General features: G+C 43.0%; 4 protein-coding genes across 4 annotated transcripts; all 4 read right to left on the bottom strand.

Moving 5' to 3' along the window:
- Positions 1-14,284: 14,284 nt before the first annotated feature.
- On the bottom strand, positions 14,285-15,602 carry LOC121808931 (probable E3 ubiquitin-protein ligase RNF217; the record flags this gene model as incomplete). The annotated part of the gene is made up of 2 exons (XM_042209487.1): positions 14,285-14,357; positions 15,331-15,602. Coding segments are annotated over 2 exons (345 nt in total), but the record flags the coding sequence as incomplete, so codon positions are not given.
- Positions 15,603-23,228: 7,626 nt separating this feature from the next.
- Positions 23,229-30,845, bottom strand: LOC121808930 (skin secretory protein xP2-like). The gene is made up of 3 exons (XM_042209485.1): positions 30,576-30,845; positions 29,812-30,176; positions 23,229-23,589 (listed from the first exon to the last, which is right to left on the bottom strand). Exons 1-3 carry the CDS (start codon positions 30,843-30,845, stop codon positions 23,229-23,231), a joined length of 996 nt encoding a protein of 331 aa, XP_042065419.1.
- Positions 30,846-39,251: 8,406 nt separating this feature from the next.
- LOC121808929 lies at positions 39,252-40,027 on the bottom strand. Its single transcript, XM_042209484.1, has 3 exons — positions 39,876-40,027; positions 39,698-39,821; positions 39,252-39,614 (listed from the first exon to the last, which is right to left on the bottom strand). Exons 1-3 carry the CDS (start codon positions 40,025-40,027, stop codon positions 39,252-39,254), a joined length of 639 nt encoding a protein of 212 aa, XP_042065418.1.
- A 20,593-nt stretch (positions 40,028-60,620) lies between these two features.
- LOC121808927 (histone chaperone ASF1-like) lies at positions 60,621-61,406 on the bottom strand. Its single transcript, XM_042209483.1, has 2 exons — positions 61,153-61,406; positions 60,621-60,798 (listed from the first exon to the last, which is right to left on the bottom strand). The coding sequence occupies exons 1-2, from the start codon at positions 61,404-61,406 to the stop codon at positions 60,621-60,623; spliced, it is 432 nt and encodes a 143-aa protein (XP_042065417.1).
- Between the last annotated feature and the right edge of the window lie 10,377 nt (positions 61,407-71,783).

The raw sequence follows: 71,783 nt of genomic DNA, 5'->3' as shown, positions 1-71,783 counted from the left end.
GTTGTAATTTTCATTCCTCTTTTGTTGCAAGTTTCCTTTCGATTGTAATAATTAGAGTACCGCCTGTACACGGCTTGGGAATTTCTTCCCACTATTTCTAACAGAGAGAGCAATGGCGATCGGAGAACCAACGGCGGTCGGCGCAGCAGCCGCGTCTGAACAACAACAGAGAACAACGGTGGTTTTTTTTTAGAAAGAGCAGCAACCGAGAACCGGAAAAATAAGTTCTTCTTAGTTAATGACTTAGGGTCTTTCACAATTTTTATTTAATTTAATAGATGATTGATTAAAATGAATATAGTGAAAAATTAAAATTCAATCAACTATTACGGTTCTTCGGTTATAGCCTTTCAGTTCTCGGTTAGAACCGAGAACCGCCTAAATCCAAAACTCAATAACTGAAACCGAACCTTAACCTTATTTTATCGGTTCTCGGTTAACCGAGAACCGGAAAAATAAGGTTCGGTGCTCGGTTAACCGAGAACCGGAAAAATAAGGTTTGATGCTCGGTTAACCGAGAACAGGGAACCGTTTCCCCACCTCTACTTTTACCTCAAAACTTGCTATTTCTAATTTAATTTATGGATGATGATATTCTTTTTAAAAGCCCTTTAAGTGAATGTGTTTTTTTAACTACCATTTTAATACGACATCCATTTCAACTATGTTCATTTCAACTAAGTTGAGAAGTACGGAGTATTTTTTTAAGAACATTAAAGCATAGTTGATTCATTTTATATCTTTACAAAATATAAAATACTCCGACCACTTCCCTACATCCTTTGGGTGTTGCGGTAGGTGGTGGTAAATTTGGAGATATCCGCTTTGACTGTTTACAGTGCTTATGGTGGTCCGGACAACGCTCCTTTGCCCTTGTCAGTTTCAAGGATCGGTACCTCTTCAAGATCTGCGACAAGAATAAGTTCAGCTTCTGGTTTGTTCGCGAATATCGGGTCCTCGAATATGTTGAATCAGCACCTAGCCAGAACCATTGTCTCATCGGAGGAAGTCTTTGTTGCTTTTCCCTTCCCCTTTGTGCGCGCCTTGGGAGCCTGCTCCCGAAGGGAGTGTGACGGCTCCATGTCTCAGAGCTCATACTCGTCGGTGTTGAAATTTGGGTCAATGATGGAGCCATGCATTTTAACATAAATGGTAAGTAGACCCAAAATTCCACCAACCAATTTTACTCACATTTTATTATAAAACTAATATATATAAGTGAGACTTATAGTCCACAAACTTATTCAACCCACTTTTTTACATTTTTTAAAATCCGTGCCCACACTAAATATGAGTTTGAATAAACCTTATCTATATTGGGGGTGTTCGGTTGACAAGATTAAATCTCTAATTAAATATGTATCATGATTGGTTCATAAGATTGAACACTCCAACTTAATTCTAGATGGATAGTCTCATGATAATTAGTCATAGCCTCCCCCTTCAACTAAAATAATCCCACAACTTAATCCTAAATAGATAGTCTCGTGATATTATTCATGGCAACCGAATATCACCATTATAGATGGCATATGGGCTGAATAAACCTCATCGAAAAAGTGAAAAATAAACTACCTCTGAGGCTTAGACTCCATATTGTCGCCGAGTTTTGTTATTTTATTTTTTAATTTAATTGTTGAAAATTTTATAGCATTTTCGGTGTCTCTCTGAATTCCAATTACTATTGGCGGTTGATGTGTGGGCCACGTGATTATAATATTAAAAATAAAAAAACACTGTATCTGTTCACCTTGTCACATATTATAAATACAAAAATTACTGTCTGAAACGAAACATTTAATTTTCGTCAGGAGATTTACGTTTACTTTTCGTCACGAGATTTTATATAGTATTATTTTGTAAGTAATATTGATCTATCTAATTATAACCTTTTATTGTTATTAACACTCGTGTATGGTATTTACTTTTCTCCAGTAGATTTACATTTGCTTTTCGTTACGAGATTTTATATAGTACTCTCTCCGTCTCGGGCTACTCGCTCATTTTCTTTTCGGCTCGGAGATTAAGGAATGAGTGTATAGGAAAGTAAAAAATGACGGCTGTAGGTGAAATTTTTTACTAAAAATGGAAAGAGTGCAAGTAACTTGGGACGCCCAAAAAGGAAATAAGTGCGAGTAGTGCGGGACGGAGGGAGTATTATTTTGTAAGTAATATTGATCTATCTAAATATAACCTTTTATTGTTATTAACACTCGTGTATGGTATTTTTGTTAAATGACTACTTTTCACTATAATTTTTTCCGAAACAAATAGTTAAGAAATTTTGAAATAATAATAATAATAATAATAACAATAATAACATAATATTATTATTATTATTGTTTAATAAACCAACTTCGGAATGGAAGAAAGTCCTAGCTAATCACGTCATCTACGAATAGCAGTTCAATGATTATATGTAGACTAATTTCTTTAATCTTGAGGTATATATATGCAGGTTGAGATCGTTTATTATCTATATTAGCAAAATTAAATTTCCACCAGAAAGAAACTGAGAAATTGCAAAATAAAAATCTGTAGATAGAATTTTATTTGAAACGAGGAGAATATTATAAGGGTTTAAAATTCTGCTTTCGTTATTCTGTCGTCAGAATCAACTAGAATCAAACTATATCCACAATAAAAAGTAGTCCATATTTTCTTTATTTATTCGTATTGGCAAAATGCACTTTCATCCCACCTAACATACTCTTAAATCTTAATCCTTCACGTTCTTCATTGGATTAGGATAATTAATCCAGAGCTGCCCACATCACCACTCACTAGCTAGTGCCATGCTTTTAAATATACACACTCATATAGTATATTTTTTAATATACTAGCATGGGAGCATTAGAGCACATCTTTAATTAGAGTCACAACGTAATTTCAATCTCGTGTTGTCACGTGACACTAAAATGCAATATACATTTGAGAAGCTGTTGAGGAATTTCCGCAGATTGTATTTTTATATTGTTGAGTTTTGTATTATAAACATAAATTGTCTACAGTGCAAAATAAACTAGGAGTATATATAAATGCAATTCTTTTATATATATTGCAAAACTCAACAAACTAAAATGCAATCTACTTATAACTAAAAGGCAATCTGCAGCTTCTACAAATATATATTGCATTTTAATGTTTACAATATTGCATGTTCCGTGCCATGTGGCAGTACGAGATTGGAAGTACATTGTAACTTTAAAATTAATTACTCTCTCCGTCATCAAAGAATATGCATTTTGGGTTCGGCTCAGATTTTAATGCAAAATTGGTAAAGTAAGAGGGAGATAAAGAGAAAAAGTAAATAAAGTATTGTTTGTGGAGAATGAAGCTCACTCATTAGAGAGAAAATAGTTTTCAAAATTAAAAAGTGCATATTTTTATGGAACGGATTAAGAAGTAAATAATGCATATTCTTATGGGACGGGGGAGTATTTTATAAGACATCCCTATATTAGTATTATATATAACGGGGAAATTTAATAATCTAAATCCTGACTATGCATATATGTCATTTTAATTTCCTGCAAAAAGACTATTTTGTTACATATAAAAATCATGAAGTATTGACATTACAGAAAAAGACACGAGTAATCTAAACACTAAAATAAATATTGATCTGAAATCAACCAAATATACTCGATCGAATTTGCATGTGACTTTGATCTACAAAACAAAATGCTACCTATATCCCTCAATTTGGCGAATCCATAACCTTTCCTTTTTTTCATCTTCTTCACTTCTAGGAGTAGCAATGGCCAATTTGAGTGAGAGAATTCAAGATTAATCATGATACATACAAATCATATAAATTCAAAAAAAGTGATTTAAATTAATATTATTAGACAAGTCTTAGTCCACGAGTGGTGGTGTGTCATTCTTGATGAGCACGATGGGTTGTAATTCAATAATGTATGAGTGATTCGAAGACTATTAATTGGACCCATGCCTTAGACTTAAGTTTTATTACCCTATATATATTTAATTAATGGTTGAAAATCTCTAACATTTTCAAAGGTTCCCCACTAAATTTTGTCTTCACAGTGTACTTACTAGTAATGATGGTTGGAAATAAAATGAATGACATTACACCCATAACTTTCTTGATCCTAAATTCTCGAAATGTTCTTGAATTTCTTGGAAAATCAGTTACCCGACAACAGTAGTAGGTTTTAGGCCTTGTTAATTGCAGTTATCATTGATCAAGAAAATGATTAACTGGTGGCTAATAAAAAACATTTTCAATTAAAGACACTAGGAACTGAAAAGTGATTTATATTTATCATGAAGACAAATATGATTGTACCCAATAAAAAAATGAAAATATATAATTATCGTCATGTATATATAAATATTATTAGAAAAATTGCAAAATATATTGTACAAAAAAGTAAATATCCTATAGACTCTAAATTGTGTTAATTCATTATATACTATCCCCTCCATGAAAAATACTCCTTTTGTCCACCATTTAAAGAACACTTTTGACTCGGCACATGATGTTTTAAGAAATTGTTTGATTTTGTGAATAAAAGTAAAGGGAGAAAGTGAGTGAAATGTGAGACTCATTTTTAGTACTCCCTTAGTCGGTGAAAAATAATCTCATTTTACCATTTTATGATGTTCACAAAAAATAGTCCATTCAAAAAATATGAACTTTCTTTTAACTTTACTCACTATTTCTCATTCTCTTTCTTCTTTTCTCTCCTCTCTCTTACTTTTTCACTTCCACTCTCATACTTTTTCTACTTTTTCTTTTCATCTCTCTTACTTTATCAATATCTCATTAAAACCCACGCCGTCCACAAATAAGATTATTTTTGTGGACGGAAGGAGTATTAGTTTTATATTGGATTGTGAGCGTAAAAGTTAGTCGAATATGAAGTCCGCATACTAAAAGTGGAATAAAGCTAAATGGTTCTATAAAATCGAGGACAACCAAAAATAACAAAATAACTCTTTAAATGGTGGACATAGAGAGTATTCATTATCTATTTTGGGTCGTTAATCAAAACTAGTGTCTATTAAGTTTTTTTCTCTAATAAGGTGAGTCTTATTTTCGTGTTCAACATTTTTTTCGTTCTCTCTCTAATTTACATATTTTGTATTGGAATCTGTGTCATCCACTACAATGACTATTATTGGATGATGGTAGTACATAGGTAGCGTTAGTTATTCGGTTGGTTCGGAAGTACCCGAATTGATTAGACTGTTGACCAACTAAAGTATCGTTTCATACTGGGAATATGAACCGATAAATTGTTCATATAGATGTCAGTTCAACCCAAACTCGATGTGTTGACATGATTAGCCCACTAAATTGAAGGGTTATGGCTGAAAAATTACAATCCGATCATAAATTAGCTAGCCCATTCGTCTGATGGGTTAAGCGGGTTAGCCCAGTGGCTGGCACAAGCTTACCTATTGGGCTACAAAAAATAAGGTTTTTTACTTTTCATTTTTCAAGCATCGTACTCTTTTATTTGAACCATTCCTCCAGCTTTTCTTCTTCTTTTCACACTAGAAAAGTATATGTCCTTATAAAAAAATGGACGATAATTTAAAATTGTCCCTAACTAAAAAGAAAAAAAGGAAAATAAAAATTATGTATATAAACAAATGCTTATGAATTCCTTGTTTTCTTATGAACCTGTTACTTTTTCTCATAGTCAACTTATATTTTAATTCATTGTAAAAGCATTAACAATGGTGCTATTGATGGAAGGCTGTTGCAGTCACCCCGTCCCTACGTCCCTTGGTGGAGAACTCGACGGTTTGATAAAGAGAAAGAAAAAGAGCGATGGTATTGTTAATTCGGGTAGTCCGATCCTTGATTGGAATTTGGGCATGTTTTTATTTTATTTTATTTTATTTTGATTTTAATGTAAATTAAATGTGTTTGGGCCAAATGTTCTTATTTTGGTTTGGGCCAATTGGTTTAATTATTTGGGCCAAGTAAATAGAATAAGATTAGACTGACCATTGTATAAAATGTTTTGGGCCCAAAATAAATTCCAATACTCGGGGACCGAGTGTTCTTATCTTCATTTGATAGAGTTGAATTGTATTGTTTCAATTTCAAATTAATTTAATTAAATTTGAATTTATTTTGTTTGATGCACGAACGCTCTCCGAGGAAGATGATGGCGACACAAGTTTCGAAGACGCTAGCGGTCGGCCGCTGATAATCGAAATTAACAAAATCCAACAATGAATGTCAATTATTTATATATAATGATTTAATTAAAATACAAGTTCTAAAATTCTGAATAAAGAACTAGAACATAATCCAACTTTAGAATGCATGTCGAACTTTAGAATGCGTGCACTGTAGAAATTAGAAAAATCAAATGTAATTAGTTAGGGATTTTATTAGTTAGTTAGCCTTTTACTCAGCCTATATATAAGGCTCTTAGTTCAAATTGGCTGTAACACTTTTGGCAAAATGTAGTCAATAAAGAAACTACCATTTTTTTCCTTTACTCTCGTCTCTCACTGTTTTCAGATTTAGGAGCAGTTCTTCCTTCCTCCTTCAATTTTTAACATGGAAATCTTCATTTTTAACATGGTATCAGAGCACAAATCCGCTACGCGCCTCTGATTATCTCTATCTCTTCTCCTTTTTTGTTTGATTTCCAGCTAGGGTTTGTGATTTTTGTTTTGTGAGAATATTTCTGCTTTCTGGAGTGTTCATCAAGCGGTTTTGTTGTTCTCCGCCGCAGTTTTACCGATGAAAATTGCCCTGTTCTATCCTCTTTCGGATCTCGTTATTTTCGATCTGAAAATCATCAGGTTCTATTCTCTCTCCGATATGTTTTTCTTCAATTCCGATTTTCAATCGGTTCTGTTGTTTGAAATCTCTGGTTTTATCGATTGGATTCACTTTTTTTATCTCTCTTCGGCGTTAATTTCCGCCGATGAAATCTCAAATCTCTTTTCTCTCTCGTTTTTCCTTTGTTCATTGGATTTGTATGATCCAAGTTTGTATCGTTTGTTCATTGGATTTGTATGATCCAAGTTTGTATCTCTCCGATTAAAATCGGTTGAGTGTTTCGTTTTGAGAATATGGTTTCTCAAATTTGTTGTTGAATCTGAATATATTTTCAGATTTATCTCTAGTTTTCCGATTGTATGTCGGATGTTTGTTTTGTTGTTCACCGATTGTTCGGTTGGATTAGTTTCTAGCCTGGTTCGTGGATGTTTGAATGTGTTTTTGATTTTCATCTTGAAGTCAGTTTGACAGATTTGTTGTTGTTTGGGTGTTTGTTTGGGTGAGGGAAAAGTGGCAGTGATGGTGGATGACATGATTGATACTGCTGGAACTATTGCAAAAGGAGCTGCTCTTTTACATCAAGAGGAAATGAAGTCCTTGCCTTGCCGCTGGTGCTGATGTGAAATTTAGTTATGGTTCCCACAAAGCTATGAATGAGTACAAAGAGGCCAAAGCTTTCGGTGTTGATACCGTCCCTGTTCTTGTTGGACCAGTATCATACCTTTGGGTGAATTAGTTTGTAGTTTGATGCATCTTTTTGATGTTTCTTATGTAGTTTGATGTTTGTTGTCAAGATGACAACAATTATTTTGCTTCCATCTTGAGGGGGAGTGTTGAAATTAGAAAAATCAAATGTAATTAGTGATAGGATGTTGTATCCTATCGATCATCAATAGAACGATTATGAAGAACAAGATAAACCCTAGTTGAGGTGCTAGGTGGCGATTTCCGCCAGAACCGGGAATGAGAATAAGTTTTAACTTTATTTCTCAATGAATCAAAATACTAGAGAATTCTATAATTTATAGAATTCTAGACCCTAAACCTATCTTGCTAATCAAACAAGATAATTAAAATAAAAGATTACAAAAGATATGGAAAATAACTAACTAAAATAAAAGATACTAAATCAAATAAAATAAAAGATACTAGAGATGATTTTCAGCGAGATTCACTAAATCGAGGACTCTATCAACTCTCCCACCCTCGAAAATCACCTTGCCCTCAAGGCGGAAAGTAAGGAAATGTTGTTGGAGGGCCTTTGGCGGTTCCCAAGGCGGCTGTGATGATGGGTTTGAAAACCAATACGCCAGCTGAAAAAGATGTAGCTCGGAGTTTAGGTCCGAAAGGATTCTGCACCAGCATGATAACCAAATATGGATAACACCCTTATATTCTTTTCATCTAGAAGCCACTTCTACAAACGTACTCCTTAAATCAATTGAGGTAGAATGAGGCACACATAATAAAGTCTAAACTAGAACAACTTGACTCCCATCAGCCAAAACATCCCAATACCACTCCAATAATTGTGGTAACACTGGGCTCTCTACACTTGAAAGATGCTTCACAGATGAATGCAACAACACATAAAAATAGAAATCGCCAACTGATAGTTTTAATCCCTCGTGCAGTGTAACGGGATTTGTAACAAATTTATCAATGAAGTAAAGAGCCTTAAGCTTCTCACCAACAGTTGGATTCTTGAAGAAATGAGCAAAATCCATCAATCTCACAATCTTGATTTTCTTGTGAAACAATTCCTTACCTGTTGACGAGCCCAACAACTTCTCCAAGGGAACCTCATCTGCACCTTCAGTGATCATCGGGGAGTTGACGATAGTGGATGTCAATGGAATAGGGTGATCGAGGCGGTTGTTTTGATCTTCGCTGTAACTGGCCCTCGGAAAGAGATTAAGTTGTTCGTTCATACACAAATTTACATAGGGCTGACAAGGAGTCTGATCCTCTGAGCTGGGGACTTTCACTTCTCCAAAATAGGCCTCATCATCCACATCGAAGCTCCAAACAGTGTGCTACAACTGCTCGATACTGGGAACCACATGTTGGTTATTGATACTCTCGGGCATGGCTTTGTCCCCAACCAAACAAACATCCAATTCGCCTACGAAGTCTTTATTTCCAATATCATCTAAATCATGATCAAGGACTCTGCGAAGCAAAACTTGAAGTAAAATTGCCGATTTTCTTCTCAAAATATCGGAGATGTCAAGCCAATTGCCTAAAAGTAGCATCCTCATCACTCTTTGAGACTGACTCTTCTTGTGACCGAACATAATTCTCATGGCTTTGTAATATCTGCTTCGTATCATACACAAATGCACCTCCTCCTTCTTCCCGATGGAATGACGGTTCACATTACCCGATAGAGCCCTTGAGGAGGTGAATTCTTCACCATGCTCCCTGCAAGAATTTGTTGTTATTGAACGAACAACATATATGGGATCAAAATTCTTCCAAAATTTTGTCACTGTTCCGAATCTGAAGTTAGCTTCAATCTTGGAGATCCCATAATGCAAGAGGAGATGAAGTCCTTGCCTTGCTGCTGGTGCTGATGTAAAATTTAGTTATGGTTCCCACAAAGCTATGAATGAGTACAAAGAGGCCAAAGCTCTCGGTGTTGATACCGTCCCTGTTCTTGTTGGACCAGTATCATACCTTTGGGTGAATTAGTTTTGTAGTTTGATGCATCTTTTTGATGTTTCTTATGTAGTTTGATGTTTGTTGTCAAGACGACAACAATTGTTTTGCTTCCATCTTGAGGGGGAGTGTTGAAATTAGAAAAATCAAATGTAATTAGTGATAGGATGTTGTATCCTATCGATCATCAATAGAACGATTATGAAGAACAAGATAAACCCTAGTTGAGGTGCTAGGTGGCGATTTCCGCCAGAACCGGGAATGAGAATAAGTTTTAACTTTATTTCTCAATGAATCAAAATACTAAAGAATTCTATAATTTATAGAATTCTAAACCCTAAACCTATCTTGCTAATCAAACAAGATAATTAAAATAAAAGATTACAAAAGATATGGAAAATAACTAACTAAAATAAAAGATACTAAATCAAATAAAATAAAAGATACTAGAGATGATTTTCAGCGAGATTCACTAAATCGAGGACTCTATCAACTCTCCCACCCTCGAAAATCACCTTGCCCTCAAGGCGGAAAGTAAGGAAATGTTGTTGGAGGGCCTTTGGCGGTTCCCAAGGCGGCTGTAATGATGGGTTTGAAAACCAATACGCGAGCTGAAAAAGATGCAGCAGTTTAGGTACGAAAGGATTCTGCACCAGCATGATAACCAAATATGGATAACACCCTTATATTCTTTCCATCTAGAAGCCACTTCTACAAACGTACTCCTTAAATCAATTGAGGTAGAATGAGGCATACATAATAAAGTCTAAACTAGAACAACTTGACTCCCATCAGCCAAAACATCCCAATACCACTCCAATAATTGTGGCAACACTGGGCTCTCTACACTTGAAAGATGCTTCACAGATGAATGCAACAACACATAAAAATAGAAATCGCCAACTGATAGTTTTAATCCTCGTGCAGTGTAACGGGATTTGTAACAAATTTATCAATGAAGTAAAGAGCCTTAAGCTTCTCACCAACAGTTGGATTCTTGAAGAAATGAGCAAAATCCATCAATCTCACAATCTTGATTTTCTTGTGAAACAATTCCTCACCTGTTGACGAGCCCAACAACTTCTCCAAGGGAACCTCATCTGCACCTTCAGTGATCATCGGGGAGTTGACGATAGTGGATGTCAATGGAATAGGGTGATCGAGGCGGTTGTTTTGCTCTTCGCTGTAACTGGCCCTCGGAAAGAGATTAAGTTGTTCGTTCATACACAAATTTACATAGGGCTGACAAGGAGTCTGATCCTCTGAGCTGGGGACTTTCACTTCTCCAAAATAGGCCTCATCATCCACATCGAAGCTCCAAACGGTGTGCTACAACTGCTCGATACTGGGAACCACATGTTAGTTATTGATACTCTCGGGCATGGCTTTGTCCCCAACCAAACAAACATCCAATTCGCCTATGAAGTCTTTATTTCCAATATCATCTAAATCATGATCAAGGACTCTGCGAAGCTAAACTTGAAGTAAAATTGCTGATTTTCTTCTCAAAATATCGGAGATGTCAAGCCAATTGCCTAAAAGTAGCATCCTCATCACTCTTTGAGACTGACTCTTCTTGTGACCGAACATAATTCTCATGGCTTTGTAACATCTGCTTCGTATCGTACACAAATGCACCTCCTCCTTCTTCCCGATGGAATGGCGGTTCACGTTACCCGATAAAGCCCCTGAGGAGGTGAATTCTTCGCCATGCTCCCTGCAAGAATTTGTTGTTATTGAACGAACAACATATCTGGGATCAGAATTCTTCCAAAATTTTGTCACTGTTCCGAATCCGAAGTTAGCTTCAATCTCGGAGATCCCATAATGCACGACTCGGCTAGGAGATGCCTCACGTGGAGGTATAGTGCGAGCATCACCCGTATAGATCTATGAGAGCCGCATCATAGCTGATAACCCCTTGAATATGCCGCACCTCAACCCGCAAATTTCTGTCATCCATCTCGCAACTTGGGAGTTGCAAATCGACATCCACACTCCAATCGGTATACGACTTTGGAGTACCAACATCATTTAGTGCATCCACATCAAAATCAATTCCATTAGCCAATATATTGTTCGATTCCTGATTCATGGTCAAACTCTCATTGCTAATAATAGACTTGTAACCACTCTCATTAGCAAATATATCGGTAGACGCCAAATTCACCCGTTGAGTACCAAGTTGACTGTCAACAATTACATGTGAGAATTCCTCGTCTGATTCTGGAGCAAATTGACGGCCTCATAATTGTTTTTCCTCGTCTACTTCCTCAGTTAATTCCGAATCACTTGTATCATCAAAATTAGTGACTTTCTCATTCGTAAGCTGACGAGGATGACTACTGAATGTAGCTTCAATAGCTTCTTGATCGGGTGGATCCCTTGTGGTCTCTGCCGGAAGTGAAACAACCTGAGATGAAGGGTCTGTCTCACATAATGAGAGAACGCCTGGGTTGGTATAGTGTTTCGCGCAGGTAGATTCAATATGAGGATTGGGGGTGGGCATGGAACTCCACGGTAAGTGGTATAGTGTGTCGCGCAGGTCCAGAACAGTTACTGTCTCCTTGATAGGCAGGGTTGGATCGACCGGAGCAGGTAGAGTTGGACCGACCGAGGGAGGAGGAGGTAGAACGACATCGACGGAGGAGCAGGTGGAGTTGGACCGACCGAGGCAGGCGGAGCTGATCGGCACGCCAGCTACGGCGCCTTCCTTGGGAGTAAGGGGCCGTTAGCGTGTGACTCGGCACGGGACGCAGTGATCTTCGGGCCTAGCTTCAAGGCATCCTCCGAAAATCGGTCTACATCATCCTCATAGAAATCTGGATCAAAGTGACGACGAAGGGCCAACAGAAACTCTTGCCAAGATGCTTCCGGGTTGTTCTTTTGAAAGAAACAGAGCCATTCAGACGCTGGAGAATCTATTAACAGAGGTACCAGTTCGAGGCGATCCGATTCTGTAGTTAAGGATAAATCATAATACCTCTCGATACCAAAGATCCACTCAGTGGGATCTCCGCTAGAAAAACGAGGTGCCACAACACCAGACAATAAGCGTTGGCGATCGATGGCCTCGCTCAACTGTCTCCTCAAGAAGTCGAGTTCTTGCAGAATAAACTCATGTACCTCGTTGGGCGAATCCTTCCCTTGTGTGTTGATAGTCATGTTGAACAATAGAGAAGTTGAAAGCTTTAATTCTTCAAGAGGAAGAATAGAGATAGGACGTGGGATTTTGTATCGAAAAAGTAGAAAATATTGGCTTGAGGTTTTGAGAATTTTGAGAGAACGATTGGGACGGAGGAAGAGTAAACAATGGAAGCACCAGTTGATAGGATGTTGTATCCTATCGATTAGCAATAGAACGATTATGAAGAACAAGATAAACCCTAGTTGAGGTGCTAGGGGGCGATTTCAGCCAGAACCGGGAATGAGAATAAGTTTTAACTTTATTTTCTCAATGAATCAAAATACTAGAGAATTCTATAATTTATAGAATTCTAAACCCTAAACCTATCTTGCTAATCAAACAATATAATTAAAATAAAAGATTACAAAAGATATGGAAAATAACTAACTAAAATAAAAGATACTAAATAAAATAAAATAAAAGATACTGGAGATGATTTTCAGCGAGATTTACTAAATCGAGGACCCTATCAATTAGTTAGGGATTTTATTAGTTGGTTAGCCTTTTACTCGGCCTATATATAAGGCTCTTAGTTGAAATTGACTGTAACACTTTTGGCAAAATGTAGTCAATAAAGAAACTACCATTTTTTTCCTTTCCTCTCGTCTCTCACTGTTTTGAGATTTTGGAGCAGTTCTTCCTTCCTCATTCAATTTTTAACATGGAAATCTTCATTTTTAACATGCACTCTAAGTAGTTTTGTTTCTCGAGATTGAAGTATACTTTATTTGTATTTTAATAAAGTAATGTAAGAGAGTTAGGGAAAATTATAAATAAAGTAGGAAAGGGAAGGGGAAAAAAGAGAGGAGAGGAGAAAAAGTGAATAAAGTACGAGAAAAAGTTTTTATTTTTGATATTGGATTATTTTTCATGGACATCCAAAAATTTGGAAAATGAGACTATTTTCGCGTCCTACATTGTACTACCTTAGTCCCTAATAATTTGTCACCATTTGACCCTGTACGAGTTTTAAGAAAAGTAATAGAAAGTAAGTTGAGAAAGTTAGTGGAATGTGAGTCTTACTTTTATATATTAGTTTTATAATAAAATGTGAGTGAGAATGAGTTAGTAAAATGTGGGATCCACTACCAAAAATAGATAAAAATAGAAATAAGTGATAATTTTTCATGGCAGAGGTAGTGGTAGTTAATTTTTTTTAAAAAAAATTGAATATAAATAATTATATCTCTATTTTTTGTCTTTAAAAAAATGGAGTAAGTTTTTGGATAATGACCACAAAAATATATATTGATTTCCTCCAACTTAATTAGGAACCAATTAGGGTTTAATTTTTAATTGAAATTTAAATAGGATGGATAAACTCTAGATTGTTTTTAATTGCATAAATTGTTATAAGCGTCGAAATTATCGGTCAAAATTGGCAATTTTTCCAAACTATTTTACATACTAGTATTATTTTACCAAGCTAACTACTACATGTACACATTTGTCTTCTATTCATTTTCTTTTCTTTTCGTTTTTTTTATTTTCTTTTGTTTTTCAATTTTTTTGTATTTTGTTTTCTTTTTAGTTTTCTTTTTTCTTTGGATCTTATAACCATAGATCTCTAGCTACTTAGGCTACCCATCTAACGTTGAAATCAATCCTATTTGCTCTCTTCCTCTATTCTATCAAACCATATAAAGAAATATTTGACACTATTCCTGGCAAGTGTTCCAGTGTGCATCGTTCCAGTTCCCTCCACATATATAGCAGAACTCAAATTTACACCTGCAACAACATTTCCCCAATTTTAATAAAAATTCAAATAATAATTGTGCCTCCTGCCATGATTAAATGTCCAATATGTAACTGACACCGGGTTAAAAGAAAAATTATTTGACATTATAAAGTAAAGTAGTTAGAAAAAATTAATGAAATGTGGGACCTACTTTTATGTATTGGTTTTATAGTAAGAGCATCCATAGTGGGACGGATGTCCCGACGGACATCCCCACGGACTTCCCAAAAACACCTCCGTCGGGAACCCGCAATGGCGGACGTCACGACGGACGTCTTTGGAAATCCGCGGAACTCCGGTGTCCGCAAGCGACGTTCGCTTCCGCCTCGCGCTAGCCTAATGGCGGACGTCCGCGCGCCGGTCCGACATCCGCCGCTGCGGATTCTCTAAAATATGAGTGAAATGAGTTAATGGAAGCGTCCACTTAATATACGGTATAAGTGAAATAAGACATTTATTGGTGGATGAAAGAAAAAAAAAATTAGACACTTAATGATGGATAGATGGATAATATTTTCTTTCTTTTGTTACTACTTACTCCCTCTTTCCCATTAATTACTCCCTCCGTCCCCAAAGAATATGAACTTTGGATTCGACACATATTTTAATGTAAAATCGGTAAAGTAAGAGAAAAGTAAAGAGAAAAAGTAATTAAAGTATTGTTAGTGGAGAATGAGTCCCACTTCATTAGAGAGAAAAGACTTTCCAAAATTAGAAAGTGCATATTTTTGTGGGATGAACTAAAAAAGAAATAGTGCATATTCTTGTGGGATGGATGAAATATAAAACATGTTCCTTTTTGGGTTGTCCTATTAAAAATAAAACATTTTCTAAAACAGAAATACCATCATCTCTACATTTTTCCTCTCTTTCTTACTTTATTCCGTCTTCATTAACTCACAAAACAACACTACACAAAATCCCTTACTGAAAAACAAACATTTCATATTTAATATGATTCACCTGCAGGTAATATGAATACATCCTTCCGTCTTGTCCACAAACACCTTACAACTCGGGCACTTCCTCCACTTATTCTCCCTCGACAGCCTCCTCAGCTTCTCCTTCTCTCTCTTCTGCTCTTTCCTTCTCCTAAACTCCCCACACTCCAAACCATGATGCCACGTCACACCACACCTCGCGCAGAACAGCTGATGGCACCACGAGCACTCGCACTCCGCCACCTCATCGCCACCCACGTTCACCATGACCTCCTCGCACCCAGGGTGAGGGCAACGTTGTTAGGAGAGATGATCAGACGCCTAGGATGGATCAAGCTACTGCTAATCAACTTGATCAAGCAGCTGCATGCCGATGCTCACATTGCATGCAGCAGCTTGATCAAGCCGCTGCTAACCAAATTGATCAGGCCGCCACCTGCCGAGTTGATCAACAAGCCGCGATCCATGATCTCAAGTCACTGGAACGTCAAGCTGATCAAGCTGCAGTGCGTTGTGCCCAAGCCAAAACAACTACGAATTCCACGAGAGCTGAAGCTGAGAATGAGACAAAGAAGAGTAAGGAGTGTGCAACACAAATGGATCCAATGATCAACCTCGCACGTGTTGAAACCACTGACAAGCTAGCTAAGATGGAGGACCACATATGTACTTGGCGCGACGTGGTGTTGCGTGGTTTAAAGAGGAAACATGCCTTGCAGAGTTTGTCAAAGTAGATTAGTACAATGTTCAGAGTTTGTTAAAGTAGATTAGTACAATGTTTTAGGTCATGAATGTCGTATATATGTATTGCATCTGGTTACATTTGACGTAATGAAAAATGCCGATTTGAGAGCTCTCTCCAAATATATTTCTAGTGTGTGTGTGTTCATGGCTTCCGCAACTTTCTTTCATGGTATCAGAGCAGGATCTCACTGATCCTGGCTCTTGATCTTGTTTTTGTTCTTTTTCCTTTACTACTCAAAAATGGCAGAAGCCAATGAAACTATTCCGGTGGCAATACTGCCACCAATCTTCTCTCAGTTGCCCCTATCTCGGTTAAACTAACTAATGGAAATTTTCTCATGTGGCAGCAACAAGTAGATGTTGCTGTGTATGGCTATGGCCTAGAGGGGTTTATTACAGGTGAAACAGAACCACCTCCACAGATGATTGTTGATCAAGATGGAGAGTCCATGGTGGCGAATCCTGCCTTCACAACTTGGCAAAGGCAAGATAGAAGAGTGGCTGGATGGCTGCTATCTTCTTTATCAGAGAATGCTTTAACCTTAGTGGTTGGACTCAGATCTTCCAGAGACATATGGAGCGCTCTGGAGACTAATTTTGCAAGCCGCTCAACATCAAAGGTCATGCAATATCGCCAGCAGATGCAGAATTTAAGGAAAGAAACCATGTCCATGTCTTATTATTTGGGAAAGATGAGAACCTACTTTGATTTGCTGGGATCAGTTGGCTGCAGAATCTCGGAGGGAGAACAAGTTCTTCACATTCTAGGAGGGCTTGGACAAGACTATGATCCGGCTGTTTGCGCAGTTACCTCCAGATCAGATCCATGGAGCATTGGAGATGTTAGAGCTTTTCTACTGAGCTTTGAATCAAGTGGTGTCTACTAGAACGCATTCTGTAAGCTCAGATGGATCTCATCCTTCACTCAATCTTGTCCAGCATCAACCTGGACAGAAAAGAGAGCATCAAAGTTTCAGTAATAGCAGATTCGAGTCTGGAGGTGGAAGAAGTTTTGGAGGAAGACACAACAGAGGAGGCAGAGGTGGAAGAAGCTATGGCAGAGGTAACAACAAAATCATCTGCCAATTGTGTGAGAAACCAGACCACACTGCTGCAAAGTGTTGGCACAGGTTTGAGCATAACTTCACACCTCCACAAGTCCAGTTTAGAGGAAATGCTTCACAGCAGCAGAATCAAGGATTTTTCAATCCATCAGCCAATCTGGTCCAGTCAATGCCTAGATCTCCGTCAGCTTCCTTCTCAGTTGGAACACCATCAGAGTTCAACTATGCTCCTAATCCTTCTTCAAGCTGGTATCCTGACTCGGGGGCAACACATCATGTCTCCAATGACTTGAGCAATCTCAACATAAGCACTGAGTACACATGAGGTAAAAATCTCTTACTTGGAAATGGTAATGCTGTTAATATTCATAACATTGGAGAAAGTGCTTTTAAATCTCACTCAACTAACTTTCCAGACAACTTCACCTCAAAAATCTCTTGCATGTCCCTAACATAACCAAGAATCTTCTTAGTGTGTCTAAGTTTGCTCAAGATAACTCTGTGTTATTTTAGTTTCACCCGAGTTTCTGTTTTGTCAAGGACCTGAGCACCAAGGAAATTGTGCTCAAAGGAACTCTTGAGAGAGGCCTATACCACTTCCTAGTAGATCATACCCCAATCAAGCGTGGCTCAGTCCCCTTCTCTTCTTCCATACCGGAGAATCCAGCTGCTCATTCCCTGACCATGGGTACTTCACAGTCCAATGATGTTTCTAATTCTTTTTCCTGCCCAGATTTGTCTGTTTGGCACAGTAGACTAGGGCATCCCACTTTAGATGTAGTGAAAAGTGCTCTTAACAGCTGTAATATCTCCTTTCAAGTCTCCTTCACTTTGCTATCCTTGTTGTGTATCTAAATCTCATAAATTGCCTTTTCCTCAGTCTGTTGCACAACATAATTCACCCCTTGAACTTGTCCATAGTGATCTTTGTGGGCCATCACCAGTAAAATCTAGGAATGGCTATTCATATTATGTGTCCTTCATAGATCATTACTCTAGATTCACCTGGCTTTATCTTCTGAAACACAAATGACTTGTTCACTGTCTTTAAACAATTCAAAGCCATGAGTGAAAACCTGTTGGGATCAAGAATTAAAATACTTCAATCTGACTGGGGAGGTGAGTTTCAAGGTCTAGTACCTTTTCTTAAAGAAAATGGTTTAGCAAAAAGGAAACACAGACACATTGTTGAAACTGGCCTAGCTTTGTTATCTCAGTCTTTTCTTCCTCAACGATTTTGGGATGATGCCTTTTGTCACTGCTATTTACTTGATTAATCTCATACCATCTAAGGTCATCAACAATTTCTCTCCACATGAAAAACTCTTTCTTAACAAACCTGACTATTCAGCCTTGAGAATTTTTGGTTGTCTGTGTTTTCCCTATACCAGGCCATATAACAAACACAAGCTTCAGTTTAGATCAGTTAGGGGAACCTTTTTAGGGTACAACTTGTCTCATAAGGGCTATAAAGCGCTCCTGCCTGATGGAAAAATAATTGTCTCTAGGGATGTTATTTTTGAAGAATCTACTTTTCCCTTCCAGACTTCTGCTTCTGTCCCATCTTCTCCATCAGTCACACCATGCCGTCACTCTCTTTCTTTTCCCATACTTGCTTCTCTTATTCCAGATAGTCCATCACCGCCTACTTCACCTGCATCTTCTTCCTCAATACCTTCCATTGATTCTGCTGCCAGCTCTCCTACTCAAGTTCGACATCATCCACATGCTCATTCTCATGATTCCCCTGGATCTTCTCAAACTGATCCTGTACCTGACCTTGCTCCACCCACCGCTCAAGTCACTCATCCCATGACCACCAGATCCAGGTCTGGTATCTTCAAGCCTAAGATATACACTCTTTCTGTTTCAACTCCTCCCTTGCCCAAATCTGCTTTAGAAGCCCTTTGGTCGGACGCGATTTAAGAAGCGCGGATGGATCAAGCTATATGGAAGATAACGAAACCGAGTGGATCAGTTAGCAAATGTCGTTGCCACTTGATCAAGGCGTTCTCTCTCGTTTCCACTACAAATATATGTTTATAACTCCCAAATTTGCACTACTTTAACAGTAAAGCGGCAAGTTCGGGGTCGATTCCACAGAGAAACAGGTGTGTTGAGTGTGTGAGTAGTGAACAGGGGTCGGCTGCTGCCACGCTTTAAGTTGGGAGTTTTTAAGCTACTGGATTACGCTAGGCAGAAAATAAACTATCTACTTAATCATGGCATTCATCACGCTTTAAGTGAACGACAGGTTGGAATAAAGTCTAACTACCTAATCACGCTACGAAACTACGAAAACACCTTGACATTCAACATAATGAAATACTGGATTAGAGACTTAAAAGTGAAACTAAAACTGGAACAGTGAACAAGACGATGAAAATGAAACAACTCCGATTTTATACTCAGAACTCCAAAACAGTACTGTGAACATGCGGAATACAAAAAGATCGATTCTTTAACTACGGAACAACACAGAATTAAACTAAGCTAACAACTTCAGAAAATAAGAAAGAGAGTAAAGCCGAGAAGTTCTCGGCCGGAAATTTGAGTCAGCGCCGAACAAATATTGAGTATTTTGTTGCGCTCCCTCTTGACTAGAACGGAAGTTCTCTAACTGACCATTTCTATAACTAAGCTTTCTTCGGAACTGGAAACTAAACTAGAACGGAAAAGAAGATAAAAAGGAAGATCCAAAAAGAAGAAGCTATCGAACTCTCGAACTCTATAATTATGGTGGCACATCCTCTATTTATAAGCTCCCGCAACGACCTCCAGCTAGATAACGATTTAACCAGAGAATATTCGCTCACGCTAGGATCGCGCATCTCATCAATTGACACGTTCCCCTTCTTCTAGAATGCGGTGGTCCCTCAGCAATCGAATGAAGATTTTCCTTCGTTCTTGATAACTGATTGATGATCCTATCCAACGCATCAGCTACACGTGCTTCTCTTCTAGAATGTCATGGTCCCCGCCTAATTGCTTGATCACCCCCTTGATCATTCCACCCGATTTTTGGCCTTTTTCGCCATCTGCACCAGCTTGATCAGCTTGGCCTTGTTGCCCTTGGTCAAGCGGCATTCCTGCACAATTAACACTTGCTTTGCGCGATAAACTGGTCAAGTAGCATACATTTCGCCCCTAAACCGATGCATGAAATAGGCCTTATCAAACTTCTCACACTTAAAACAAACATGTCCCCAAGTATAAAGAAAAAAAAAAGAAAAAGATAAAGCACATTTCAGGCATGGTTTACTCATTCCAAGAAAGTAAAAGAAGACGAAAAGAAAAACAAGAATCAAAACAAAGACACATATTCACATAGATGCATAAAACCGAATAAACTTCCAACAATCATACCCGAGGTCGATGTCAATCCATTTGCCAGCACCTTATGTTTCTTCCTTTTTGCGTTCACTTGATCAAGGTGTCAGTTTGTCAAGATTGCTCAATTTAAACCAACTGTTTGATTCACTCAGTCACTCATTTCTCACCAGAGATGTTAGAACTGTTCACTCGGTAATTGCCTCAAGTTTAATACCTCGAATCGGACAGCACAAGATAGTTTCTTAAGGTCTTTGTTTTGGTTGTAATGGGTCTTAAGGGGAGTAATGTGTTAGGGTAGGGTCCCAGGGATTCTAAGTTAAAAATATAAACTGTAAAAAGAAAAACACATGAGTCAAGAGACCAAAGATCTGAACAAACTTACTGGATCATGCTGAGTAATTACTTTGCCACTGGATATCTCACTTGGTCAAGTTACGACCTTTAGCCTTTAATTTTTGGCTTATTCCCTAACTTTCGACTTACTGGGTCAGTTTACAACTTTTTCGTGCCATCTTTTCTCAAACTTCTTTCAACAATAATTTTTTTACTTAATTTCTGACTTGATCAACCTGATTGACTAACTTGCTCAACCCGGCTACCGTTTTACTTCCGCTATTCTATTGCCATCCCTTTTTCTTTTGAAATAATTCACTTCTTTGACCCCTTTTCCTCACGTGTTGGTAAAAATGTATAAAGATGTGGGTTTTGGTTTCAAAAGACGGGTAAACGTGTATATGGGCTCAACGTGGTTAACTAGGGGGTGCCTTGTTTGATGAGGCGGGTTCATGAAACGAAGGAAGAAAAGGCTAAAATGGTTAAGTCCTAATGCCTTTAGTCCTTACTACTTGTGCAATTTTCATCTAAGTATTAAAAAGTAGCCTCTCGTATTTTTTTCTTTGTAAAAATAGTAGAAAGTGTTCTACTTTGGCATATAACTCACATATAGAGAGGCTTCACATAAGGTTTTAAAATTGAGCATTTCCATCATACTTGTGTCGTACAAACTGATCAAGTTTAGCAATCAAGTTTCTACATGTAAACATACTGGGTCCTTTTTCTTACTCTCCCACTGCATATGAACTCGCCCTCGAGTGGCTTGATGCAGTGGAAAAAGGGTTGGGCAACGACAAAGATTAAACAATTCAAGGAAAACTTCTCACACTTAGACCAGACACTAGGCTAAGTGAGAGATAGTGCCAAAAATCCAAGCATGTCGAAAAATAGAAAAACATGAACAAAAACACGTAGGCAGTAAAAAACGAGCAGAGAAATGCATAAAACTTCTCACACTTAGACCCGACAAAGGTCTAAGTGCGAGATGAATCAAAGGATTAATACAAACCAAAGATTCAAATTAAAAATGGAAATTGTTTTGAAAGGAACGAGTTAGGTCGGGGGGATACTATTTCTTCTGAGAGGGTTGACCGGGGGAAGCAGAGGGATGCCTGGAAGAGGTGCGCCGGACTGGAGGAGAGCGTGGAGAGGGAGGTGGTGGTTGCCTGGCAGTGGCTTGATTGCAGACTGCCTCCAGCAACCAGGTCAGCATGACCAGTTGAGCATGGGAATTCTCCACCAGCTGCTGCATCATTTGCTCCATGGGGAGCTTCCATCCATCTTCAGCTTGAGCAGCCTTCTCTTGCTCACTTCACATTCCAGTTTCTCTTCAGATAGGCTCCAAGGAGGTGGCGGATGTTTAAATGGCGGGCTGGGCGGGTAGCAATATGATTAATGGAGTAGGCCAGCCAGAAGCCAAGATGGACCTTCATCTGCTCTCTCATGCTCCACATGAAGTAGAGCTAGGCCAGGGTTATGATCGCCATTGTGTTGGCTTGACCAAGGAGGTTGCAACCGAGGTAGACCTGGGCCAGGCGGAGGACAGGATCAGCAATGTGATTTCCTCTGGATTCAGAGGCTTTGAAAGCTGGGGCGCGTCCATTGCATAAGGCCTTCCAGACGGCCTGCTGATCGAAATCGGGCTTCCTCTGTGGGAGGCCGATATCACGCCCGAACCACTCCCCGTTGGCTACCTAGGCTTCTGTATAGAGTCCCATCCTAATGGAGAACTCGTTTAAGCTCATCTTTTAGCCGCGGCCGAACACCCAGAAGGAGATGCTCCTGGCCTCTAAGTCTGTACTGCCGATAAACCGGAAAGTCGTGAAGAACTCCTTGGCCAAAACCTCTGGCACGGGAGTCTCATCAACCTCCAACAACCACTCACATCCAATGCCGGTAATGTACTCGGCAAACTTCTCCTCAACTTGGATCGTCTCCAGGGATGGTTGGTGGAGTTTCTTCCCGGCCTTCAGCCGCTTCTGCGCAGTCACCCGCTGGTGGACCTCCTCCTGTCAATTAGGGTTGTCAAATTCTAGCATATGTTAGAGGAGGTCCGGGGTCAAGACCACCGTCGGTTTGGAGTAGTCGGCGGCAGGGGGTGTTGCAGGCCTTCCTTGTTGCCTCCTGGACGTCCGAGTCCAGCGCAACGCTCGCCCCTCTATGTCACTGCCCTCGTCTCCTTCTTTTGGGGAGACAGGTTGGTAGGCGTTAGTGATCACAATCCCCACATTGACATGGCGTATCTTCTTAGGAGGAGGGTGAGCTATCTCCTTCCCCTTCCTCTTTCTTTCTCTCTCAACTCTCACACGACTGTCCTCAACAGCCTCACTCTCATCAACGGCCTCACCGGCCTCTTGTTTCATTGGCTCCTCCTCATCCACCAGTCGCCGCACTACGCGGGGTCTCTGCTCCATCGTCTCCTCCCCCATTCTCAACTGGTTGGCTCTCAAGGCCTCTGCCTCCCCAGAAAGTGGTCCATTGTCATCCTGCGCGTCCTGCGGCGCAGCGGATGCTCCTCCCTCTCCGGTTCCTCCTCCACAGTTTGGAGAATATTCCAGTCAGCCTCCCTCTGCTGCAGTAGAATGTCGCTGGGAGGCGGCGGGAAATCTTCCGTATCATCATCGTCAATGTCCACAACCTCTATCGGCTGTGGCCCGTGGGCAGAAGTAGAACCCCCGCCACTCGCTGGTGACGGGATGTTTTGGGCAGGTGTGCCCTCTGCTGGTAGTGGCGGTACGGACTCCGCTCCCTCGACCGGAGCGGCGACAGGCTGCGCTCCTCCCTCTTCTTCGTCGGTGTCGTCTCCGCTGTATTGTACCAGCGGGAAAATGGGAGTAGGTTTAGGAGCGGGAGGGGGAGATTGTGTTTTGGGGGAGAAGATGGAGGATTTTTGGCTACGGGAGTCGGCGCGGGGTCTTTAGACCAGAAAATTCCGAGCTGGGCTTTAAGGGTGGCGTAAGCCGCCGCGAGATCTGATTCGGTGGGTATGCTACGGAGGATATTCTCTAGGCGCCTCATGGCGGCCGGGTCCACTGTAGGAAGTGGAGCGGCGGCGCTAGGTTGTGACGGAGGGACTACGGTGGTTGGTGTGGAAGGGCCGGGGGTTTCGGTACTGTTTTGGCTGGGGACGAGGGTCTTCGGTCACCACTGCTGGTGCCGGCCTTTGAGGATGAGGAGAAAGTGTTGAGTTGAGTGATTTTCATTTTCTTTGGTGATGGCTGTGGGTGGTTTGTGTGGAGAGGTTGATAACTTGGGAAAGGGCTCTGAAGTTTTAAGAGGTATGGATGAGAGCAAATTCAGTGTACTGTAGGCGGTTGGGCAAAGTGAAATACGGTTCAGAAAGCTGCCTTTTATACCGAGATCCCGACTGTTGAGATCCCTATGACGCTTCAAGTACATGCGCGCTTTTTCAGAGCGACAGCTGGCTTAGCTTCCCCTATACACGTCCTTTCTCCAGTACGACTTTTCAATGCAACAGTTACCTCTCTTCGATACCTTTTCAATGAGTGCACGCGTCGTGTCATCACCCTGCCCTGATCAATTCAACCACTGTAACCCACCAATTAAATTCAAATTTCAACTCATCAAGTGTACAATTAATTTCAGATGAACACTCAAATATTAACCACTTGATCAGTATCTTCCTTTTTCCCAACTTTTAATTTCCTAAGAGTTAAAAACTAATAACACGAAAAATATTTACACTAACTACTAAGGACTTGATTGAGTGCCCTTAGGACGCTACTTGATCAGTTTTGTAGGTTACTTGATCAGTTTTGTAGGTTTAGAAATTTGTTGCTTGATCAAGCTGACTACCCAAAAGTACCCAGTCACTCCTTTTACCTGTTTTACTGGCGAGAGTTAGGCATGAGTAGTGGAATGTCGTCCACCACACACGCCTCCATTCCATCTCTATATGGCTTCACCCTATGCCCATTCACCAAAGAGGAAGGCGAATGAAACAGTTAGGTGGCTCAGGGCGCTTAGGTGTCGTTCAAGTAAGGATACATCCTACTGGTCAGGATAGAGATCCTAATTAAACCTAGGCCCTGGTTTCAAAAATTCCTCAACCCACTCCTACTGATCAGTATAGTGGTGGTAAGGGTCGAATCCCACAGAGATGGTGCGTTAAAACTATTGTGGTGATATTCTGGATGGTTTGGTTAGCTACCACGCTCGGGTTGAGTCTCTACCTAGGCAAGAACTTAAAGGTAATTTCCTACTGACTAGAATGGGGAAAGTAGTGTAGAGGTGCAGCTGTGTACGTGGAAATGGGGAGACATTTTTGTAACAGAAAATATTTGGAAGGTACGAAATTCTATTTTGGGCTAGACAGAATATTCAGAGGGTAGTGGTAGTCATGGTGACTAGGCCGACAGATCTACAGGTTATAACTAAAAGTAAAGGACAAAAAGCAAAAAGCATCTAAAAAGCAAAGTGGTCCCCAACATTAGACTTGGACATCATCTTCTTCAACAACACAAACTAAAATCAGAAAATAATTCCAGATTCAACAGAGAAACACAGTTTATCAATTCGCGAACACAGATCCACAAATAAGAACACCAAATCTGAAATCAAAACACAGAAACTGCAACTCCGCGTACTGGTCAACAGGAAACAAAACGCACTCAAACTAAACTTCACATGCAGCGATTCACTCACGATCGAACAGTTCCACGTTTAACTAAGGAAATTGCGACGGAAACAAGGAAAGAAAAGATTTAGCACTTAAAACACCAAGGAACCTTAGATCTAAGCTAACTAGGCGGAATAGGAAGGAAAAGAAATCAACACCATAACTGAACGGAAATCAACTTCTTAGCATTAACACGTTCGGATCTTCAACAAGTTCTTCAAAAGCAGAAAATATCCAAAAGCAAGCAAAGATCCAACGTAAGGAAAGCAAGTAAATTAAACTACGAAAGCGAATAAAAGTGTTTTGCCACTCCGGGCGATGAAATCTCTAAGCTACGGTCTTGCTGGCTGGAACGGACGATGTGGAACTCCGGGAACATCTGGATCTTCAAGTGACCATGGAAGTGGCGAGGAACGAGATTCTGGACTGGGCTAAAAGACTAAACTCCGAGAGAACTCTCCTAAAAGTGATGATGATGAACGACTCTTCCTTTCTCTTCTCTCCAAGTGGCTTCCTTTTATAGGGAGGCTTACCCTTGATTTTTAGGGTAAGACCTTGCGGTGAAATGACTTATTTTCCCTTAATTGTGATTGAGCACTCCCAGCTATCCTCCTTCTCCATCTCGAGCCATTTTTGCATGTATACTGGTCAGTACGTAATCGTCCTGACGCCCTTTTCACTTGAAGTGTCTGAATCTCTGCCTACTGGCTAGAACGCTTACCCTGCACGCTTAAGCAACTAGTTTTGCAGATATAATTCAATTATGCACATCATACTGACCCGTAACCTAGGCCTAGAATACGACTTATCAAACTGCTCACACTTACCACATGCTTGTCCTCAAGCGTGAAGAACAAATAAAAAGGAATAAGTCGAATTCTAGCCTGGTTACTCCCCTGACCGACTCTACCTAAACTAGACTCTATACTACAACGACGCAAAGAAAAACACTTGGTCAAACACAGAAAAAACACACAAACACAAATAAAAATTAAAACACAAAGATTGGGCTATATTTTCAACCATCCCTTACCTCGGGATCTGGTGCAATCCGGCCTTAGACAGCCCTGAACTTCTGCCACCCCCCATTCCTTCCTGGTCAGTATATCCACTTGTCAAGATCGCCCAAACTCTCGGCCAAACACTAGATTCACTCGGTCTCTCATACTTCACCAGGAATGTTGGGACCGCATTCTCTCAATATGCTCAACCACACTTGCTTCGGACTTGGATCTCACGTGCAGCTACTGAAGGGCTTAAAGGCTTGTAATGGGGCTATTGGGTTGTAGTGTTTTGGGATAGATGTTCCTAAGGCTCTAAGTTTCAACATTTCTATTTTATTGATGTGGGGGGGTACTGTGTGCATTAGGCTTCTGATCAGTTGCTTCTTAGCTGGCGCTTCTGGCTTGGGTCTCCAACTGGTCAGTATCATCTTGTGGCTTTGCCACCCTTATTCCTTATCTTTTTTTTTTGTGGTCAAGTTTCTGACTATTTTTCTCCACATTCTTCTCTCTCTCTTTTTTTTTCCTTTGTGGCTTCGCCACCCTTATACCTTCTTCTCCCCCCCCTTTTTTTTTCTTTTTGTGGACCCGGGATAACTCCCTGGTCGATTTTCTTCCGAACTTTCTTGCCCAGCTGGAGTCTGCTCTCTTTCACATCTTTCTGGCCAGTAAGCTTCATTCGCCTCATGCCTTGCACACACACAGCCCCAGTGGCTAGGGGTATTTATCTGGGTAAAAGAGTTGGGAAAAGAGGTTCTAAGGGTGTTTTTTTTTTTTTTTTTTTTTTTTGAACGGAGAGGGGTTTCCTACTGCCTTCAGTGTTTGCTACCCGTGGTCACTTCATCCTAGGCAATTTGTGGCAGCCTCTCTTTCTTTTCAATATATGTGGAAAGTGGTTCCACTTTAAGCCTCTCTTTCGCGTTTGGCTCTAAGTATGGGCTTTTCTCTCATACTCACATCATCTATCCTGACTAGGAGGTACTAGGGAGGGTGGTTTCGGTTTTCCAGCATGTCTTATCTCCCTCAGTTCCCTTCACCGTCAGCTCAAGGCGGTTGAGTTTTAAGCCCAATCAACACACAAATTAAAAAAAAAAAAACTAAACTTAACAGGACACTAACACAAGCACGAACACAAAAACTACACATATACACATATACACATACTCATCATACTGGTCATTGCGTCTCCCCTCCCACTTCATAAGTGTCTGCCCTCAGATAAGGCTGTGAAGTGGAAAAGGTAATGACCAGTATGATGGACACATAGACAAACATACAGAAACAACAAGTTAAAACTAAAACTTCTCACACTTAGACTATGGAATAGGCTAAGTGGGAGAGTTTGAAACCTAAACAGACCAACTAAACACACATATATATAAAACTCCTCACACTTAGGCCGTGCCATGGACTAAGTGTGAGTCAACATGCGTACGAAACAAGAAAAAGAAAAACAAAAACATGCTACACAGAAACAAACACAGAAGTTTACCTATCACAACAAAAACTAACACCAACAATTATGAAAAAAACTTAAAAACAAACAGAAAGCTAAAAATAAAACTAACTTGTCAGGGTGGGGGGTGGTCTAGCGAAGTCTCCTGCTCCTCCGTGGGGCAGGTGGTGTAGGCTGCTTTTCCAGGGGTTCCTCTTCCGTTCCAGTGTGATCCTCATTCTTCTTCGCCGGTTCCTCGGCCTCTGCCGGCACCTCGGCGTTCTCTTCCTCGGGCTCGTCTATCATTGTCTCTGGTGGGTGGGTCTCATCGTCCTGGTCTCCATGGCCGCTTGTTCCTGTAGCTGGTTCCTTCTTCCGGCTGGTCACTTCCGTCAACAACTCATCTATCACGGATGCCATTCGGCCCATCTCCGTGATCAATCGATGGTTCTCCTCTCCTAAAGTAGTCACTAACGTCTCCATAGCATCTTGCCTCTGAGCCAATGTCCTCTGCTCTGCAGATCCTTCCAACATCCGTTCCACTACTCCCGCTAGCTTGACCATATCTGCTTTCAACTGCTTATTCTCCTCTCTAACTTCTTCCATTGCTTTCTCTATTCTGGCTTGACGCTGTTCCTGGTCTGATGCCAATCCGATCATTTCTGCCTTTATCTGTCTGCTTTCCTCCGCTATTTCCTCAACAGCTTTTTCCATCCCCTCTTGCCTTTGGTCGTGTGCCGGTGCTTCATGAGCTACTGCTAACCGAGCAGTGGGTACAGCTTCCTCTCCCATCGCATAGAAGTGTGGCACGCCTTGCCTCATGTACACCGCATTCGTCCGGACGAACAGGGGGGTATCAAACAATCCAGGGGCGTCCACCATCGTCAAGGGGGTTAAGTCTTCGTCCTCCGAAACGGTGATGTTGTCTCTCACAAAGATTCCCAATATATGGCAGAGGGAAATATTCCATGCTGGGTGGGTAGCGATGAGGTGACATGTGTATGCAGTCCAGAACCCTAAGTGCAACTTCCTGCCTTTCTTGGCACACCACATAAGATACAGCTCCGTCATCGATGTCCGGACTGCCGAATTGGACTGTCCTAAAAGGTTGTAATCCAAGAAGAGTTGAACCAGGCGTAGATTAGGATCGTTGAGATGGATAGATCGGGAGATAGTGGACTGAAATTGTCCTGCCCCGGGGTGAGTAAGTTCTTCCCAAGCTACCTGGGGCTCGAATTCCACATGCCTGCGGGGAATCCCCCGCTCCCTATCTCTCCACTCGGGCACTATGGCCTCCTCCAAACTGCATATTCCTAGCTGAACAGTCCATTCAATCAAATTCATCCTAATCTCACCTCCAAATACTCTGAAACTGATACACTCTACATCCAAATCCGTTGTGACCTTGAATCGAAAGGTCGCGAAAAATTCTTTGGCCAAATCGACCGGAACATTCAAATTCTCATTTCTTAATAGCCATTCAAAACCCAACTCATGCACAAGGGCGAGAAACGATTCCCGAACCTTCAATTCATCTAAAGAGGGGAGATGAATTACCTTTCCACACGTAACCTTCTTGCCTTTTGCGTTCTTGGTGCGATAGATGGATTGGAGCTCCTTGGAGTCAAAAAATTTCATCCCTTCCACCACGTCATCTGTGAGCTCCACCGTCCAACGCTTATATTGGAGTGGTTCTGCAGGTGGATGCAATAATTCCCGATGATCGTTAGGGAGTTGCTGCTCCTTGTACTCCTCATCTTCCATGGTCGTATCGCTATCGGATTCAGATTCTTCACTGATCTCATATTCACTGTCACTCTGTGTTTGCCGGTTTGATGGGGTCCTCGGGTCAGCCTCCGTGATCACTATGCCTGTGTTCACGGTACGTATTTTTTTGGTACTCAGCTTGTTCTTCACAACGGCTTTTCCTTTCCTTTTTCTTTCTATCTGGTACCTGGCTTCCTCCTCAGCTTGGAGTAAGGCCTCGTCCTTCTCAGATCCAGCAGACCTTCCTGACTCTGATGTGAGGTTCGGTCCCCCAGCCATTCCTTCCGTTGTCGTGCCCGGTTCGTTCTGTACTGGAGACACCCCTGTGTCTTCCTGATCAGTAGCTTGAACAGGTTCACCTTCAGCCTTCTTCGGAGTGGCTCGCTCTTCCTCGCTTGCGATCTCTATGGGGTCCTCCGCCGTGTTCGGTTTTGCCCTGCTGGAGGCCCACTTACCTAAACAACGTTGCGATACCCTCTGCGGCTTGGGCGAGTCTGCCTTGGGGTCTGCTTTCACCACCAGTTTTCGCCTGACCGGAATTGGCTTTACAACCTGAGGTGCCACTGGGGTGGGTGCTTCTACTTCCGGCTCTGCTGTCTATGTTCCTGCGTCCTTGGCTTCCGTAGACGCAGTACCTTCCTCTTCTACTAGTACTTTATCATCCCCGACTTTCACTTGGGGGTCTACTGGTTCTTTTTCTTTACTCGGTACCTCTCCTTCCCCTCCTACCAACTGGAAAGGTCGGCCTTCCGGTATGGTTTCTGATGTGGCTTTCTCCCTGTTTCCTACTGCCCCCAATGCGAGGTCTAGACCCTCAGCCATTGGTGCAGTGTCCTCTTCCCTCCGGTTGACCCTGTTCAGAATCGAGTCAAATTCTTCGTCTGTCATGAGGCCTTGTTTTCTGGCTGATTCATTCAAATCTATTTCTGGCCTTCTCACTTCTTGAAATACCGGCTCCGCTTCGGGCGTTCTCTCTGTACCTTCGCTCCCCTCCGGAGTCGTCTTGCCTTGGCTCGACTTTTTCTTACGCTCCTCAGAGTCGGAGTCGTAATGTGTGGCGATAGCGTCGAGTTCTGCCGATTCCGGTACTGAAACTGCTGCATGACTTACCGGCCCAGGCGGAGCTTCGCTGGATGTGGTTGCGACGCCCCCCGTTTGGCCGAAACTGGTCAGAGCCGTCGTCCAGTCCCTAGTTGGGTCCTGTTGGCGAAGAAATGCCATCATGGCATCCATGGAAATCATAGGTGGTGGCTGAGCGACGGGTGCTGGTGGGGTTGGCTGTGGTCGTGCCTCCGGGGTTTCTCGGCGGCTGGGTTTGGTTTTCTTGGTGAATGCCTTCTTACCCATGAACGGAAATTACGATATGGAAATTAGGGTTTGGAGTCGGCGAAGATGAAAGAGAAATTTTTCGAGAGAGAGTGTAATTGCAAAATGAGGGTTTGTGAGGGGAAAAGGTAAAGCGGTATGGTTATGTGGGAGAGAGAATGCAGTTCCAGGTGGTTGTAACCGGTTATCAGGGGTAGTCGGTCGCGACGTTTCAGACGGGAAGGGCGGTTGAGGTTTCTGGCCTTTGATTGGTCCGCGCGTCTTTCCCCTCTGCTCACGCGCCATTTTCCCTGCTGCCACCCTGCAAAAGCTGCACAAGCTTTAATTCAAATTTTCGTCATCTCCATAATTTCTCCTATACTTACCTAAAAAAGAAACTAATTCAAATGGGCACTTAAATAAAATTTTGAAATAGCACCAGATAAGTAATCCCTTGGTCAATGTGCACTTCAAATTAAAATTAAGGCCCGAAAATATTTTTGGATTTTTAGGAATTATCTAGCGTGCAAAGATTAATTACGTATTTACAATATTTACAACTTCCTTAGGCAATTTGGAATTCAACTTGGCCAGTATATGCAAACTATTCTCAAAAGGAAACTGGCCGCGCGGAACTCCAAATTCCTATCTTACTGATCAGTATGAAACCGATGTAAGTGGCTGTAGTGGAATTTCATCCACCACACCCACCTCGCTATTATCCCTGAATATTTTCAACCTATGCCCATTTACTATGAAAGGTTCAGAGTTAGAGAAACTCCCTGAAATTTCTACTGCCCCATTAGATCGGAGCGCAGTTATGATGTAAGGTCCTGTCCACTTGGACTTGAGTTTCCCTGGCATAAGCTTCAATCTTGACTGGAAGAGTAGTACTTTCTGGCCAACATGGAGCTCCTTAGTTCTCAGATTTCGATCTTGCCATAATTTAGTTCGTTCTTTGTACCACATGGCGGAGTCGAATGACTCCAATCTAAGTTCCTCAAGCTCCTGCAGTTGCTGATTCCTTTCCTCTTCACAGGCTGTAGCATCCATATTCACTTTCTGTACTGCCCAGTATGCTCGATGCTCGATTCCAACTGGTAAATGGCACATCTTTCCAAAAACAATCCGGTAAGGGGACATGCCTATGGGGGTCTTGTAGGCTGTTCGATACGCCCAAAGAGCATCCTCTAATCTTACACTCCAATCCTTCCTAGAAGTGTTCACCGTCTTCTCCAAAATTTTCTTTATCTCGCGGTTAGAGATTTCTGCTTGACCATTTGCTTGCGGATGGTAAGGGCTGGATAGTCTATGGTGCACACCGTATTTCTTCATCAAGACTTCAATTGTGCGATTACAGAAGTGTGTACCTTGATCGGATATGATCGCCCTGGGTAGACCGAATCGACTGAAGATATGACTCTTTAAGAACTTGGCCACTTCCTTGGCTTCACACGTGCCTGTGGCCTTGGCTTCTACCCGTTTGGAGACGTAGTCTACAACAACTAGGATATACAGATTCCCATAGGATGAAGGAAAAGGCCCCATGAAATCCATTCCCCATATGTCGAATAGCTCGCAAACTATTACGGGTACCTGCGACATTTCATCCCGGGCAGATATTCTACCGGTCCGTTGGCAACGCTCACAACTTCTGCAAAACTCGTACGCATCTTTGTTGAGGGTTGGCCAATAAAAGCCGCTATCCAAAATCTTCCTTGCCGTCTTCTTGGACCCGAAATGTCCTCCGCATGCTAATGAATGGCAGTGGGTTAAAACATCCCGCTGCTCCCAGTCAGGAATGCACCTCCTTATCACTTGATCGGATCCTACCCTCCACAAATAGGGGTCGTCCCAAAAGTAGTATTTCGCTTCTTGGATCCTAACACTCGGCACTTCTGGAAGCTCTCCAGTCACTAGGTAGTTGGCCAGGTCCGCATACCATGGTTCCTGCCCTACCTTCTCTTTTCCTTTTGCTGTATCATTCTGACCAGTAAGCTTGAACACTTCTTCCCAATCAATTCTTCTGGGCGCAAAAATCACCTTACACAAATGTTCCTCTGGAAATTTATCGTGCACTTCGTCACCGTTTCCATCTTGCACTATTCTGCTCAAATGGTCTGCCACCTTGTTCTCGACTCCTCGCTTATCTTCTACCTCCCAGTCGAATTCTTGTAACAAGAGTACCCATCGGATCAAGCGTGGTTTGGATTCCTTCTTGGCAATCAGATACTTAATCGCCGCATGGTCAGTATACACTATGACTTTGGATCCCAACAAATATGGCCTGAACTTCTCGAAAGAATACACCACTGCCAGCATCTCCTTTTCAGTGGTATCGTAATTCCGCTGGGCTTGATTTAAAGTCTTGGACGCATAAAAAATTACGTACCTCTTCCCGTCGATCTTCTGACCCAGCACGGCTCCTACCGCAAAATCGCTGGCGTCGCACATTACTTCGAAAGGATGGTTCCAGTCAGGAGCCCTTATGATAGGTGCGGATGTCAACTTTTCCTTGAGAAGGTTGAAAGCAGCCTTGCATTGCTCATCAAAGATGAATTCCACGTCATTCTGAAGTAATCTAGTAAGGGGCTGGGCGATCTTGGAGAAATCCTTGATAAATCTTCGATAAAATCCGGCGTGCCCCAGAAAACCCCTTATTCCGTTCTGATCAGTAGGGTATGGTAATTTGGATATAACATCTACCTTGGCTCGATCCACTTGGATACCTCTTTCTGAGACCACGTGTCCTAAAACTATCCTTCGGTGACCATAAAATGGCACTTTTCAAAGTTCAAAACCAAACTTTTTGCTTGACATCTTTCCAAAACTATATCCAAATGGTGAAGGCAAGAGTCGAACGAGTCTCCGTAAACCGTGAAATTGTCCATGAATATCTCTATGCAATCCTCAATCAAATCGGAAAATATGCTCATCATACATCGTTGAAACGTACCTGGAGCGTTGCACAGGCCGAAAGGCATGAGACGGTATGCATAGGTTCCAAACGGGCAAGTGAAAGTGGTCTTGTCCTGGTCCTCAGGATCTACGTAAATTTGGAAATACCCGTTGTACCCATCTAGAAAGCAGAAAAACTTCTTCCCAGCTAATCTCTCCTACATTTGGTCGATGAACGGCAGGGGAAAATGGTCCTTCCTGGTCGCATTGTTCAGCTTACGGTAATCGATGCACATTCGCCAACCCGTGACTAGCCTCGTTGGGATCAGTTCATTCCTCTCATTCTGAACTACTTGGATGCCCGACTTCTTTGGGACCATGTGGATCGGGCTAACCCACTCACTATCCGGTACTGAATAGATAATCCCTAGCGACAACAACTTCAAGATCTCCTTCAATATTTCTTCTCGCATGTTAGGGTTTACCTTCCTTTGAGCATCTCGATGTGCCTTCGCTCCTTCCTCCAACCTAATGTGGTGCATGCAGACATCGGGGCTAATTCCCACTAAATCTGTAAGACTCCAACCAATCGCCTTCTTGTTCTTGCTCAGCACGGTCAGTAGCCTAGCCTCTTGTTCCTTCGTAAGGCTGCTACTGATGATCACTGGATATGAGTTCTCCTCTCCGAGGAAGGCATACTTCAAATTTGGTGGTAACTTCTTCAGCTCAACTTGAGGTGAAAGTGTGTCTTCGGGTAGAGGGTTTTTCTCAATCTCTCCTTCTTTTTCTAAATCTCCCTCCGATGGTTCTTCTATACTGGCTGGTAGCTGAACCCCTGCGGCTCCAATGAACTCCGATTTCCGACAGAATTCCTTGATTGCTGCTTCTATTTCCTCATCAGTTAACCCTTGGCTACTGATCAGATCACACCATGCAACAGCTTCGACGTCAGCCTGCTCATAAACATCTAACGCTTGGAGTTTCTCCTGCAATAGTTCGGTCTCAAGAAAATCTTGGACAAGGGGGTCAATCACATCAACATAACACAAATTTTCAGAATCAATCGGTTTCTTCATGGCTTCATTGATATCAAAAGTGAATTTCTCTCCATGAAAATCAATGCAAATTGTCCCCTCGGCCATGTCCACTATTGTCTTAGCCGTTCTAAAAAATGGCCTTCCTAACAACACTCCACTAGATTCCCTAGCTTCATGCTCACTCATTTTGATCACATAAAAATCAGCAGGATAGGTAAAATCATGCACTCTTACTAACACGTTTTCTAAAACTCCCTCAGGACTTATGCACGACCTATCAGCCAGTTGGATCAACACCCTAGTATTCGACAATCTAACTCCCTTCAATCGGTTATAGATAGACAATGGCATGACATTTATGGGCCCCCAAATCACACATTGCATGTTTGACCTTCACATCTCCTATAGCTATAGGCAGAGTGAACATACCTGGACCGGCTCTCTTGGGTGGCAACTTCTCTTGTACTATTGCTGACGCTATCCCTTCTACCATAATCTTGCCATCCTTCTGGGCTCTCCCGGCTATGAAGTCCTTTATGAATTTCCCAAGAGGGGGTAGCTTCACGGCTTGGAGGAATGGTATGGTGACATCCAACTTCCCAACAATCGACAAGTAGTCAACCGGGTTCTCTTTCTTCCTCTTTGTAACAAATCGGAATGGGAATGATTTCTCCCCTTTTTTCTCCTCTACTGGTTCCCCAACAACCTTCTTGGAGTTTTTCTTGGGTAGTTCCTGGGTCTGAGCCTCCATTCTGGGCTCTACCTCTTGAGGAGGTTCCTTCCTGGTTAGTAGGGTGTCGGGTTCACCTCGTACACTTGGTGTATCATCTAAGAAGAATGGATCTTTCATCCGAGACATAGTTCTCCCTAATTCTTCCGCTGAAATGATATCACCTCCTATCTTCGTTCCATTGGATCCTCCACCAGGTTGTTTCGGTTGAGGCGCGTCATAAGTGGTTCCTGACCTCAACGTAACCTTACTCACATTTGCCTTTTCGGGCATTTGGACTGTAGATGGGAGTTTCCCTGCATTTCCCTTCAAATCACCCACCGAACTGGCCAGTTGAGCTAATTGCCTATTCATCATATCCATGTTCGCCTTATGTTCCTTCTGGGCGTTTTGCATCCCCTGCACGACCTCATTATGGGATTGCAATTCTCCTTTGATGCTCTGTTGTGACGCTAGCATTTCACCCATCATGTCCTCAACGGATCTCCTTGACCTGTTCGAGTTTTGGAAATGACTTGGCCCTTGGTGTTGATAGTTCTGGGAGTTTTGCTGGCCTTGATTAGGCGGGTATTGGTTATACTGGGCAGGAGGGGTGTACTGATCTTGAGGATATTGATTCTGGTGCTGGCCTTGGAATTGATTTTGGTTCTGATGGTTTTGGGTCCTGGGTTTGGCTGATTTTGGAAGTTTTGGAAGTTTCTCTGGTGGGGTGGCACATAGACAGGGTTCGGGTTCTGGTTTTGTGGGTTTTGGTTTTGGGAATGTTGGTTTCTTCCTAACCAGTTGGGCTGGTAGTCTGGGTTTGCTGGTCCACGGTTAGGGTTTTGGTTCGGATGAGGGTTATACTGGTTCTGACCTTGGTTCTGATTTTGGCTCCCGTCACCCCATCGGAAGTTTGGATGATCCCTCCATGGTGCATCCGGTTGCCTACCTTGAATCCAATGCCCACTAGAATTGAAGTACCCCGCAGCATTAACTTGCTCCATATTCCCGAAGTCAGTAGGCTGATCATAGTTTGGTCCTTGATTTCCCTGCTCTGCACCCTTGTAATTCCCAGTTGGGGGTGGAGTGCTCTTCTCGATCGCACTCAGAAGTGACTTCTTCAGCTCATCCATTTTCAAATCCATTTTCTGCTACAGTGTATTTTCCTGATCAGTAACCGAGGCAACGGCAGCCCGCTCTCGGTTGTATCCTTCCCTCGAATGGTCATACTCTTTCTTTGCATTCAATAGCTTCCTTAGGACTCTCTTTGCTTCACTAACCCGTAATTGCGTGAAGCTTCCTCCTGACGATGAATTTGCCAGGTCCTTGGTTACCGCGTTCATGCCTTCGTAGAAAGTATGATGTACTTCAATGTCCGCCATGCGATGGTTGGGACATGATTCCAAAAGACCCATGTATCTTGCCCAATAATCACTCAAGGGCTCATCATACCCTTGCTTCACATTATTTATTTCCCTCTTCAGCATGCTTGTCTTGGATGACGGAAAAAACTCGCCCAGAAATGCTGACTTGAAATCGGCCCAAGTCTCAATAGAGTTGGGGGGCAGGCGCATGAACCAGGTGTTAGCTTCCCCCTTGAGCACAAATGGCAAAGCCTTCAGCCTATAATCATCCTCAGTTGCTCCTGCTGGTCTCCTCTGCGCCCTACAAATTTTGCAAAACTCATGAAGAAACTCATACGGCCCTTCGTAGCTCTTCCCGCAGTACGTAGGCAGGATCGCGATCACATGAGGCTTCACATCACAGGCGGTTTGCCCTGGAGTAACGACTATGGCTTGCGGGGGTTCTCCTTCAGTATGCGCGTTCAGCGTCCCGATCTCCTGGTCCTCATCTCCCTGGTTGGCCATTTCCCTTGGGTTGCCTTCCAACCGTGGTATCTCTTCTGGTATTGGTCCCTCTATGGTGCCCTTCTCTTCGTCACTACTCGTGCCTAGGTCAGACAAGGTGGTCGACAGGCCAGAACGAGTGGTTACGAGTATAGATCCTCGCTGAAGTATCTTCGGTCTCCCCTGGTCAGGAGCCGAACTGCTTCTCATAAACTGAAATGAAAAGAAAAGAAAAAGAAGATTATGCACAATATATACGCCAAAGTATCACACACAAAAGTAACTAGTAACGCCATCCATCCCCGGCAACGGCGCCATTTGAAACGGTTAGGTGGCTCAGGGCGCTTAGGTGTCGTTCAAGTAAGGATACATCCTACTGGTCAGGATAGAGACCCTAATTAAACCTAGGCCCTGGTTTCAAAAATTCCTCAACCCACTCCTACTGATCAGTATAGTGGTGGTAAGGGTCGAATCCCACAGAGATGGTGCGTTAAAACTATTGTGGTGATATTCTGGATGGTTTGGTTAGCTACCACGCTCGGGTTGAGTCTCTACCTAGGCAAGAACTTAAAGGTAATTTCCTACTGACTAGAATGGGGAAAGTAGTGTAGAGGTGCAGCTGTGTACGTGGAAATGGGGAGACATTTTTGTAATAGAAAATATTTGGAAGGTACAGAATTCTATTTTGGGCTAGACAGAATATTCAGAGGGTAGTGGTAGTCATGGTGACTAGGCCGACAGATCTGCAGGTTATAACTAAAAGTAAAGGACAAAAAGCAAAAAGCATCTAAAAACCAAAGTGGTCCCCAACATTAGACTTGGACATCATCTTCTTCAACAACACAAACTAAAATCAGAAAATAAATCCAGATTCAACACAGAAACACAGTTTATCAATTCGCGAACACAGATCCACAAATAAGAACACCAAATCTGAAATCAAAACACAGAAACTGCAACTCCGCGTACTGGTCAACAGGAAACGAAACGCACTCAAACTAAACTTCACATGCAACGATTCACTCACGATCGAACAGTTCCACGTTTAACTAAGGAAATTGCAACGGAAACAAGGAAAGAAAAGATTTAGCACTTAAAACACCAAGGAACCTTAGATCTAAGCTAACTAGGCGGAATATGAAGGAAAAGAAATCAACACCATAACTGAACGGAAATCAACTTTTTAGCATTAACACGTTCGGATCTTCAACAAGTTCTTCAAAAGTAGAAAATATCCAAAAGCAAGCAAAGATCCAACGTAAGGAAAGCAAGTAAATTAAACTACGAAAGCGAATAAAAGTGTTTTGCCACTCCGGGCGATGAAATCTCTAAGCTACGGTCTTGCTGGCTGGAACGGACGATGTGGAACTCCGGGAACATCTGGATCTTCAAGTGACCATGGCAGTGGCGAGGAACGAGATTCTGGACTGGGCTGAAAGACTAAACTCCGAGAGAACTCTCCTAAAAGTGATGATGATGAACGACTCTTCCTTTCTCTTCTCTCCAAGTGGCTTCCTTTTATAGGGAGGCTTACCCTTGATTTTTAGGGTAAGACCTTGCGGTGAAATGACTTATTTGCCCTTAATTGTGATTGAGCAGTCCCAGCTATCCTCCTTCTCCATCTCGAGCCATTTTTGCATGTATACTGGTCAGTACGTAATCGTCCTGACGCCCTTTTCACTTGAAGTGTCTGAATCTCTACCTACAGGCTAGAACGCTTACCCTGCACGCTTAAGCAACTAGTTTTGCAGATATAATTCAATTATGCACATCATACTGACCCGTAACCTAGGCCTAGAATACGACTTATCAGCGAATCAGGATCGCTTCATTTGAGTTCGATTGCTCCATTTACTCTGATGGCGATGATGGTATAGGGGCCGATCCACCTTGACCGCAACTTCCCAGGCATCAGCTTGAGTCTTGACTGGAAGAGTAGCATTTTCTGGCCCACCTTGAGCTCCTTCTTGCGAAGGTTCTTGTCGTGCCACATCTTTATCTTTTCCTTATACCACATGGAAGAATCGTAGGCATCAAGGCGGAGCTCCTCGAGCTCTTGCAGCTGCAATCTCCTCTCTTCAGCACCAAACTCGACATTCAGGTTCATTTCTTTGATCACCCAGAAAGCTAGATGCTCGACTCCCATAGGCAGATGGCACATCTTCCCAAATACCAGCCCGTAGGGGACATTCTGATCGGTATTTTGAAAGTGGTCCTGTAAGCCCAAAGCGCGTCCTCCAGACGACGTCTCCAATCTTTCCTCGTGGGGTTGACCATCTTTTCTAAGATCTCCTTGATCTCTCTGCTCGACACTTCAGCCTGGCCATTTGACTGTTGGTGGTAAGGTGTGGACAGGCGGTGGTGGACGTCATACTTACTCATCAAGGCATCGATGGTTCTGTTGACGAAATGAGTCCCTTGATCAGAGATGATGGCTCGCGGTACCCCTTACAGGGTAAAGATGTTTGATTCTAAGAACTTGGCCACCTTCCTAGACTCACACGTCCTCGTTGCCTTCGCCTCTATCCATTTGGACACATAGTCCACTGCCACCAGAATGTAGAGATTGCCTTCAGAAGATGGGAAGGGTCCCATGAAATCCATTCCCCATACAAATATCTCGCATACTATTATAGGGATCTGTGGCATCTCATCTCTTGTAGAAATTCCTCTAGTCAGCTGGCACCTTGGGCATCTCTTGCAGAATTCGTAGGCGTCTTTATGGATGAAGGGCTAGTAAAATCCGCTATCAAGTACTTTAATCGTTGTCTTCTTTGGCCCGAAGTGACCACCACAAGCTAGTGTGTGGCAGTGGACCAATATGTCCTTTTGTTCCCAATCTGGTATACAGCGTCGGATGACTTGATTTGCCCCCATCCTCCACAAGTACGGATCATCCCAGTAGAAGTATCGGGAGTCGCTCTTGAGCTTCTGCTTCTGTGCCCTTGTAACTTCATCATTTTTGGGCAGCTCGCCCGTCACCAAATAGTTGGCTATGTCCGCAAACCATGGCTCCTGTTGCCTGTGTTGGATCTCTCTTCCTCGGTCAGCTTGATCAATCCCTTCAGCTCAGTTGATCCACGAAAGTTCGGATGTTGCCTTGATCAGATATAAATGCTCCTCAAGGAAAGCGTCAGAAATAGCTTCCCCATTATCTTATTGCATAATTCGGTTTAAATGATCCGCCACTCTATTCTCGCTTCTCTTCTTGTCAGCCGCCTCCCAGTCGAACTCTTGTAATAGGAGGACCCATCTGATCAGACGCGGCTTTGACTCTTTCTTTGCCAGTAAGTACTTGATGGCCGCATGGTCGGTATAGACTATCACCTTTGCCCCCAGCATGTAGGGCCTGAACTTCTCGAAGGCGTAGACCACTGATAGTATCTCCTTCTCGGTGGTATCATAATTCTTCTACGCTTGATTCAGAGTTTTTGACTCATAGAAGATAACATAACTCTTCCCATCGATCTTCTGACCCAAGACCGCCCCACTGCATAGTCGCTCGCATCGCACATCACCACGAAGGGGGGATTCCAGTCAGGGGCACGGATAATCGGAGAGCTTATCAGTCTGTCATTCAATAGCTGAAAAGCGGTTTTGCAAGCATCAGAAAATTCGAACTCCACATCACTCTGGAGCAGCCTTGTCAAGGGTTGGGCTATCTTCGCAAAATCTTTGATAAATCTTCTATAAAAGCCCGCATGACCCAAGAAGGCTCTGATCTCCTTCTGATTCGTTGGGTATGGGAGTTTTGCTATGACTGCCACCTTGGCTTGATCCACCTCTATCCCTCTGCTTGACACCACGTGGCCTAGGACTATTCCTTCGGTAACCATGAAATGGCATTTCTCAAAATTTAGAACCAAGTCCTTCTGCCGGCACCTTTCCAGTACTCTGTTCAGGCTATGTAGCCGCTGATCAAATGTGTCCCCATAGACGGTGAAATCGTCCATGAAGATCTCTATGCAGTCTTCCAACAAATCAGAGAAGATGCTCATCATGCATCTTTGGAAAGTGCCCGGGGCATTGCAGAGGCCAAACGACATCCTTCTGTAAGCGTAGGTGCCGAAAGGACAGGTGAAAGTGGTCTTCTCTTGGTCCTCTGGGTTCACCGCGATCTGAAAATAGCCACCATACCCATTAAGGAAACTGAAATATTGCTTCCCCACCAATTTCTCAAGCAGCTGGTCAATGCATGGCATAGGGAAGTGATCCTTTTTTGTGGTCGCGTTCAGCTTCCTGTAGTCGATGCACATTCTCCACCCAGTGACTGGCTGTGTTGGAATCAGCCCATTCTTCTCATTTATCACGACCTGTATTCGGCCTTTCTTCGACACCATATGTACTAGGCTGACCCAGTTACTATCAGGGATGGAGTATATGATTCCTATGGAGACCAGCTTGACTATCTCCTTGAGCACTTCTTCCCTCATGTTGGGGTTGAGTTTGCGTTGCTGGTCACAATGCGGTTTAGCTCCTCCCTCCAATCTGATGTGGTGCATGCACAAGTCTGGGCTGATGCCCACCAGATCTGTCAGCTTCCATCATATGGCTTTCTGGTTGCGCTTTAGTACTTCCAGCAATCTGTCTTTCTGCCCCTGGGTCAACTGACTGTTGATGACGACTGACATTGTTTCGTCTTCCCCCAGATAGGCATACTTTAAATGTGCTGGAAGGGGCTTTAACTCCTTCACGGGTTTCGGTACTTCAGTAGGCAGTGGATTTTTGAAGATGAGGGATTTGATGATCGGATGTGTGTTTTAAGAGTTCTTCCTTTAATGCAAATTCTAAGGTCCAGAGGATTCCCTAGAGCACAAGGTCTAGGAGATCATGAACTTTCAGAATGCAGTCGTTGTCACAGCAAATCCCGCTTCAAAACCTCAACCCTCTACACTATTGGCTAGTATAGGTAAGTCGAGATCGAATCCACGAGGATGGAAGCGTTAGAATGCATTGAGAGAACTTTTGGATGGTTGGATGCTGTTACGCAACACGAGGATTGAGTTTTAACTACTAGGCATGGGAATTGAAATCTAGTCTATTCTAACTACCAGATCTGGAGAACTGAAAGTACGTAAAACATATCTGCATGCATGATTCATATCCAAAAGCAACTCGAGAGTATTCACCAAATTCCTGGGTCAAGTAAAAGAGTTTCCTTAAACAGTTAGACACACAGCACGCAAAGTAAACGACAAGATCAGATTTCTCTATTTGGCTACTGATAGAAAGCTGCATTTAACAAACTAAAGCGTCTCGACTGTAACTACCGATCGACTTCATCTTCTCCAACAAACAAGCACGAAAATAAACAGAACAAAACATGAAAATAAAGCATACTTCAGATTGAACGATAAACACTTCAATTAAACTACCAGCTATCACATCTAATCCACTAGACTAACTAATAAGCCGTAACAGAGTTTTCCATGCAGATCCAAACACACGTACATCATATTCGAACAATTAACAGAAATCTAAGCTAGATCTACCAGATCCACAACTTTCAACATCATTCCAACTCCGCCTCAATCTCAATTCAATAGATCAACTCCGATCAACACCGATCTCAACTCCGATCAACAAACCAATTGCAAAAAGCATCCAACATATTAAATCAGAGCAGTAAACATCAGAATCAAACGAGAACTGAAAACGGAACTGGATTAACCATAAACTGTAAACGAGTCACAAACAATCGCCAAATTTACGGCAAGGAAATCGGCGAGATAAGAGTACTGCAGAAAATAAATTGTTTCTTCACTCCTTCTTGGACTGGTATTACACCTTCCAAATGATCAAAACAAAACACCAACTAACTACCCCAGATCTCCCATTGAACCAAGTGAGTGAGTTAAGTGAGTGAATTTCGAGAGCGAGCCGAAATAACCAAGGAAAATTTCTAACTAAGTGCCTCCTCATTTGGGCAATCTTCCTGGTATTTATAGGCCTGGCTTAGATCCCTAGGGCGACGGTCTTCTTGATTTGACGATTGTGCCCTCGAGGATTTCGCTCATTTTTCTTCACTTTTTTCTCTTCTATTCCTCTACCCTGGTAACTGTTCTTCGTTCTTGGGTCTGGCAGATATTTCACGCACCTGAACTTATAAATGCATGTTAGCACCGTAGAAAACAGAATATATATATAAAATAGATGCATGAAACGAGCCTTATCAAACTGCTCACACTTAAACCTACTTGCCCTCAAGTATGAAAGATAAGAAAAAAAGAAAAAAAGGCAAGTTTCAATGCATCCTCCCCTTTGAACCATCCTAAAAAACGAAAACTCCTAGACCTAGACACAAACACACAGAAGTCACAAAACAAAGAAAAGAAAACACATAAGCGCATAAACTGGTATTTTTTTAGCAGCCATCCCCACAAGTTTAAGGTCAATCCAAGCATTTACAGCCTTAGATTCTTCCCCTTCCCTTTTTCTATCCAGTCAAGCTGTCAGTTCGTCAAGATAGCCTAAAATTCTGCATCTGTTAGATTCACACAATCACTCATTCCTCAACAGGGACGTAAGGATCATTCGCTCTTTAATCCGCCATACCATTGATGCCTTAAGATCGATGTCACAGAATAGTTCTTTAATGTCTTTCATTGGGTTGTACTGGGGCTAGGGGATTACAGTGTATATTGGTGAGAATCATAAGGGGCCTAAGTTCGAAAAGTTTAGTAAAAACGTGATGCGGACATGTGAACTTAGGGACAAAACTTGGTAACAACCTCCCCGTGTATGATTTCATCTTCCCCAACATTTTGGAGATGTTCCCTGGCTAATTGGCCTTATTTTCCCTACTTTATTTTCTCTGGGCCATATAATTTTTCTGCCCTTCTTTTTTTTTATCTGTATTTTTTTCTTGGGTCAGGTAACAACTATTCCTGCCCATTTTTTTGCATTTCTAATTTTTTTTCCCTGGGCCTGATAACATGTAAATATTTTTATCTACCCATATTCTAACCATTTTTCTCGGGTCAAGTTACAACTTTTCTCGCCCGTTTATTATTTCTAACTTTTTCTCATTTTTCCTTTGTTTCTCAATCTCTCTTATACCCCTATCATCGACCTACTCCATCCCTGCCCCTCTGTTCACATGGCATGAAGGCTAAAGGTTCCAACAAATGGATTTAGTTTAGTACAGGCCCAAAGAGTTCACTAGGGGGTGCCTTTCCAATGAGGCAGGTGCATCAGATTCGAAAGAATTAAGCTCAAAATGGTTATCCCTATTTCCTTTAATCCGTACTATCTGTGTCATTTTTCCTTTAGCATCAATGGCAGCCACTCTCTTATCTTTTCTTAAGTGTTTAGTAGAAAGTGTTCTACTCTAGGCTTATAACTCACCTTTAAGATGGCTTCATAGTAAGCTTAAATTCAGGCATTTTCTATCGTTCTTACTTCTTCCAACTGACTTAGATTTATTAAGGAAAACGGGATTAACAAATTAGCATGTATTCTGTCTTCAATTACTCTCCCTAAGGGGCTTTTGCTATTTATTATACCAGTTATGCAAACACAGAACCTAATCTACTAACTCTTAGACCTAACAGAATATGTACAAGACACTAAGACACTAACTGCACTAACTGCTTCCCCCTCCCACTTCATTTATGCTTGTCCCCAAGCAATCCTCATGAAGTAAAAAGCAGGGCGGTTAGTGGCGACATAAACAGAAAAGACACAAAAAAAAACACAAAGCACAAACTTCTCACACTTAGACGAAGCATTGGGCTAAGTGTAAGAAGGCAAAAACACAACAAAGCATGTACAAAACAAACTTCTCACACTTAGGCCAAGGCATGGGCTAAGTGTGAGCAGAAACACAAGAAACACAGAAAACAACACATGCTAGACACACAAACTTCTCACACTTAGGCCAAGCCATGGCCTAAGTGGAAGGAAACATATATAAAAAAAACGAACATCCTAGCATGCATACTAAAAAAAAACTAATGCTAAAAAGAACTAAAAGCTAAAAATAGAAATTAAAATTAGTTGGTTACTCGGGGGGGGGTGTTGATTCAATTCTGTCCCTGGTCCCTGCAGGGACCAGGCTTCTGGGGTGTTCCTCCGGGTGGTGTTGGTGTTGCTGCATCCTTCCTGGCCTTGGGCTGACTTGGCCTCGGGATCTCTTTTCTCGAAATAGCAGTGGTGGTGGTGTTTACTTCTTCCATATGACGCTTGGTTGATGTGCCGGCCGATTCGTTGGTAGTGGATGGGGCAGACTCTTTCCTTTTCTTCACTGGCATAGTCACTGGGGCAGTCGGGGTGGATTTCTGGGGAGTAGCTCCTAGGGAAAGGCCTTGTGGGGGTCGAGCTGTTCTCTGATCCACGGAGTTGACCATCTTCATCATCAAGGTCAGGGCTTCGGTCATCTTATCGGTATGCACCCCTAGTGGCTCCTTTAACCCTAGAACTGTGAAGGTCAACGCGAATAACTCAGTTTTGACATCCTGTATGTCGGCCCTCACTCCTTCCAGTTTCTTTTTTCCAATCCAAAGTGGCCGTCTCCGTCACCGAACTCCCTTCTGCTCTCATGGCTGCTTCCGTCTGTCCCACCTCATAGAAGTAGACTGATAAGGCTAATTTCATGCATGGGTCTAGGGATTTAATTCGTGATTTTACTGGGGCTAACGCACGTTTTAAGCCAGGTGTGTAAAGGAATTCGCCAGGTCCAAGAAAGAAGACAAAAAAATCACAAGGTCGAGGAACTGGCGATTTAGTGAACGATTATGAAGAGAATTGCTCGACGGAGGAAGCTCTAGAGTTGAAGGGTAGAATAGGGATTTCTACGAAGACTCAAGGGCTATGTCCGCATCTATAAAAGGCAGAAGCATGCAAGCTGGAGGGATCTTCTCGGTGGAGACCTCACCACAGCTTGTTGCCTAGTTCACTTTCCCACACACACACACTTGATACTAGTTTGAGGAGATCTCAGTTCACACGTTCGGGTTTCATCTTAGCTTCCGATATGGTGTAACACCGCTCTTGTTAGGAGCGAAGAAACAATTTATTTTCCGCTTTCCGTATTTTACTTACTCTGCCGAGCTTCGTTGTTCGAAGCTCGGTTCTCTGTTTTCACCAAATAGTTTCTGGTTTAAATGCAAGTTTGATTTTCCGTTATGGTGATTGTGTTGATTTCTAGTTTGATTGCTTCGTTTATTGAGATTTAGGTGTTTTAAATTGTCTGAGTTGGATGCGTTTCGCAGCTGTTTTCTGAGTTATTATAGGTTAATGGTCAGATCTGGGAAGTTGGAGTTGGATTGTGGAAGAACTTTGGTTGGATTTGCTGGATTTGTTGGTTGTTGGGTTCGGATGTCTTGGATCCGGAGTGGATCAAGTATTCTGACGTGAATCTGAGTAGTTTCGATCTGATTTTCATGCTTAGTTTACGAGTTTTTCTTTCATTCCGTCTAGTGTACGCAGATCTGATGTGTTTCCGTTTTGTGGCAAGTTTCCGACGACCAAATTTCTATATTCTGTTCGAATCTCGCTTTATGCTCTGTTTTGTTCATCTGCAAGTTTAATTCGGTTGAGAGGATACATTTCGCTGCGAGCTAGCGTCAGAGTTTGTTATCTGCAGTTTTTTTTCCGTACTTGCCACTTTTGGAATTATGGTCCCCACTTTCAGTTATCTTCTGTTTAGCTAGATTAGGTAGTTGTTTACACTGTCTAGGAAGTGGTTATGTTTCTTGCTGTTGAAGTCTGAATTTACAAGTTTAATATGTCCTAGGTCTAGCATTTACATTTCCTGCCTAGGTCTAGAGTTAGTTTAAAATTCTCAACCCTTTTGCGTGGCAGCAGCCATTTGTTTGTCCAAAGCCTCTGAGCACTACTTTGCGAGTCCATCTCTGTAGGATCGACCCCACTTCCCTATACTAATTCATAGTATTCGGGTTGAGGGATTTATATTATTTTTTGAAAGGGGAGTTGAGAGTGCCCAACGACTGAAGCACTGTATGTTCTCTTGAGTTCCTGGACCCTGTGCTCCAGTGGACTTAAGAAGCATGGTGTCTTGACCGAGCGCTTGCATTGATCAATTTCTGTGCATACGTACGAAAGAGCCTCTCTGTTACTTTCATACGCTTTCAAATGGCGCCGTTGCCGGGGATGGATGGCGTACTTTGTGTTAGTGCTTAGAGTAGTTGGTACGAATAATTTTAATTTACTGTTTTTTTTTTTTTTTTTTCGTTTTCTTTGTAGTGCATGAGCAGGAGCTTCTACCGGAGTAACTCGTCTGGTTGGAAACACGGTCAGTCCGTTTGGAAGATCAAGGATACAGCCTCCACCGTAACTACCAGATCAGGGTTCACGACGGGAGATCCGTTCCCGACTGAGTTTTTGAGTGACGAATCCTGGGAATCTTCAGGACGAAAGGATCCGGAGTCCCCACCAGAATCAGAAACAAAGTCGGAAACAGGGGAGGAAGAGGAAGTTGAGATGGCGCACGTAGCAGACCCAGATCCAGAAATAGGGTCACTAACGGCTCATCTCGATGGAGAGCCAGCGCATGCAATAGTGATGAACCCACGTCAGAAATCTATTGAGATCAAAACGAATGTGTTAGGCGTCTTGCCAACATTTTCTGGGCGAAGGAGTGAATGCCCGTACGAGTTTTTGAACGAGTTTAGCAAGTTGTGTGGCATTCAAAAGAGAACTAATGATGCGACAGAGGAGGACTATCGCTTGCGCGCGATTCCTTTCACTCTAAAGGGGGAGGCAAATACATGGTTGTTGAGATTACCCCCTGATTCTATCCGCACCTGGAGGGACTTTAAATTGGAATTCCTAGATTACTTCTTTCCATCCAACAAGACGAACGCTCTGAAGAAGGAGATAGTGGAATGCAAGCAGGATTACGATGAGTCATTGAGCCAATACTGGTCAAGGTTCAAGGGATTGCTGGACGCGTGCCCGAATCATCGGATGATAGAGGCGGAGACATACTCTCTGTTTTATGAAGGGGCAACTCCCGAGTCTAAGGATTTGATGAACTCCTCGAGCGGGGGGAATTTTACAAGGAAGAGAGGAAGCGAGGCAAGAGAGATTTTGGGAAGATTAATCGACGCCAAGAAGGCGTATGACAGCACGAGGAATGCTGTGAGAAGAGGCTCTGCGAATGCATTGAGGGAGCTGGAGGATGACAAAGTTGAAGCAAGGATTGATAGGCTGGAGAAAGCCTTGCTGAATGCTATCGAAAGGACTAATACAGCCGCACTAAAGGAAACGGCTAAGATGTTAGGTCCAGGAGATAATCAACTCCAGCAATATTACGGACCTCAGGAAGGTGGTTACCAGGCCCAGGCGAACGCGATGGGAAGTTGGAATCCTGATGGAAGTTGGAACCAAGGAAGACAAAGAGATGCACCCTGGAGAAATCACCCGAACTTTAGATGGTCTGAAAATGAGCAAAGCCAGCCAGCACCCCAATTGAGTATACAGTCCGCACCGCAGCCCGAGAGGCAGGGTAACTGGAGAAATCATGAGGGGCAAGGAAATTGGAATAACCGTAACCAAGGAGATCACTCGACCTGGGGAGACAAGAATCAGAATTATCAAGGGAACTCTTATGTACCACCACATCAAAGGAATGCCAAAGCACCTTACCCAGGTCAAGGAAGTAATTTCAACAACAATCCAGGAGGTCAAGGGCACATTCGCCCAGGCCAAGGAAGTGGAACAATCCAGAATATAGGGCCAGATCCCAGTCAGCCAAGCTCTAGACCAAGGAACCTTGATGAGATGGTTCACGACCTCGTCAGTTCCCAGCAGCACATTCAGAACAATTTACAGTCGAACAATGATGTGGTCCACAAGCTTCAGGATGCGCAGCAAGAACAGAAGGCAGCAATGGATATGTTGGCCAAACAGTTGTCTCAAATAGCTACTTCCTTGAGTGATATGCGGGGAAACGAGGGCAAGATTCCTGCATCGGTAAGACCACCTGACAGAGCCAATATTAGCCAGATCACACTAAGATCTGGGAAGGAGTACGAAGGGCCGGTCATGAGGTACAGAGAGGTCACGACCCCCATTAAGGATAAGGGAATAGAGGATACAACCACTGAATCAAGGGACTCGGTTGAGAGCAACCCTGCGGTTAGAGATGAACTTCGGGCAGGAGATTTAGAGAAACAGTTGCCCAGGACAATCGAACCCTTTTTCCTAGATCCAGAGCCGGAATTGGTAGAGAACAGAGGAGTTGATAAATCTTCAGCAGGTGAATGTTCCGGAACCGGGAAACGACCAAAACCTTTCCCGAACCGAGGAGAGGCAAAGAAAAAGAGGGATGAGCCAGTGGATCTTATGGATATTTTCGGGAAACTGGAGATAAATCTACCCTTCTTACAGGCTTTGAAAATGCCAGTTTTCAGCAAATTCATCAAGGAGTTTATAGCTGGGAAGGCTCGACCTAGTGGAAAAATCTTGATAGGCGAGAATGTGTCCGCGGTGATTCAGAAGCGGAGGATGCCCTCGAAATGCAATGACCCGGGTATGTTCACTTTGCCCATTTCTATCGGCGATGTAAAAATTGAGCATGCTATGTGTGACTTGGGAGCATCCATAAATGTGTTACCCCTGTCCATATACAAGAGGTTAGCGGGAGTAGGTATGGTGGATACGAAGGTTGTGATCCAATTGGCGGACAGGTCATGCATCTGCCCTGAAGGAGTGCTCGAGAACGTAATAGTCAAGGTACACGACTTCCTGTACCCGGCTGACTTCCATGTGATTAAGATGAGCGATAATGAGTCTGAAGAGTCTGGCGGAGTATTATTGGGGAGACCTTTCTTGCGAACCGCTAAGACTATCATTGATGTCTTTGATGGTACTATATGTCTCGATTACAATGGGGATAAATATACATTCAGCATAGATGAGGCAATGAAGAAGCCACTTGATGTTGAAAATTTGCATTCCGTAGATGTCATTAACCCCTTGGTCCAGGAATACCTCGAGACTGAATTAACGCAGGGACAGATTGAGAACTCAGAGATGAGTCATGCTGTTGATAGGGAAGTGGCCAGTTGGTGCCAAGCAATGAATACGAGCAAGTTGTCGGATGAAGAGCTAGCAGAAGCAATTTTGGAGTTTTGCACCAAGCCCGAGCTAACCAGATCGAGGGAGACACTTTATGGGGCAAGCAAGGAAGATCTTCCTGGATCGACTAAGGGGACGACGACTGGAGCAGCAGAAAAGAACCCCTTGCCTCAGGAAAAAGATGTTCCCAAGAAGGAGTTGAAAACACTTCCGCCAGGCCTAAAGTATGCTTACCTTGAGGCGAATGAGACTTTTCCGGTGATTATCAACAGCAACTTGATCAAGGAACAGGAAGAGGAGCTGCTGAAAGTCATCTGAAGGAACAAGAACGCTATTGGTTGGACACTTTCTGACTTGGTGGGGATTAGCCCTGATCTGTGCATGCATCACATTCGACTAAATGAAGGAGCGAAACCCTGCAGAGACCCTCAACGCAAATTGAATCCCAATATGAGGGAAGAGGTATTGAAGGAAGTATTGAAGCTGCTATCCCTAGGAATCATTTATTCCATACCAGACAGTGAATGGGTTAGCCCAGTACATATGGTACCCAAAAAGTCGGGAATCCAGGTTGTTAGGAACGACAAGAATGAGTTGGTACCGACCAGGCTAGTCACCGGTTGGAGGATGTGCATTGACTACAGAAAATTGAACGAGGCAACCAAGAAAGACCATTTTCCCCTTCCGTTCATTGACCAGATGCTGGAGAGATTAGCAGGCAAGCAATATTTCTGTTTCTTGGACGGATACAGTGGGTATTTCCAAATTTACGTGGACCCCGAGGACCAGGAGAAGACAACTTTCACGTGTCCGTTCGGAACGTATGCATATCGGAGAATGCCGTTTGGCCTTTGCAATGCACCAGGCACTTTTCAACGGTGTATGATGAGTATTTTCTCAGACCTGCTGGAAGATTGCATTGAAATCTTTATGGATGACTTCACTGTATACGGGGATTCATTTGATTCATGTCTGGCGAGCTTGGATGTAGTACTGAAAAGATGTCAAGAGAAGCACTTGGTCTTGAATTTCGAGAAATGCCACTTCATGGTCCCTGAAGGAATTGTCCTAGGGCATGTAGTATCGGAAAAGGGCATACAGGTGGACCAAGCAAAAGTGGACGTGATATCAAAACTGCCCCACCCGACAAATCAAAAGGAGGTAAGGGGATTCCTAGGTCACGCAGGATTCTACAGGAGATTCATAAAGGATTTTGCCAAAATTGCTCAGCCACTCACTCATCTGTTGCACAACGATGTTGAGTTTGTTTTTAATGAGGAGTGCATTAAGGCTTTTCAGCTGCTGAAGGACAGATTAGTATCTGCCCCCATCATCAGAGCACCTGATTGGGGTTTGCCGTTTGAAATCATGTGCGATGCGAGTGACTATGCAGTAGGGGCGGTGCTAGGTCAAAGAGTTGACGGAAAAAGTTACGTGATTTTCTATGCGTCAAAAACGCTAAATCAAGCCCAGAAAAATTACGACACCACGGAGAAGGAAATGTTGGCAGTCGTGTACTCTTTTGAAAAATTCCGACCATATCTGCTCGGGTCAAGGGTGATAGTCTTCACAGATCACGCTGCGATAATGTACTTACTGGCAAAGAAGGAGTCTAAGCCAAGGTTGATCCGTTGGGTGTTACTGTTACAGGAGTTTAACTGGGAAGTCAGAGACAAGAAGGGAACGGAGAACAAGGTGGCTGATCACTTGAGTCGCATTCACCAAGGTGAGACGGATGAAGCAATACCTGATGCGTTCCCGGAAGAACATCTTTATTATCTTAACGATTCTCCTAGACCTATCGATTTTGAAGAAGTAATGGCAGCGACAGGTCCAGGAGGTGCTGAAAAAGGGAAATGCCAGACGAATGCAGAACCATGGTTCGCTGACCTAGCAAATTACTTGGTCACTAAAGAAGTGCCCAGCTCCGATGAAATTTCCCGGGCCCAGAAGATGAAATTAAAAAGTGAAGCCAAATACTACTTTTGGGACGATCCGTATTTGTGGAAAATGGGAGCTGACCAGGTAATTAGGAGATGCATTCCGGAGTGGGAGCAAAGGGATGTGCTGAATCATTGCCATGCTCTAGCTTGTGGGGGTCACTTTGGACCTAGGAAGACTGCAAGGAAGGTTTTAGACAGTGGTTTCTACTGGCCGACATTACACAAGGATGCATTCGAATTCTGCCAGAATTGCGAAAGGTGTCAGCAGACCGGAGGAATTTCTAGAAGGGACGAAATGCCACAAGTCCCGGTGATTGTTTGTGAGATTTTCGATGTTTGGGGTATGGACTTTATGGGTCCATTTCCATCTTCATATGGGAATACATACATACTTGTGGCGGTGGACTACGTTTCGAAATGGATAGAGGCAAAAGCTACGACCTCCTGCGAAGCTGTAGAAGTAGCCAAATTTCTGCGATCTAACATTTTCAACAGGTACGGAATCCCTAGGGCTGTCATCTCAGACCAAGGAACCCATTTTAAGAACCGTACAATAGAGGCTCTCATGAAGAAATACGGAGTCCACCATAGGTTGTCTACACCTTATCATCCTCAGTCCAACGGCCAGGCAGAAATATCAAATAGGGAGATAAAGGCCATTCTCGAAAAAAACGGTGAACCCGTCTAGGAAGGATTGGAGTAAGAGACTGGATGATGCATTATGGGCTTATAGGACAGCTTATAAGACACCTATTGGTATGTCACCATATAGGTTGGTATTCGGAAAAATGTGCCACTTGCCCGTGGGAATCGAACACAGAGCATACTGGGCGGTCAAAGAGATCAACATGAACCCGCAGGCTTGTGAAGAAGAGAGGAAGATGCAGCTCCAGGAACTGGAAGAGTTACGGCTTGAGTCTTATGAATCTGCCATGTGGTATAAGGAAAAAACTAAGCTTTGGCATGATAAAAATCTCCGGGGCAAGGAACTCAGGGTAGGACAGAAAGTCCTTTTGTTTCAATCCAGGCTCAAGTTGATGCCTGGAAAGTTAAAGTCTAAATGGATTGGGCCTTACATCATCGTGGGACTTCGAGCAAACGGAGCAGTTGAAATCCAGGGAAGTGCACCAAATTCCATACCCTTTCTTGTCAATGGACATAGGATAAAGGTCTTTAGGGATAGCTCGGAGTTGTGTGTAGTGGACGAAGTGCCACTACGCGCACTCTTTGATATCACCTAACCAGTCTAGGAAGGAAGTGTTCTTAGAATATCTCCTGGGTCTAGCACTTAAAAGTTTGACCATACCCTGATCCAGGAAATTTTGAGAACACTTAAAAACAAATTTTGTAAATATTTAATTGCTTTCTTTTAAAAAAAAAAATAATAATAAAAATTTTTCAAAAATATTTTCGAAACACCAGACCCATCGGGAATGATTTTGATGATGTCATATCCTAGGCCCGGGGAGTATGGCGTTTCATTCTTTTTAGTTTGATGTTTTCTTTTAGTGTGTTTTGGCAGTAGGGATTTACTTGAGCAAGGAATGGTGGGGTAAAGGAGTTTTGGAGGGAATTGGCACCGGTTCGGATTTCACATGGCACTTTATGGGGAGGCGTACGGTCGCTAGCGTCACCACCTGCCACCGCCTGCAAAAGAAAGATGTCCTCTCCCATGCCTACACTATAATCGGTTTTGGCATTCTTATCTTCTCTTTACTCATTCTCTCTCCAAATATTCTCTCTCTCAAATAAAAAAACCCCAAATTTCGCTCTCTCTCTTTCTAACCCTAATCTGCAAATTTCGCACAAATTTCTTTTCAAAAATTTCTGCAGAATACCATGGATAACAAACAAGAAGCTAGCAGCGCCTCTGGATCCGCCGAGAAGAGTGCGGCGGAGTTTATGAATGAACTATTTCAGAAGTTCGGAGGGGCCGATAAAGCGATGCAGGCGTTCGCGATGTTCGCAATGGGACAAACCATGCCAGCCGGTCCAACAACCACCGTGACACAACCGGAAGCTGTCGAGACACCGCCCACTGCTGTACAAGAAACCGCACCGGAGGCTGCTACCATTATTCCAGAAGAAACCACCTCTGCACAGGACACAGTCCCAGAAACCACCACCAGGCCGGAGGACATTACAGTACCCGCCGTTCCAGAACCTTCCATTGCGGAAATTCGCGAAGTAGAGACAGATCTGGCCGCGGGACTGAATTTATTGGCCGTAAGTGAACCCAGGTTAGTTTCTGCTTCTCAGAGGGAAACCCCCGTTTTAAAGGATGGAGGTGATGATATTTCTGCTGTGGGCTTAGTGGAGAGTGTTGTTGAGGGGGTAAATGTTCTTGTGGCGGTAGTTGAGGACACCGCTATCACTGTTAGTAAGGATGTTGAGGGGGGAACCCCTGTTCTGGAGGCGTGAAGGATGCCGTTGTTGATGGTGATGATGTTCAAGTGGGCGAAGCCGCCCTAATTTCTGAGAAGGATGTGGAAGGGGAAACCCTAGAAGTAGTTGAGGGCGATGAAGCCCAAATTGTTGAGGAAGATGTTGTTGCGGGAAGGACTCCCGACAAGTATGTGGGCACTGATGCCCAACCTGAAGGAAATCTTAAGGGGTTGGAAACCCCTGTTTATATCGCGGGGGCAACCCCATTATTAGCAGAGGAAGGTGGAGCACTCGATTCTGAGGATGCTCAAGAAACTGTTGATGCAGGACTCAACATGATAGTGGATCTAACTGAGGTCCCTGAGGAGGCCGATTCGCAGCTAAATCTAAGGGGAACAAGGAGACGGACACGTCGAAGTATACTTGATGACATTGACGAATCCGCACAACAAAAGGATAAGGAAACGCTGGACCTAGCGACAGCCGTGTCTGAGCAGGAAGACTCTCCCAGACCGAGTGGTAGGGAGAGTGAAGAGGAAGGGCGCCGCGCGACGGCTAAGAAGAGGAAAGGGAAACAAATTGCTTCCTCCTCGACCAAGAAGGCGAGGGGGAAATCTACTGAATCTCCACTTCCTCCACCCGCCAAGGTACCATACGCCACAGAGCCCGAGAGTCCTGCCAGGTCCAGTGATTCAGAGGAGGAGCAAGAAGAAGATGTTCTGAACTTTGAGCCGACGGAAATTTGGGTTACAAGGGAGCTGCTAGACGATATGAGAAAATTTGACGATCCAAAACGTGTGGCCGTATACAAGGAAAAGAGTGCTGAGGGAAAGGTTGCGAAGTCCGGTAAGATGTACCACCCGGCGGAGCTCAAACATATTAGCTCTAACGATGAGTTCAGGGGGTTTATAGATGCAATCGGTTTTGATTGGTTACTAAAGCACAGCACTTTCGAAGTTCCGGTTGACGCGGCCCGTGAATTCTTCTCCACATTCCGGTTCAAATCCACTGCCGACTTGGATACGGAATCCATAACTTTCAGGCTTTTTAATGAAGAACATAGGATGAGTATCCGGGAGTGGACCTTGCGGATGGGCTTGCTAACGAGAATAGAAGATGATGAGGGCCTGTGGAACGACAGAATGGTTGGTCCGCCGAAGTTGACGCCAGGATTTCAGGCACAAGGCGCGTGGGAGTTCTTGACTCACTCAAGAGTGGGTCAATTTAAAACAAGTTTTTCGAAGGCACACCATATAGAGAATCGGGTCCTGCGATTCGCCCAAACTTTTGTCAACTACAACTTGATGGGCACTGCCAACAACGCCCTGACGACCGCCGACCTATATTTTACGTGGTGCATGGCTACAGGAGTACGAGTTCATCTGGGTTATTGGTTAGCCCAGGCCTGCCATCAAGTCACCTCCAACCCGTCCAGGCATCTGTACACGTGCCATCTTCTCGGGGCCTATTTGCAGCGCAACGTTGTAATCAAAATCAGCAAGGCCTGCCGTGAAGTAAAAATGTGCTCAGCTCCGGAAGTCTTCAATTTCGACTTCTTTTTCAACAAGGGGTTGCTGATCGCCCGAGGGAAGGAGGTGTGTTTTTATGAGGTCGGTAAGTCAGAGGCACAAATTAAGCAGGAACCCGATGGTGTGGAGGTAAAGGATCAAGCCGCTGAGGACGAAGTCAGGCTAATGGTTCAGGGAGTGCAGAAAGAAGTTGAGGAGGTAAGGAAAGGAATCGACGGGGTACGCAAGGAAATGACCGAGATCCGAAGGGAATTCGGAAGAAGCAGGGAAGAGGCCGCAGTCCTGAGGGGACGTATCACCGATTGGGTGGCTTCGTCAACTAAGCAAACCAACAAGATGGCGGAGGGTGTTGCTTTAATGACGACAATGCTGAAATGGCTGCACAAAAAGTTCCCGGATACATCAGAAATTATTCCTGGGTCTAGCAGCAACATTACAACGCCGAGTCCAAGAAGTGTATCCGCGCAGAAGCCATCGCAAGGCCCGAGGCCTCACACCACCCCTTCTTCTGCTAGACCCGTGATCCTGAGAACAGCCATACCCCGACCCACTGATGACATACCAGAGAAGCCGGAGATGCCGGCCAGTAAGAAAGCAAAGGTGACCCAGCCGACGGTGCCACCAAAGTTTGGCTCCCGCGGGGGCCAGACACCGAATTAAATTTCCCCTCAAACCCAAGTAACTTTTTCTTTTCTTTTCTTTCAAAGTGCTTTCGTTTTTATTTCTGTTTATACCTGCCAGCATGCTAGGTTCTGTATATACGTGTTGAACCCTTCCACACTTAGCCCAATCTTTGGTCTAAGTGTGAGAAGGGGTTGTATGTCATAACATGTTTCGTGTTGTATGTTGTCCCTTCTCCCACTCAGCCCAATGCTTGGTCTGAGTGTGAGAAGTTTGTGTTTTGTTGTGTTCGTTTCATGTCGCCACTAACTGTCCTGTTTTCCACTTCATTGGGATTGCTTGGGGTCAAGCATGGATGAAGTGGGAGGGGGGGAAACAGTTAGTGTAGTTAGTGTCTTGTACATATTCTGTTAGGCCTAGGAGTTTGCAGTTTTTTTTTAGGTTCTGTGTTTGCATAACTGGTATAATAAATAGCAAAAGCCCTTTAGGGAGAGTAATTGAAGAGAAAATACATGCTAATTTGTGAATCATTTTCTCTTAATAAATCAAAGTCAGTTGGATGAAGTAAGAACGATAGAGGATGCCTTAGATAACCTAGTTGTGCAGCCCTACTATAAAAGTGAGTTATAAGCCAAAACACTTTGAGCTAACATGTATAAAAAGGGGGCCGCCACTGGATGTTTAGGGAGAAGAGTCCGAAGGAGAAAAAATTGGGAATAGGGTTCTGGAGGTATAAGCTGGACGAAGTCCAGGAAAAGGAGGTATAAGCTGGACGAAGTCCAGGAAAAGGAGGTATAAGCTGGACGAAGTCCAGAGAAAAAAAAAAAAAAAAAAAAAAAAATTTAAGGGGCAGGAAGCAGTAGTAACCTGACCCAGGAAATAAAAGTACAAGGAGGATTGTAGGAAGGAGAAACTCTCATAACCCGACGCATCAGTGGTGTAACTTTAACTTAAGAGCGATTCGATCCTAACATCCCTGGTGAGGAATGAGTGATCGAGTGATTCTAACAATTGGGAAGTCAAAAGGCTATCTTGACGAACTGACAACTTGACTAGACAGAAGAAGGGAGGGGGAGGAATCTGAGGCTGTAAACGCTTGGATTGACCTTAAACTTGTGGGGATGGCTGCTAGGAAAATACTAGTTTATGCGCTTATGTGTTTTCTTTTCTTTTGTGATTTTTATGTGTTTCGTGTTGTAGTTGTCTAGTACTTGGGGGGACCGTGCATTGAAATTCGCCTTATTTCTTTTTCTTGTCTTTTATACTTGAGGACAAGCATGGTTTAAGTGTGAGCAGTTTGATAAGGCTAATTTCATGCATGGGTCTAGGGATTTAATTCGTGATTTTACTGGGGCTAACGCACGTTTTAAGCCAGGTGTGTAAAGGAATTCGCCAGGTCCAAGAAAGAAGACAAAAAAATCACAAGGTCGAGGAACTGGCGATTTAGTGAACGATTATGAAGAGAATTGCTTGACGGAGGAAGCTCTAGAGTTGAAGGGTAGAATAGGGATTTCTACGAAGACTCAAGGGCTATGTCCGCATCTATAAAAGGCAGAAGCATGCAAGCTGGAGGGATCTTCTCGGTGGAGACCTCACCACAGCTTGTTGCCTAGTTCACTTTCCCACACACACACTTGATACTAGTTTGAGGAGATCTCAGTTCACACGTTCGGGTTTCATCTTAGCTTCCGATATGGTGTAACACCGCTCTTGTTAGGAGCGAAGAAACAATTTATTTTCCACTTTCCGTATTTTACTTACTCTGCCGAGCTTCGTTGTTCGAAGCTCGGTTCTCTGTTTTCACCAAATAGTTTCTGGTTTAAATGCAAGTTTGATTTTCCGTTATGGTGATTGTGTTGATTTCTAGTTTGATTGCTTCGTTTATTGAGATTTAGGTGTTTTAAATTGTCTGAGTTGGATGCGTTTCGCAGCTGTTTTCTGAGTTATTATAGGTTAATGGTCAGATCTGGGAAGTTGGAGTTGGATTGTGGAAGAACTTTGGTTGGATTTGCTGGATTTGTTGGTTGTTGGGTTCGGATGTCTTGGATCCGGAGTGGATCAAGTATTCTGACGTGAATCTGAGTAGTTTCGATCTGATTTTCATGCTTAGTTTACGAGTTTTTCTTTCATTCCGTCTAGTGTACGCAGATCTGATGTGTTTCCGTTTTGTGGCAAGTTTCCGACGACCAAATTTCTATATTCTGTTCGAATCTCGCTTTGTGCTCTGTTTTGTTCATCTGCAAGTTTAATTCGGTTGAGAGGATACATTTCGCTACGAGCTAGCGTCAGAGTTTGTTATCTGCAGTTTTTTTTCCGTACTTGCCACTTTTGGAATTATGGTCCCCACTTTCAGTTATCTTCTGTTTAGCTAGATTAGGTAGTTGTTTACACTGTCTAGGAAGTGGTTATGTTTCTTGCTGTTGAAGTCTGAATTTACAAGTTTAATATGTCCTAGGTCTAGCATTTACATTTCCTGCCTAGGTCTAGAGTTAGTTTAAAATTCTCAACCCTTTTGCGTGGCAGCAGCCATTTGTTTGTCCAAAGCCTCTGAGCACTACTTTGCGAGTCCATCTCTGTGGGATCGACCCCACTTCCCTATACTAATTCATAGTATTCGGGTTGAGGGATTTATATTATTTTTTGAAAGGGGAGTTGAGAGTGCCCAACGACTGAAGCACTGTATGTTCTCTTGAGTTCCTGGACCCTGTGCTCCAGTGGACTTAAGAAGCATGGTGTCTTGACCGAGCGCTTGCATTGATCAATTTCTGTGCATACGTACGAAAGAGCCTCTCTGTTACTTTCATACGCTTTCATAGACTTCGCCGTCTTTCGTGTATAACAACCCTTTGTTAAAGAAGAAATCCACATTAAACTGCTCCGTGGTGTCACACATTTCTAGAGGTGGTACTGACTTTGCGATTTTTATCTTGATGTTCCGTTGCAGATATGCCCCGAAAAGATGGCACATATAGAGATGACCCGATGTGTGGGTAATCATCAGATGGCACGCTTGAGCCGACCAGTAGCCGAGGTGGACCTTCACACCTTTTAACATACACCAGGCGAAGTAAAGCTCAGATGTTGTTAGGGTGGAGCTTACCTGCCCCATCAGATTGTAGCCAATAAAAATCTGAGCAAAACGGAGGAGATGATTGGTGATGTGGACTCCCCGTGATATGCTGGTCTTGAAACGCCCCCCACGTTTGTGCGTGATGAGCTCTAACGCCTGTTGTGTGTCAAATCCTGGGGTTTTTCTAGGGGGACCAATCTGTCTGTCGTCCCATCCTCCTCTGATATCCTCCTCCATGGTCAGCAGTTCCAATCTTAAGGACCACTCTCTGATGCTCATCCTGGTATCAACATTGAACAAACGAAATGAAATCGAGTCAGTTTCTATGTCTGTGGTAGACATGAACTTGAACAATGTGAAGAACTCGTTAGCAAGGGTGCCACTTGCACCTCCGCAGTGCTGTGGCTCAACAACCATTCAAACCCTATAGTGCTAATATAAGAGAGGAACTCTTCCTCTGACTCAATTTCCTGAAGGGATTTGGGGTGATAGCTTTTTCCTGACTTAGCCTGCTTCCCATTCATTCCACGTTCAACATACGTTCTAGCCTTCTTAGGATCACTGAAATAGGCCATATCTCCTAGAAGCTTCTTCGTGACCACCACCTATTCCGGAAAATAAATGGGGTTCTCGGTGCTGTCATCCCTGGAGTCTTCGTTCTCCTCTCCAGCATCCTCTTCGGTATCTTGAGCGAAGGGCTTTTTAATTGGTGCGGTAGTGGGCTCGCTCCTCTTCTCAGAGCCTGGAAGTTTCTTGACAGTGGTTACCGTTGGTTGCTTCCCCCTGCAAGTGCGTCGTATCTCATAGTCATTATTTGCACCATCTTTCACCTCCGTTTCATCCACTGGATGATCAGACTCTGATTCCCTTGGCCTCGTGGCCGCTATTACCTCCTCCACTTGTTTTTTTTAAACTCCTATACTATAGAAAGGAGGAAATTACAACTGATGTCCAGAGGGCTCGAACTCGGCACCTCATACAATAATCTCTAAGCTAATTGCCTCCACTTGTTCATCCTCCTGTGTTTCTCCTTCGTCCTCCGGAATATACTCATTCCCAGGTTCCTCAACCTTTCCTTCACTTTCTCCTTCATCTTCTTCTCTCTCCTCCGAATTTCCCTAAGCTTCTTCATTCTACTCGCCTTCTTCTGTTGTCTCAGGATCCTTGTCGTCGTCCCCTAAACCTTCATCCTCCGCAAAATCATCTCCTTCCTCGTCTTGTTCATCATCAACAGCCGGGTTCTCTTCATCGTAGATCTTTTCTTCCCTATCCTCCTTGAGGACATTTACTTTGTCAGCATGTGTCGAATCTGGAGCTGGGAGTAATATTGTCACCGGAAGATCGGCGAGTGTTGGTGAGGAAGAAAACTCCTTGACTGGAGTCATGGCCATTTGTGGCTGCACGGGCCGAAGTTAACTACTATCTAGACAAAGCAAAGGTTGGGTTTGATTCTTAGAAAAACAGTTAAACATAAACCAGTTAAAAGCACGCAACAAAGGATAGGTTTCAAATAAGAGAAAGAGGTAGAGCTTTGGATCCAACTACAACGAACAATATATGAACAATTCAACAACTTCAATTACCCAATTGAAGTCTCTAGGATTACTAGGAAAGCCGTTAGTCTAGGCTAAGCCCTTTGTCGAGTGCACTCAACCCGTTGATTAACCATTGATATTGAAGTCTCCTTCTAATACTTCACAATTAACTCCTTAAAATAAAAGGCTCAAGCCCTCACTCTAGAATTCCTTCTCTCGAATGTAAATTATCTAGGTGTTGTTCATTCTTTTATCAATCTTAATTAGGTATCTCTCGATTACTCAAAACTAGGTCAACAAACTCAATTGGTAGCTAAGCAATTGAATTGAAAAAGCTCAAGAATGAAACAAAAGGAATCACAAGAGCATAGGTAATCAAAAGTCCTTGAATTAATCAAAAGCGTTCATTGTAGTCTTCACCAAAACTCTACAAGAAATTTAGCTACTCATATTCAACGCAAATTCACAATATAAATCCATAGAAAGTGAATTGAACATAGGAAAACTAATAAAGATACTTCCAAGAGTGGGTTGAATGGGAAAATCATCTTCGTCTTCAACCTTGTTGAGGATTGGGACTTCTTGTCTCTCAAATCTGCTCTCAAACCTTCAAAACTGCTTCTGGGTGTGTGTGATGTCTCGGGAGTAGAAAACCCTCGGTCCCTTTTATACCCGGGGCGGAAATAGGAGCAATTAAAACATCGCCGCACGCATCGCCCGGCTGGGTGATTTGCAAGTGGAAAACAACCGACCGGGTGTTTTGCAAGTGGAAAACACCCTGGATCCCGCAAGGCGTACAAAACACCCGACCGGGTGATTTGGAAATTGGAAAACACCCGGTCGGGTTTTCTCTCTGGACCTCGACTACTTCTTCGAAACACCCGACCGGGTATTCTGGCCGATGAAAAACACCCGACCAGGTGAACCTACTGGACTTCTCAAAATCTGTCTCGGCTCGTTCAATCTGTTTTTTAGTCCGTTTAAACCTGTTTTCATCACAAAACTACGACAAAACTCATTAACTCATTAATTAGTGTATGTGTGGTGAAAAACATATATTAAACACCTTAATCATCAAAATCACCATCTAATTACGCACGAAACCATCCTAAACTATGAGTTTGTCAACTCCCCCAAACTTTAACACTTGTTTGTCCTCGAACAAGAAGAAAGAAGCAAGACTTACAAACTCATGTAAGGATGTGGAGTATCATCATTGCCTCAGTAGAAATAAAATATAACAAGTATCAATGGCCTCATATGGATGTAAAGTATTATGAAATATAGCTTCAAGTTACTATCATGTACTCAACCTTGCCAATTTGCCCTCACAAAGAGAAAATGCAATGTGCATTTTAGAAATTTCACTCACTCTCAAAGTGTATAAGCTCATGACATAACTCTCAAATCATCAAAGCATGCATAGTTTACCATAGGCTTGCTCGAAATCTACATTCTCCTCTACTACGGTGTGAGGTAATTTTTGGTTATGTGAGGTAATTTTTGGTTATGTGAGGTAATTTTTGGCTAAAGTGACTTTAATCCCCAAAATATAACTTGTTCAACTTCACCAACTTTCTTCCCCAATCTTAGCTAGTTCTAGTCTTTGCCTAGACTCTTCTCATCTATCAACATTCCACTTTTGTTCTTCACCTCTTTTCCAACCTTCAAGACACCCTTTTCACCACAAGCTAATTATACACTATTTTTCACTTTCATTTTTTTTATGCAATCCTTTTTTTTTTGTTTTTCTTTCCTACCTAAACACCCTTGTTTTTTTTTTTGCTAACACTATTTCCAAACTTTCATTTCCCTTTAATTTTTCACAAGCAACACATAAGAAACCTAACCCCTTGGTTTGTCAAAGAAAAAGGTTTATCCGCTCAAAATGGGCTAGCAAGGATTATTAACATGATAATGGGTAAGGGTAAAATTTAGCTAACAAGGATGGCCTAACATCCTCCCTTATCTCTATAACCACTATGTAGACTCAAGGAGATCGCAAGCAAGTTCTAGAAACATATGACATGCTTGAGATAAAGCACACAATTAAGAACAAAATAGGCTCAATACTCTCACAAGGTGTTTTTTTTTTGGCAAAAGACAAGGCACCATGCAATTCACTTTAGGCAATTTGAAATGAAAATACATTTTACTTAGCCATATCAACAAGGTTTTCGAAATTTTGAAAATTTTTGGCAAAATCATCATTGGCAACTCCTCCAACATATCAAATATAGCCAAAAGAATAGGGGTACAAGCTGGGGTATCATCAAATAAAGAGCATGAGAGAGAGATAAAAGAGGAGAGAGAATCCACTAGACACCCCCCAAACTTATTCCATGCAAAGCTAGGATAAGTTTAAAAGAGAGTGGATCTCCCATGGACCTTCACTGCGGAGGAGGAGGCGGATGCTGCCACTGGCCACGGAATTCATCGAATTGGGCATTGATGTTGGCCCATTGTGCATTGTTGAACTCAGTGAATTGGGTCCAGTTGGTCACGAACTGGTCCCACCGCGCTTCATTTCGGGTCTCATACTGGGTCAGCCGTGCATCATTCTAGGCCCAATATTCCTCCTGCCGAAGCTCCATCCGTGTCAACCTCTCATTTATCGAGCCGTAGTCCTCCTCTTCTCGCTCTCGTCGGCTTCGTGTCCTATGAGTGCTTATCCCGGCTCCATCGTCACCACGCAGCGGCATCTCTACATTACGCTCCTCGGGAACCTCATCCTCATCTTCATCCGCATGCCCCATTGTCAAGTTCTCGGGGACCTCGGGAGCCTCGGGAAACTCCGAACGATCAAATTCTTCGTACTCGTCTGGATCAACATCGTCGAATCTCCTGTTCGGGTATCGGGCTGTGATGGCTTGGGGAATTCATCTTCCAGTTTCTCTTATCCACGGGCACGTTGATGTACGTGTTGACGGGGTCCGGAAGAGGGAAGTGATCCTTCAACCTTTGCAAGAAGAAGGCTCGTCCCCCATACTCTACTCCAAGATCATGTGATCTCCGGAATGCTTCAATATCCATAACCGTGGACCCTAGATCTTGCTCAAATCCCCTTGTGTTCACGCCCAAGTGGCGCGCAATGGCGCCCACCACAGCACCGCAACATATCATACCCGAGCTCCTCTTTGATGCCCGCTCCATGTTCTTCACAATGTAGTGGACCATGTTCATCGCCCGTCCGTGTGCTAGGCACCATAGCAGGAACAATTCGTCTTTTTGGACACTCCCTGTTTCATTCCGTGCGAAGGGATGGTTGTTGCAAGCCTTCTGGATCAAACGTAGAACTGGGTTCCGGATCATAGAGCTCTTAGCCCGGGCGGCCTTGAACCCCCCAGTCTCCAAAGTAATGTCGTTCCAGAATCTCCCATTCTTGAACTCCCTCGGCATGTCAAATTCGTCAGTTGTGATCCCATAGATTTCCTTTAGCTCCCCCATTGGTAGCTCATATTCCATGTTCCTTAGTCGGAACTTGATGGCCGCAATAGTTCTCCCCCGCATCACTACCACCAACGTGGTTAAGAACTCCAGAGTTAAGCGGTGGTGGGAAACGATCTCCATCGTGAACATCCTATGCAATTCCCCCACATTGCACAACTCATCAAAACATTGAAGTACGCCTAGGTTGTGTAGAAGGACCCGACAAGGTTGCCTCGCAACCCTATAATCTTGTTTGGCCAGAGCCTTCCAAGTGGCCCGCTCCTCTACAGTTCTTAGAGTGACCGAACATCCCGTTGTTGTAAGGACCATCACTGTACCTACAAGTGCAAAGTATTAGCTTATGATGTAACCAAAAACTTGCCAATTCTATTAATATTTACAAGTTAGCATATGGAGTACAACTAAGTGTATGCATCACCCCCCATCATGTGTTTATATACCACCAATCAAAGCATATAACAAAAGAAGTTAAGCACAAAATCACAATTGAAGCTCAAAAGATGCACAAATTCATCCTACACTTGTTCTAACATGTAAAGATCAAACAATTCACTCCATAATACCACAAATTCATCATTAATTCTCATGCCATAGCCAAATTCTCTCCCAAAGTCCAATCAATCACAAGTATCAACAATTCAAACAAATATCACCCACAACTACACCATCATTCCAAAGATTTATCCTTCTACAATCCCAACTCTTCATCAACATGAAACAAAAACAACAATTCTCCAACATATCCACACTAATCCTCAAAAACCCACAACTATGCATCAAATTTATCATATTCTTCCATAAATCACTCAATAGTCAACAATAATCCATGGGTAAAGAAGATAAGAGGGAAAAATTCATACCTTTGGGGTTTAATTGAAGTGGAAATCGAAAATTAGCCTCTTGCTTTGATCTTACCAAAATTCACCGATTAATCGGTTAAAATTGTGTAATAGAGAGAGTAGAGTGTAGAAGTGGGATTGGAAGGGAGGAATTGAGAGGAAATCACCGGGAATTCGGATTTGGAGGCTAGGGTTTGCGAGATTAGGCGCCAGGTGTTTTGCAGCCGGGTGTTCTTTGCGCCATATATGTAGCGACACAAACACCGACCGGGTGATTTGGAAATTGTAAACACCCGGTCGGGTTTTCTTTCTGGACCCTGACTGTTTCTTCAAAACACCCGACCGGGTAATTTGGAAATTGTAAACACCCGGTCGGGTTTTCTCTCTGGACTCAGAACGGCTCCTTCATAACACCCGACCGGGTTTTCTGTGACATGGAAAACACCCAGTCGGGTTTCTTCTCTGGACTATAACCCTTTTTTTCCGTTCATACTATTTTTCACCCGTCGAAGCCTATTTTCCTGTTCCACTCAAATCACGCAACAAAACACCCATCTCAAACACATTTGGGCATCCTTAACAAAACAAACACAAGGAAAACACACAAAAACACACCAAAAAACAAGAATAAAACAAAAACACACCCAAACACAAAAAAGCGATAAATTTTACCTACTAGGGGCTGCCTCCCCTATAGCGCAACTTTTTAACGTCATTGCCCGACGGTCTTCAAGCTTTCACTCAATGGTCCAACCTCACTCGGATAATGTCATCAGGGCCCGTCTTTGCTTTAGCGGCCAAATAGAGCTTGTGTAGCCGCTTATTCCACCAAGTGGCCTTCACATCTTCCCCAATAACACTTCCTTTACATCTCTCCTCCAGAGGTTTCTCCACATCATCATCCTTACCCTTCACATGTGCCACTTGTATCATCTTGCAATCTTCAACTTTCAAGGGCACCTCTTCCACTCTCTTGGCCTCTTCCACTTCTTGGCGTTTCATCTTGTCCAATATAGAGAGAATGACCGTCTTGTTTCCATGCCTAAGGGTGAGTTCTCCCTTAGTGACGTCAATTAGAGCTTTCCCGATCGCTAGGAATGGTCTTCCAAGGATGAGGGGACATTTGGATCCTCCTTCATGTCCAAAATAACAAAGTCCGCGGGAAAGATGAAATCGTTCACCCTTACCAATACATTCTCATGGAGTCCATTCGGGAATTTGACGGACTTGTCCGCCATTTGGAGGGTAATGGTAGCTGGCTTCAAGACACCAAACTTCAACTTCCGGAAGAAGCTTAAAGGCATGAGATTTATGCTTGCCCCCTTGGTGTATATAGTTAACATCTTCTACACCTTCTTGCTGCTCATGCACAGCCGGTCCCATCCCCATGAGATCTATCTTCTTGTGGAGGAGCTCCATCTGTTTATACATGTTGTCCATATGGCTGCTCTCTACGGCAGAAGCTACCCTGTGTACTCTGCTCCTCTCGTTGTTCCAGCCTTCATCATTAGAGGTCACTCTCTCAATCACCTTCATGGCCTTTGCTTCTCCCTTGTTCAACAATGATCCTCCTGCACTCAGGTTCAGTTCACGCTTTGCTTCAGGCAAACACCCCCTATAGAATGCTAGGACTTGATGCGTCGGATTCAGCCCATGATTGGGGCACCTCTTCATCAGCCCCTTGAATCTTTCCCAAGCTCCTCGGATACTCTCTTGGGGAGTCATCTCAAACGAAATGATTTCTGACTGCCTCTTCAACGCCTTACTCGGTGGGTAGTATTTTTCTAAGAACTTTTCCACCATTGCCTCCCACGTGCGAATAGAGTTGGGCTTCATACTGTCCAGCCAATCCTTGGCATCATCCTCCAGAGAAAAAGGGAACACCCTTAATCTGATCTGTTCATCTGTGACTCCATTTATCTTCGTCGTGTTGCAGATCTGGATGAATTTAGTGAGATGCTTGTTAGGATCCTCTGTGGGTCGGCCCCTAAAAGCGTTGTTCTCAGCCATCTGAAGTAATCCTCTCCTGAGTTCAAATGTGTTTGCATTAATATTGTTGCCAACGGTTGGGTGTGCCACCCCATGATAGACATACATGTTTTGGACAGGTACCACATTTTGCCTTTGATCTAACCGCCTTTGCAGGTCTTCGAGTTGTTGTTGAAGCTAAGCATTCGTTGGAGGAGGTGGTGGTGGAATATCATTCCCCTCTACGTTCTCCATCAGAAAAGGAGAATGTGGCTCAAACTAAATAGGGGAGTGAACTGGTGACGGAGTAGGTGACGGTGATTCTTGAACCAGTGAAGGTGATCGTCTCTGGACCGGAGAAGAGACTCGGATCCTTTGATTTAGCCTTCTCAAAGCTTTTCTCCTTCTGTTGGATGCTTCGATCTCAAGATCGATGGGCTCTAAAGGTAAACCCCTAGAGCGTGTGTGCATACAACTTGAAATAAGAAAACTCAATCTGAGAGCTCAAAAATAAAATAAAAATTAAAGCAATAAAGTCTAAACTAATAATCTCTATATTTACCACGATATTGAGCTAAATTAACACAAATTGTCCCCGGCAGCGGCGCCAAAAACTTGACTCAACTTATTTTAACACAAGAAAATTCCCGCAAGTGTACGGGGCTAGTGTAGCACAAAGCAAGCAAGAGTATCGTATCCCACAGAGACAAATTGTATAAACTCAAGTACCACGGACCGATGTTAACTACTATCTAGACAAAGCAAAGGTTGGGTTTGATTCTTAGAAAAACAATTAAACATAAACAAGTTAAAAGCACGCAACAAAGGATAGGTTTCAAATAAGAGAAAGAGGTAGAGCTTTGGATCCAACTACAACGAACAAAATATGAAGAATTCAACAACTTCGATTACCCAATTGAAGTCTCTAGGATTACTAGGAAAGCCGCTAGTCTAGGCTAAGCCCTCTCTCAAGTGCACTCAACACGTTGATTAACCATTGATATTGAAGTCTCCTTCTAATACTTCACAATTAACTCCTTAAAACAAAAGGCTCAAGCCCTCACTCTAGAATTCCTTCTCTCGAATGTAAATTATCTAGGTGTTGTTCATTCTTTTATCAATCCTAATTAGGTATCTCTCGATTACTCAAAACTAGGTCAACAAACTCAATTGGTAGCTAAGCAATTGAATTGAAAAAGCTCAAGTATGAAACAAAAGGAATCACAAGAGCATAGGTAATCAAAAGTCCTTGAATTAATCAAAAGCGTTCATTGTAGTCTTCACCAAAACTCTACAAGAAATTTAGCTACTCATATTCAACACAAATTCACAATATAAATCCATAGAAAGTGAATTGAACATAGGAAAACTAATAAAGATACTCCCAAGAGTGGGTTGAATGGGCAAATCGTCTTCGTCTTCAACCTTGTTGAGGATTGGGACTTCTTGTCTCTCAAATCCGCTCTCAAACCTTCAAAACTGCTTCTGGGCGTGTGTGATGTCTCGGGAGTCGAAAACCCTCGGTCCCTTTTATACCCGGGGCGGAAATAGGAGCAATTAAAACATCGCCGCACGCATCGCCCGACCGGGTGATTTGCAAGTGGAAAACACCCGATCTCTGGATCCCGCAAGGCGTACAAAACACCCGACCGGGTGATTTAGAAATTGGAAAACACCCGGTCGGGTTTTCTCTCTGGACCTCGACTGCTTCTTCGAAACACCCGACCGGGTGTTCTGGCTGATGAAAAACACCCGACCGGGTTAACCTACTGGACTTCTCAAAATCTATCTCGGCTCGTTCAATCTGTTTTTCAGTCCGTTTCAACCTGTTTTTATCACAAAACTACGACAAAACTCATTAAATCATTAATTAGTGTATGTGTGGTGAAAAACATATATTAAACACCTTAATCATCAAAATCACCATCTAATTACGCACGAAACCATCCTAAACTATGAGTTTGTCAAAGATCGGCGCGCGTTGGTGAGGAAGAAAACTCCTTGACTGGAGTCATGGCCATTTGTGGTTGCACGGGTTCCCCTGCTTCTGTAGGCTCGGTGTGGAGAGCAGATGTGTCACAGATGGTAGGTTACGAGGAGGTTTCCTGAGATGGGGTAGCGGTTGGCTCTCCGGATCTGCAAACTTCTGCCAGACGGGCAAAAATTGCGCTGGCCTTTGCCCCTCGACCAAATTTTTGCGCGAATTCCCTCATGATTTGTTCTTGGTCTGCCTCGGGTGCAATTGTGGAAGATATGGGTGATGGCTCTATCGGCATCTCAAGCTTTCTTTTTGTGGGTGCACTCGTAGGATTTGTGAGTTCTGGCTGAGATGTATCTTGACGTTTAGCAGCGGGGTTCACCGGTGGCCTCACCGCTGCTCGTCCTCTTGCAGCCTTTCCTTTTTTAGCGCTTTGTCCGCTCCGGGTATCCATCGTGTTGGAACTTGGTTACTGGTAACGGCACCGTCGGAAGATCACACACAGAAAATTAGGAATTTTGAAGTTAGGGTTTCGAACGTTTGAAAAGTATGTATGAGAGGAACAAGCGTGAGGGGAAAGTTTTAATAAGATGAAAGGGAGAAAAAATAGAATTCAAATAAAACAAAAGAAGGCAGAGGAACGGTCTCGTGTGACGTGAACAACCGTACATCCTCTGCAAAAGGATTTGAAAAAAATAAATATCTTCTTTGTTTTGAATTTTGAATTTCAAATTTTGAATTCCCCCTAATCTTTCCGAAGTTTTCCTCCCCTAGAATTTACAACAGTGTTCCTGCCTGTCCTTTCATCCACACAACAAAAAACATTAAACAAAAGAAAGAAACACCGAACTCCCAGGTCAAGAAAATAAGATAGAAAACATTTCAAAGTTCAACTGACCTCCACAAGTTGCTCGATATTTCGAAAATATTTTTGGTTTAAAAGATTTTTCTCTTTGTTTGAGTTTTCTTAAGAAAAGATAAAAAGGAATATTCACAACATGTACAAAAACTGTTAAGTTTTCTTGGGAATTTGGCTTTGCCTTGAAACTTTTTAAATTTTATGTCATTTCTTTGACCAAAGAATTCCCGAAGAATACTTAACCTTACAACCAACTAGGAGATAGTGGGGAGCATGGGCAGTGGAACTTCTTCCACCACACACAACTCCGAGTTATCCCTAAACATCTTGACTCTATGACCGTTAACAAGAAAAGGGATAGAGTTAGGAGTACATCCCTTAATTTCCACGGCTCCATTGGCTCTGAGGCTCACAATTGTGTAAGGTCCTGTCCACTTAGACTTCAGTTTCCCGAGCATAAGCATCAGCCTAGACTGGAAAAGGAGTACTTTCTGCCCAACCTGCAGTTCCTTCGTCCGGAGATTTTTATCGTGCCACAACTTATTTTTTTCCTTGTACCACATTGCAGCATCATAAGATTCGAGTCTCAATTTCTCCAGCTCTTGCAGTTGTAGCTTCCTTTCCTCTTCACAGGCCTGAGACTTCATGTTCATTTCTCTGACTGCCCAATAATCCTTGTGTTCTATCCCAACCGGAAGATGACACATTTTGCCAAACACGAGTCTGTATGGTGACATGCCAATGGGGGTCTTGAACGCAGTTCGATAGGCCCAAAGCGCATCGTCTAGCCTTTTCCTCCAATCCTTTCGAGACGGGTTAACTGTCTTTTCCAAAATCCCTTTGATCTCTCTGTTGGAAATTTCTACTTGACCGTTGCTTTGCGGATGATACGGGGTGGAGAGTCTGTGATGTACCCCATATTTCTTCATAAGCGCTTCCATCATTCAATTGCAGAAATGCGTTCCTTGGTCTGAAATGACCGCCCTTGGCACCCCATATCTACTGAAAATATTAGCCATGAGGAACTTCGTGACCTTCTTCACCTCACATGTGGATGTTGCCTTGGCTTCTATCCATTTCGATACGTAATCTACAGCCACCAATATATAAGAGTTACCGTAGGAAGATGGGAACGGACC

This window comes from Salvia splendens, chromosome 6, assembly GCF_004379255.2.
Source record: "Salvia splendens isolate huo1 chromosome 6, SspV2, whole genome shotgun sequence".
Classification (NCBI taxonomy): Eukaryota; Viridiplantae; Streptophyta; class Magnoliopsida; order Lamiales; family Lamiaceae; genus Salvia; species Salvia splendens.
Note: the sequence above shows the minus strand (reverse complement) of the source record. Positions and strands in the feature narration are given on the sequence as shown.

Excerpts from the sequence above, each read along its gene's own strand:
- LOC121808927 (XM_042209483.1), bottom strand. The coding sequence starts at position 61,406 with ATGGCCATGACTCCAGTCAAGGAGTTTTCTTCCTCACCAACACTCGCC. Across the intron at positions 60,799-61,152 it reads GAGACAACAGAAGAAGGCGA|GGGGAAGCAACCAACGGTAA; the intron begins GTAGAATGAAGA and ends ACGCACTTGCAG.
- LOC121808930 (XM_042209485.1), bottom strand. The coding sequence starts at position 30,845 with ATGGCATTTCTTCGCCAACAGGACCCAACTAGGGACTGGACGACGGCT. Across the intron at positions 30,177-30,575 it reads GAACGCCCGAAGCGGAGCCG|GTTGTAAAGCCAATTCCGGT; the intron begins GTATTTCAAGAA and ends GTGGCACCTCAG. Across the intron at positions 23,590-29,811 it reads CAAGCTGAGGAGGAAGCCAG|CGGAGACGACACCGACGAAG; the intron begins GTACCAGATAGA and ends GGTACAATACAG.
- LOC121808929 (XM_042209484.1), bottom strand. The coding sequence starts at position 40,027 with ATGGATTTCATGGGACCCTTCCCATCTTCTGAAGGCAATCTCTACATT. Across the intron at positions 39,822-39,875 it reads GAATCAAACATCTTTACCCT|AACCATCGATGCCTTGATGA; the intron begins GTAAGGGGTACC and ends TTTCGTCAACAG. Across the intron at positions 39,615-39,697 it reads AGGAGATCTTAGAAAAGATG|AATGTCCCCTACGGGCTGGT; the intron begins GTCAACCCCACG and ends AATACCGATCAG.